This window comes from Mytilus galloprovincialis, chromosome 3, assembly GCF_965363235.1.
Source record: "Mytilus galloprovincialis chromosome 3, xbMytGall1.hap1.1, whole genome shotgun sequence".
Lineage (NCBI taxonomy): Eukaryota > Metazoa > Mollusca > Bivalvia > Mytilida > Mytilidae > Mytilus > Mytilus galloprovincialis.
Window position 1 is genome coordinate 15,460,550 of NC_134840.1, and position 72,089 is coordinate 15,532,638.

The following is a 72,089-nucleotide window of genomic DNA, read 5'->3' on the forward strand; positions in this document are numbered from 1 at the left end:
ATAGAAAATGAATACCATGTTGAACATCTAGTTCTAACCTGAGCTCTGAGGATACAAGCCTATAGAAAATGAATACCATGTTGAACATCTAGTTCTAACCCGAGCTCTGAGGATACAAGCCTATAGAAAATGAATACCATGTTGAACATCTAGTTCTAACCTGAGCTCTGAGGATACAAGCCTATAGAAAATGAATACAATGTTGAACATCTAGTTCTAACCTGAGCTCTGAGGATACAAACCTATAGAAAATGAATACCATGTTGAACATCTAAGTTCTAACCTGAGCTCTGAGGATACAAGCCTATAGAAAATGAATACAATGTTGAACATCTAGTTCTAACCTGAGCTCTGAGGATACAAACCTATAGAAAATGAATACCATGTTGAACATCTAGTTCTAACCCGAGCTCTGAGGATACAAGCCTATAGAAAATGAATACCATGTTGAACATCTAGTTCTAACCTGAGCTCTGAGGATACAAGCCTATAGAAAATGAATACAATGTTGAACATCTAGTTCTAACCTGAGCTCTGAGGATACAAGCCTATAGAAAATGAATACAATGTTGAACATCTAGTTCTAACCTGAGCTCTGAGGATACAAGCCTATAGAAAATGAATACCATGTTGAACATCTAGTTCTAACCTGAGCTCTGTCAGGATACAAACCTATAGAAAATGAATACCATATTGAACATCTAGTTCTAACCTGAGCTCTGAGGATACAAGCCTATAGAAAATGAATACCATGTTGAACATCTAGTTCTAACCCGAGCTCTGAGGATACAAGCCTATAGAAAATGAATACAATGTTGAACATCTAGTTCTAACCTGAGCTCTGAGGATACAAGCCTATAGAAAATGAATACCATGTTGAACATCTAGTTCTAACTCTGAGGATACAAGCCTATAGAAAATGAATACCATGTTGAACATCTAGTTCTAACCTGAGCTCTGAGGATACAAACCTATAGAAAATGAATACCATGTTGAACATCTAGTTCTAACCTGAGCTCTGAGGATACAAGCCTATAGAAAATGAATACCATGTTGAACATCTAGTTCTAACCTGAGCTCTGAGGATACAAGCCTATAGAAAATGAATACCATGTTGAACATCTAGTTCTAACCCGAGCTCTGAGGATACAAGCCTATAGAAAATGAATACCATGTTGAACATCTAGTTCTAACCTGAGCTCTGAGGATACAAGCCTATAGAAAATGAATACAATGTTGAACATCTAGTTCTAACCTGAGCTCTGAGGATACAAGCCTATAGAAAATGAATACCATGTTGAACATCTAGTTCTAACCTGAGCTCTGAGGATACAAGCCTATAGAAAATGAATACCATGTTGAACATCTAGTTCTAACCTGAGCTCTGTGGATACAAACCTATAGAAAATGAATACCATGTTGAACATCTAGTTCTAACCTGAGCTCTGAGGATACAAGCCTATAGAAAATGAATACCATGTTGAACATCTAGTTCTAACCCGAGCTCTGAGGATACAAACCTATAGAAAATGAATACAATGTTGAACATCTAGTTCTAACCCGAGCTCTGAGGATACAAGCCTATAGAAAATGAATACCATGTTGAACATCTAGTTCTAACCCGAGATATAAGCCTATAGAAAATGAATACCATGTTGAACATCTAGTTCTAACCTGAGCTCTGAGGATACAAGCCTATAGAAAATGAATACCATGTTGAACATCTAGTTCTAACCTGAGCTCTGAGGATACAAGCCTATAGAAAATGAATACCATGTTGAACATCTAGTTCTAACCTGAGCTCTGAGGATACAAACCTATAGAAAATGAATACCATGTTGAACATCTAGTTCTAACCTGAGCTCTGTGGATACAAACCTATAGAAAATGAATACCATGTTGAACATCTAGTTCTAACCTGAGCTCTGTGGATACAAACCTATAGAAAATGAATACCATGTTGAACATCTAGTTCTAACCTGAGCTCTGAGGATACAAGCCTATAGAAAATGAATACCATGTTGAACATCTAGTTCTAACCTGAGCTCTGAGGATACAAGCCTATAGAAAATGAATACCATGTTGAACATCTAGTTCTAACCCGAGCTCTGAGGATACAAACCTATAGAAAATGAATACCATGTTGAACATCTAGTTCTAACCTGAGCTCTGAGGATACAATCCTATAGAAAATGAATACCATGTTGAACATCTAGTTCTAACCTGAGCTCTGAGGATACAAGCCTATAGAAAATGAATACCATGTTGAACATCTAGTTCTAACCTGAGCTCTGAGGATACAAGCCTATAGAAAATGAATACCATGTTGAACATCTAGTTCTAACCCGAGCTCTGAGGATACAAACCTATAGAAAATGAATACCATGTTGAACATCTAGTTCTAACCTGAGCTCTGAGGATACAATCCTATAGAAAATGAATACCATGTTGAACATCTAGTTCTAACCCGAGCTCTGAGGATACAAACCTATAGAAAATGAATACAATGTTGAACATCTAGTTCTAACCTGAGCTCTGAGGATACAAGCCTATAGAAAATGAATACCATGTTGAACATCTAGTTCTAACCTGAGCTCTGAGGATACAAGCCTATAGAAAATGAATACCATGTTGAACATCTAGTTCTAACCTAAGCTCTGAGGATACAAGCCTATAGAAAATGAATACAATGTTGAACATCTAGTTCTAACCTGAGCTCTGAGGATACAAGCCTATAGAAAATGAATACCATGTTGAACATCTAGTTCTAACCTGAGCTCTGAGGATACAAGCCTATAGAAAATGAATACAATGTTGAACATCTAGTTCTAACCCGAGCTCTGAGGATACAAGCCTATAGAAAATGAATACCATGTTGAACACCTAGTTCTAACCTGAGCTCTGAGGATACAAACCTATAGAAAATGAATACAATGTTGAACATCTAGTTCTAACCCGAGCTCTGAGGATACAAGCCTATAGAAAATGAATACCATGTTGAACATCTAGTTCTAACCTGAGCTCTGAGGATACAAGCCTATAGAAAATGAATACCATGTTGAACATCTAGTTCTAACCTGAGCTCTGAGGATACAAGCCTATAGAAAATGAATACCATGTTGAACATATAGTTCTAACCTGAGCTCTGAGGATACAAGCCTATAGAAAATGAATACCATGTTGAACATCTAGTTCTAACCCGAGCTCTGAGGATACAAGCCTATAGAAAATGAATACAATGTTGAACATCTAGTTCTAACCCGAGCTCTGAGGATACAAGCCTATAGAAAATGAATACCATGTTGAACATCTAGTTCTAACCCGAGCTCTGAGGATAGAAGCCTATAGAAAATGAATACCATGTTGAACATCTAGTTCTAACCTGAGCTCTGAGGATACAAGCCTATAGAAAATGAATACAATGTTGAACATCTAGTTCTAACCTGAGCTCTGAGGATACAAGCCTATAGAAAATGAATACCATGTTGAACATCTAGTTCTAACCCGAGCTCTGAGGATACAAGCCTATAGAAAATGAATACAATGTTGAACATCTAGTTCTAACCTGAGCTCTGAGGATACAAGCCTATAGAAAATGAATACCATGTTGAACATCTAGTTCTAACTCTGAGGATACAAGCCTATAGAAAATGAATACCATGTTGAACATCTAGTTCTAACCCGAGCTCTGAGGATACAAGCCTATAGAAAATGAATACCATGTTGAACATCTAGTTCTAACCCGAGCTCTGAGGATACAATCCTATAGAAAATGAATACCATGTTGAACATCTAGTTCTAACCTGAGCTCTGAGGATACAAACCTATAGAAAATGAATACCATGTTGAACATCTAGTTCTAACCCGAGCTCTGAGGATACAAGCCTATAGAAAATGAATACCATGTTGAACATCTAGTTCTAACCCGAGCTCTGAGGATACAAGCCTATAGAAAATGAATACCATGTTGAACATCTAGTTCTAACCCGAGCTCTGAGGATACAAGCCTATAGAAAATGAATACCATGTTGAACATCTAGTTCTAACCCGAGCTCTGAGGATACAATCCTATAGAAAATGAATACCATGTTGAACATCTAGTTCTAACCCGAGCTCTGAGGATACAAACCTATAGAAAATGAATACCATGTTGAACATCTAGTTCTAACCTGAGCTCTGAGGATACAAGCCTATAGAAAATTAATACCATGTTGAACATCTAGTTCTAACCTGAGCTCTGAGGATACAAGCCTATAGAAAATGAATACCATGTTGAACATCTAGTTCTAACCCGAGCTTTGAGGATACAAGCCTATAGAAAATGAATACCATGTTGAACATCTAGTTCTAACCTGAGCTCTGAGGATACAAGCCTATAGAAAATGAATACAATGTTGAACATCTAGTTCTAACCTGAGCTCTGAGGATACAAGCCTATAGAAAATGAATACCATGTTGAACATCTAGTTCTAACCTGAGCTCTGAGGATACAAGCCTATAGAAAATGAATACCATGTTGAACATCTAGTTCTAACCTGAGCTCTGTGGATACAAACCTATAGAAAATGAATACCATGTTGAACATCTAGTTCTAACCTGAGCTCTGAGGATACATCTAGTTCTAACCTGAGCTCTGAGGATACAAGCCTATAGAAAATGAATACCATGTTGAACATCTAGTTCTAACCTGAGCTCTGAGGATACAAACCTATAGAAAATGAATACCATGTTGAACATCTAGTTCTAACCTGAGCTCTGAGGATACAAGCCTATAGAAAATGAATACCATGTTGAACATCTAGTTCTAACCTGAGCTCTGAGGATACAAGCCTATAGAAAATGAATACAATGTTGAACATCTAGTTCTAACCTGAGCTCTGAGGATACAAGCCTATAGAAAATGAATACCATGTTGAACATCTAGTTCTAACCTGAGCTCTGAGGATACAAGCCTATAGAAAATGAATACCATGTTGAACATCTAGTTCTAACCTGAGCTCTTAGGATACAAGCCTATAGAAAATGAATACAATGTTGAACATCTAGTTCTAACCTGAGCTCTGAGGATACAAGCCTATAGAAAATGAATACAATGTTGAACATCTAGTTCTAACCTGAGCTCTGAGGATACAAGCCTATAGAAAATGAATACAATGTTGAACATCTAGTTCTAACCTGAGCTCTGAGGATACAAACCTATAGAAAATGAATACCATGTTAAACATCTAGTTCTAACCTGAGCTCTGAGGATACAAGCCTATAGAAAATGAATACCATGTTTAACATCTAGTTCTAACCTGAGCTCTTAGGATACAAGCCTATAGAAAATGAATACAATGTTGAACATCTAGTTCTAACCTGAGCTCTGAGGATACAAGCCTATAGAAAATGAATACAATGTTGAACATCTAGTTCTAACCTGAGCTCTGAGGATACAAGCCTATAGAAAATGAATACCATGTTGAACATATAGTTGTAACCCGAGCTCTGAGGATACAAGCCTATAGAAAATGAATACCATGTTGAACATCTAGTTCTAACCTGAGCTCTGAGGATACAAGCCTATAGAAAATGAATACCATGTTGAACATCTAGTTCTAACCCGAGCTCTGAGGATACAAGCCTATAGAAAATGAATACAATGTTGAACATCTAGTTCTAACCTGAGCTCTGAGGATACAAGCCTATAGAAAATGAATACCATGTTGAACATCTAGTTCTAACTCTGAGGATACAAGCCTATAGAAAATGAATACCATGTTGAACATCTAGTTCTAACCTGAGCTCTGAGGATACAAACCTATAGAAAATGAATACCATGTTGAACATCTAGTTCTAACCTGAGCTCTGAGGATACAAGCCTATAGAAAATGAATACCATGTTGAACATCTAGTTCTAACCTGAGCTCTGAGGATACAAGCCTATAGAAAATGAATACCATGTTGAACATCTAGTTCTAACCCGAGCTCTGAGGATACAAGCCTATAGAAAATGAATACCATGTTGAACATCTAGTTCTAACCTGAGCTCTGAGGATACAAGCCTATAGAAAATGAATACAATGTTGAACATCTAGTTCTAACCTGAGCTCTGAGGATACAAGCCTATAGAAAATGAATACCATGTTGAACATCTAGTTCTAACCTGAGCTCTGAGGATACAAGCCTATAGAAAATGAATACCATGTTGAACATCTAGTTCTAACCGGAGCTCTGTGGATACAAACCTATAGAAAATGAATACCATGTTGAACATCTAGTTCTAACCTGAGCTCTGAGGATACAAGCCTATAGAAAATGAATACCATGTTGAACATCTAGTTCTAACCCGAGCTCTGAGGATACAAGCCTATAGAAAATGAATACCATGTTGAACATCTAGTTCTAACCTGAGCTCTGAGGATACAAGCCTATAGAAAATGAATACAATGTTGAACATCTAGTTCTAACCTGAGCTCTGAGGATACAAACCTATAGAAAATGAATACAATGTTGAACATCTAGTTCTAACCCGAGCTCTGAGGATACAAGCCTATAGAAAATGAATACCATGTTGAACATCTAGTTCTAACCTGAGCTCTGAGGATACAAGCCTATAGAAAATGAATACCATGTTGAACATCTAGTTCTAACCTGAGCTCTGAGGATACAAGCCTATAGAAAATGAATACCATGTTGAACATCTAGTTCTAACCTGAGCTCTGAGGATACAAGCCTATAGAAAATGAATACCATGTTGAACATCTAGTTCTAACCTGAGCTCTGAGGATACAAACCTATAGAAAATGAATACCATGTTGAACATCTAGTTCTAACCTGAGCTCTGTGGATACAAACCTATAGAAAATGAATACCATGTTGAACATCTAGTTCTAACCTGAGCTCTGTGGATACAAACCTATAGAAAATGAATACCATGTTGAACATCTAGTTCTAACCTGAGCTCTGTGGATACAAGCCTATAGAAAATGAATACCATGTTGAACATCTAGTTCTAACCTGAGCTCTGAGGATACAAGCCTATAGAAAATGAATACCATGTTGAACATCTAGTTCTAACCTGAGCTCTGAGGATACAAACCTATAGAAAATGAATACCATGTTGAACATCTAGTTCTAACCTGAGCTCTGAGGATACAATCCTATAGAAAATGAATACCATGTTGAACATCTAGTTCTAACCTGAGCTCTGTGGATACAAACCTATAGAAAATGAATACCATGTTGAACATCTAGTTCTAACCTGAGCTCTGTGGATACAAACCTATAGAAAATGAATACCATGTTGAACATCTAGTTCTAACCTGAGCTCTTAGGATACAAGCCTATAGAAAATGAATACCATGTTGAACATCTAGTTCTAACCTGAGCTCTGAGGATACAAACCTATAGAAAATGAATACCATGTTGAACATCTAGTTCTAACCTGAGCTCTGAGGATACAAGCCTATAGAAAATGAATACAATGTTGAACATCTAGTTCTAACCTGAGCTCTGAGGATACAAGCCTATAGAAAATGAATACCATGTTGAACATCTAGTTCTAACCTGAGCTCTGAGGATACAAGCCTATAGAAAATGAATACCATGTTGAACATCTAGTTCTAACCTGAGCTCTGAGGATACAAGCCTATAGAAAATGAATACCATGTTGAACATCTAGTTCTAACCTGAGCTCTGAGGATACAAGCCTATAGAAAATGAATACCATGTTGAACATCTAGTTCTAACCTGAGCTCTGAGGATACAAGCCTATAGAAAATGAATACCATGTTGAACATCTAGTTCTAACCCGAGCTCTGAGGTTACAAACCTATAGAAAATGAATACCATGTTGAACATCTAGTTCTAACCCGAGCTCTGAGGATACAAACCTATAGAAAATGAATACCATGTTGAACATATAGTTCTAACCTGAGCTCTGAGGAAAATTCCAAAGGGAAAGTCCCTAAGCAAACGCCAAAATCAAAAGCTAAAACACATCAAACGGATGGACAACAACTGTCATATTCCCGACTTGGTACAGGCATTTTCTTGATTAGAAAACGGAGGATTGAACCTGGTTTTATATCTAAACCTCTCACTTGTACGATCAGGTACCATATGTGGTTTCCCTTCAAATGAACAAATCACAGACTTAATAAAGTGTGGACCCTGAAGATGTGAACAGCTCACCTATTTCTTTCCTTTGCAACTTATAATAAGGCATAAACATAAGATATTAACTAATAATCATAGTCTTTATTCATTATGTGTTTCAAACATCTTTTTTAGCTTGTTGATGAAATGAAATCAACAGATGACACATGATATGGCATACTTCTTATTGCTTGTTGTATAAGAAAATCTCCAATGATACTTGTGCTAATAAATTAACCTTCGACATAAAGATAAAACTTTCTAACAATTATAAAAGACATACATAACAAATTTCATTACTTTTAACATGATCTCTCTCCTTGATTCAAAATTTAAAAATAATACATGCCTCTGCTTCCGACAGTTTTACTTTTTTTTAATCATTATTTGTTTTAAATATTCCCATACTAAAATTGGAAAATAAACACTTGTCATCTAAGTGTTAACCTATTTAGTCTTTTTTTCTGTTCACAACTGCATATATTCATATTGAATTATACATGTATATTCTATGATGAAAACTGTACAAATTTATGAAATCGTAAATGAAATGAATGAATACTTTGCTGATGTGTTCCTTTCCAACAATTTTTCACTACTAATATTTAAGGGTATTTAGTAAGTTGAAATTTTCAGATAACGACTGTATTAACAAACACAGCATTTCCAACAGTAGAAATCATTAAAGTTAGAAATTAACAGCTTGTTACCAACACTACAAATGACATTGCATATAAATAGGGAGTAGATCAAGAATGTCTAAATACCAAAAATTTATCACAAAATGGTTACATAATAACTAAACTAAAACAACATCTTTAAGGATATATCGCCATGATAAAACTGTACAATAATGTACAAAGTAATGTCACATCATACTGAACACAATCATTCTACATCTCACCTGAGGAGAACTTATAAATAAACAACGATGGGTCATCCTGTTTGAATGTATCAGTTATAAGGTCCAACATTATCATACTATTAATATTGAAGATATAAAAAAATGTGTTGAATCACTTAAATTAAAGTACAGTCATTTATCTATTATTGAATATTTGGTGAAATTTTTTAAACTGACTAATAAAGGATTACTTTCTGAAATTTTAGTTTGCACAAAAGAGGCATCTTAAGTATTCTAAAATGGTGCTTTTTTTTAATTGTAGATTTCAAATCATTCATTTAAAACAGACTTGATTAAAAATAAACTTTTGTTCCATGTTTGAAAATGATTTCATGAGTTGCTGATTTGACAACTTTGTAAAGTCTTTTTACATGGGTGCAGAAAAACTAAGGTTTTTATTTGTTTATAAGATTCATAATATTTCACGCATCAGAGCTTCATCGTTTCCCCTTTTTATTCAAGTAACAGTAAACAAGAAACCAGTCAATTATATATAAATGAATTTTCATATTACACGATTTTTGTAAATATTTAAAAAAAAATGAATATCTTATCATTTCACTTTAATCGTATCCCTTAAACAAAATATAATTATTAATAGGCCAAAAATTGCAAGCTTAAAATGTTTTGACAATAGATAGCATGTGTTGTAATTATTTTTGAAGTTTTACCTCTTTATTTAATACTATTGCCTATTATCCAAGGAAGATTACTACAAGTACAAACAGCTTTTTACTCAAAATAAGGTGTACCTATTCACGAAATTAAATTCTTGTTAGATTTATTGTTGTTTACATTATGAGACATGTTACAGGTTTTATAATTATTTATGCCTCATCATGTTAAAAGTTGCTGTTCAAGACTGACCATTATATTCATTGAACTTTACAAAGAAATATTTCCATAACAAATATTTTACATAGTTAAGTAATTCAATTCAAACATTATTATAATAAGATTTTTAATTGCTATAATACAAATACAATCATTCAAATTTGGTCCTAATACATTATGGAATTTCTTACAACAATTATCATGGATGAAATATGTTATAATAAAGCTTTATACATTATCCTCATAAACCAAACTCAATCAACTATAAATAATTATCTTAAATAAAAAAATATGAAATTTTTACTTCTTTGTAAAGAAATGACAACAAAGTATGGATATTTCAATAATGAAAATATACGATATATAACAGTATCAATTTGAGACAATATTTTCTATCAACAATACTAAAAAATAATGGCTCTATTATCATTCAGCAGAAAAGACACATTACACCTTGGAACACAATTGGTCAACAACAATTAGCAACCCTATGATTTAAACATGTTCACTATCTATAAGTTTAGTTTTTAATATAAAAGATCTAAATTGTGGAATGAAATAAAAAGGATGTGATCTAAAAATCTCAGTCTGATTATGTTTAAACAAGTTCACTTGAAAAAAAAAATCTATGGTCAATACAATAAGGTTTTGTAATCATTTCTAAATTTTATAACAATTTTACAGGTCAGAAAAATAGTTATGATGCAGAACTACAGGATCATAGACTTGTTGGTGAACCATGGTTACTAACGTATTTGCTAAAACATGCCAAATAATACTAATAATTGCCTTTTCAACATCATGAATTTCAAACTAATGATGAAAATAAATAATGTACTGAAAAACAACTTAAATGCTTATTGCTGATTTGATCTGGTTTACTAGTTTTGTTGTTCACATTGTTTCTCTGCCAAACTATCTAGCATGATCATACACATTTTTGATACAAAAATAACAGAAATTCAACTGTACACATATCTTCCTCATTTTCCGTCAACTATTACTAAAATGTAACAAATCACTAGAAATAACAAATATTTCTATACTGTGAACATATTTTCTTCATGTGTCCTGAGTTATTGGACATAGTGCATTCTGCATAAATAACATAAAATTATCACAATGTGTTCACATAATACACCACACAATAATAGTTCACCCAGCAATCATTTCAATAGAGTTGCCAGGTGTGCATTTCCTTCCAAATGTTCAGTTTATAAATCTAAGAATATTAATTCTTTTCATCTATTCTAACCAACTTTCGTATTTTAAAATTTAGAGAAAAGACATGTCTATCAACCAAAAACAATAATATATCATGAAACCACAAAGATGTCAGTTTGCCAACATGTGAAACATGGGCACAACCATCAACGATGGAGAAATATCAAGAGTAATTTATCTTTATACATAGGTCGAAAGTTTCGTGTATCTAATTTAATGCTGAAGCTGGTTGTTGTGGAAATAAATACAAAAACACTGACAACTATATCCAACTGACTGCTCATATAAAACACATGATCAAATAAAGTATGCCTTCATCCTATGGATTATACCACACTCAATACGCTATGGTCACTCTGTAACACCATAATAAAACTTGTCAATCTGACCTGATACTGTACTTACTGGTCATGGTAAATAAACCCAGTAAACCTATGGTGATACAACACTTTCACTGATATAAAACACACAATCATACTGATCTCTAAATAAACCAGTTATCCTTTACAAGTGCTAGTAATGTAAGGTGAGGTATTTCAACAAGTTTAAATATCACTATTTTCAGTGCCAAACCCGATTCTGATGATTTGTTCTTGACCCAATTTATGATTTTCAGTAAAAATCAAATTTGTCTGCATACTTTCACAATTTTAACTTAATTGCGTAATGAACCAAATATTATACCTTTTGAAAAATTCCACAACAATACATCATTTAACTAGTCACAATCTTATATAAAGGATTTCTTTCAATGATAAACGTATGTTTTCCTTTCAAGAACATTGTTGTCAAAAACAAATTTGAAAATCACCATCTTCCTTCTTCTTATTGGACCATAACAAAAAAAGTAAAAATTTAACTTGTGACAGTTCACATGTGACCAATACTGTTAAAAATCATTACATAATCAGATCATAACAACAATTTGGGCCTGACAATCACATTTGACTAAACAGTCCTATCTGTATCCCTGATTCAAGTGAGAACTAGTCTAGCTTTAGCTCATGTCTAGTGGACTGGATCTGTCATCATCTTCCTCCTCTTCTGAGAATTCTGATGGTGTTTCTGTTGCTGCTCTCGATGGAACATGAGATCCTAGACTGGAAGAATCTTGTGATATCCCTTGACATGCCATTGCCACCTCCATATCGGATGTGTCTGAACTATGAGTTAAAGCAACTGGTTTTGATCTAAATGATGAAAGATAATAACATAATTAAAAATTTCGATTACCTATTGTTCAATCTTTAAATAACATACGAAAATATTCTTGTTTCCAACAAATTGAATTTTCTATACAAAAAACTCATTTCACAACTTGGTAAAATTTATGTTCTTTCTCCTCATATTCAGATGATGGAAAATTAGAGACTATTTTTTAGTTTCATAAAGTGGAAAGCTTTTCAGTGTGTATTTGAGGATTTTGATACTTGTATTCTGGAGTAGTGTAACATCCAGTGGCAACTATTGCAAGGAAATGTGTTAATTTTACACAAATATAAATCTTGCTTTGTACCCAAGCTGGTTTTTATAGTGCTAGTTCACAAGTTTCCAGGAAGACACTTCACATTCTCCGAGTCTGAGCAGATCAGTCTTTGCTCTTACTCTTAAATGCTGTCTGCTTATTGGAGAACCTACACATAATTTGGTTTTACTCAGCCAGAGATCCAACGACAACCTCCCACATAAAGGTGTTTATCTGCATCAACAATTGAAACATTAGCATATACTTTTAACACTGCACTACACTAATCTTATAATTATTCTATTACCTAGAACTTTGTGGTACCGGTGACATTCCAGTAGACATTGGTCGAATGCCACTTTGACCTGCATTGGCCATTCCACTATTGGCTAAATCTGTAAATATGAATAAAATAGTTCTATGATTATTATTATCAAATATAAACATCAGGTTTATGTCATATTTATCAGTCAAACATAAGCTCTTCTTTGGAAAGTCCTTCCCTCTGACATTAAAAATATATAATTTAGATTCCCTGCAATATAAAGCCCATCATAAGGAGTGGACACCCTATTCAGCACTAGATTACATTTTTAAGATTTTATAGCAAATTGCCATTTCAATCATCATTTCAAAATGTCTATTCATAATTCAAACACCATGGTAGTCTTTGAATAAAGAATGAAAGTAAGGTGCTTGTAAAACATTCCAATATAAATTGGATGAAAATAATTGTATTTGTAACTAGATGTGTCAAAGCGAAACGAATGGCCCCGTCTAAAAAGTTGAAAAATCTGCAATTTCAATACCACATGTGGACACAAACATGATGGAAGTCTCACATATCAAAAATCAGCTCAAAATCTGGAGTTGTATAGAAAAAAGTCCATATAACTGTGATTTTCAACAATTTTCAAAGTTTAAACTTGATATGTAACTCATCATGGTTAGCTCACATACCAAAATCAGCTCAATATCTGAAAGCATTTAGAAAAAAGGTCCCTATAACTGGGATTTTAAAAAATTTATCAAAGTCCAACATGTTGTCCGAAGCCCAAAATTACAGCAAAAATTAACTGAGCGGATCGAAACTTAAACTTGATCTGTAACTCATCATGAGTATCTCATATACCAAAAATTCAGCCCAATATCTGAAAGCGTTTAGAAAAAAGTCTATAACTGTGATTTTCAACAATTTATCAAAGCCTGTTATTTCGGCAAAATTTAGCGAAGCGGAAACAAAACTTTAACTTGATCTGTAACTCATCATGGTTAACTCACATACCAAAAATCAGCCCAATATCTGAAGGGGTTTAGAAAAAAACTCTGTATAATGGTTTGTTGCAGAATGACGCAATTACAGACAAGGGTAAAACTATATGGCACTGACAACTTCGTTGTGGGCCCATAAAAATACCATTTTATGGAAAATTAAATATCACAATGTTGCATTTTTGGGGGGGTACTGGGTCTTAATGGACATGCATTTTTAAGAAATTTCAGTTTTAGTTTTTTGATTCTTATATAGTAGCTCTTTCATCTCTTGGGTATAAATTCTCCTTATAGACATCAAATCAGTAAAGGACGTGGAAGAGACTGAATACATATACAACCACAATTTTATTGAATAATGATGGTGACTTCAGATTTAACTACTGATTTTTTTATCGATCCAGCAACTGACTTACCCAACACATATGGTGATAAAGACTTTGGAATCATTTTGATAGCTTTAGTTAAATCTTGTTGTGAACACTGGCCTTTCTCTAATCCTAAAGCCATACCCATTCTTTTTAAAACTTCTATGTCATCATGTATCTCAAAAGTATTGTCAAAATTAAATAAATATTCATATCTGAAAAGAAAATGGAATAAAACATACAAATTTATACACTAATAAATATTCACCTTCTTAATCTTAAAATATATTATCTATCATGTCTATCTATATGATATATAGATGGAGAAATATTAATAAATTTAATGATGGTTTATACTGAGGAACAGACTTACAGGCTTATCAGATATTTAATATGAAAAGTGTTGTTCTGTCCATCAGAAACAAAATATCTTGCAAGACATAAATGTGTATAAAGCTTTACAGTCATAAATATAACCAGGTGGTCGTGTGGTCTAGCGGGACGGCTGCAGTGCAGGCGATTTGGTGTCACGATATCACAGTAGCATGGGTTCGAATCCCGGCGAGGGAAGAACCAAAAATTTGCGAAAGCAAATTTACAGATCTAACATTGTTGGGTTGATGTTTAGAGTTGTATATACAACTCGTCTAAACATCAACCCAACAATGTTAGTTGCTTTCGCAAATTTTTGGTTCTTCCCTCGCCGGGATTCGAACCCATGCTACTGTGATATCGTGACACCAAATCGCCTGCACTGCAGCCGTCCCGCTAGACCACACGACCAACTGGGCTCTCAAAAAAAGAGCTTTCGCTGGCCGTGTGTTACCTTTCTTTTTGAAGACTGTACTTTGACCTATAATGGTTTACTTTTACAAATTATGACTTGAATGGAGAGTTGAATCATTGGCACTCATACCAAATATTTCTATATCTATATACTGGTAGAGTGGGGTGCTCATTTTCGCCATATCTTTCCATGTTTTCTGCAGTTTAGGTTCAAGTCATTATGTTTTTGAAGTATACTGATATGAATATAACTTCAAATGCAAAATATTTCTAAGCTTGAAAACATGTTTGTTTGAAAAAAATCATCTGAAAAGTTAGATTAAAGGGTGTTTGAAATTTCCTTATTTTATGTCAAAGGGGGACACATATTCGGCGTTTTAAAACCAAATAACTGCAGCTTTAAACAATGTTTATCAAATCAATTTCATTATAAATGAAAAGCAGACATTTCAAAGTTGTAAAGAACTGTGAAATTTGGGCAATCAGTAAAAGAATTACTAAGAAATACTTCTTTGGAATTGTGTTTTTCATTCAGGAAATTGGCCGAAAATTGTTGTCCATTTTTCAGTCCTTTGCGGTTATTGCTAAAATTTTGTCTCAAATTAAAAAATACAATTTACTGGCATATTTCTTCCATCCTTTGAAGTTTTTACACCTCAAAATCATAAAACGGTGAAATTGTGTCCCTGGCGAATATGTGCACCCCACTCTATGCTGATTATGCTATTTCTAGTAATTTTTCACATAAAAAAAAACGTCTCACACATTGTGACATTGCTAATAAGTTCTGCTCTCGTCTTACAGTAATGATGGAGCTACGGAGCAAGATGATATAGGTGAACTGATATGAACATTTAATGTGTGAAGACATGAGAAACAGCATGTGAAGTAAAAATGATTCTATACAGTGGTTAAATCAACTAATATAACCCATGATTTATAGATAGCCATACTTGGGCAATATATAACTCATGGTACTGGTATGTATATAGACCATTTAATCACTACTTACTATGAAGAACCTGTATTTACGAGTAAATGATCTGACTTACTTGTCATTAGATATAGAACAATCAATAACTGTTTTCTTGCTGGTATTAACAATAATAAAAGGCAGTTGTATAGCTGAGTTTGCTGCTGGAGGTCCCTGACTTTGTTCCATCTCTCTGTTCCTCTGCACCAAATTCTTAAAAGCTATTTGCTAAAATAACATGGTCAAAACATCAATAGCAAATAAATGCAATCACATCTTTACATTTTTTTTAACATTGAGGTACGAATCCAAGATTATTTTGTTCCAATTTTCTAAAGTGATATTAATGATCATCATAGAGTTATACAGTACCCTTTAAAAATGTTTCCACAACTTTAAAATGAAGATATCAACTTGAATATTTTCTTGTTATATAAAAACAAAAACTAATAGAATTGATACCTTCAATAAGATTTGAAGTTGAGTTTCTACAACTTTCAGAGGAAACACCTTACCTGTAGTATAAGTTCTTGTAATTGCTGAGTTTTATGTAGAGGAAACACCTTACCTGTAGTATAAGTTCTTGTAATTGCTGAGTTTTATGTAGAGGAAACACCTTACCTGTAGTATAAGTTCTTGTAATTGCTGAGTTTTATGTAGAGGAAACACCTTACCTGTAGTATAAGTTCTTGTAATTGCTGAGTTTTATGTAGAGGAAACACCTTACCTGTAGTATAAGTTCTTGTAATTGCTGAGTTTTATGTAGAGGAAACACCTTACCTGTAGTATAAGTTCTTGTAATTGCTGAGTTTTATGTAGAGGAAACCCCTTACCTGTAGTATAAGTTCTTGTAATTGCTGAGTTTTATGTAGAGGAAACACCTTACCTGTAGTATAAGTTCTTGTAATTGCTGAGTTTTATGTAGAGGAAACACCTTACCTGTAGTATAAGTTCTTGTAATTGCTGAGTTTTATGTAGAGGAAACACCTTACCTGTAGTATAAGTTCTTGTAATTGCTGAGTTTTATGTAGAGGAAACCCCTTACCTGTAGTATAAGTTCTTGTAATTGCTGAGTTTTATGTAGAGGAAACACCTTACCTGTAGTATAAGTTCTTGTAATTGCTGAGTTTTATGTAGAGGAAACCCCTTACCTGTAGTATAAGTTCTTGTAATTGCTGAGTTTTATGTAGAGGAAACACCTTACCTGTAGTATAAGTTCTTGTAATTGCTGAGTTTTATGTAGAGGAAACACCTTACCTGTAGTATAAGTTCTTGTAATTGCTGAGTTTTATGTAGAGGAAACCCCTTACCTGTAGTATAAGTTCTTGTAATTGCTGAGTTTTATGTAGAGGAAACCCCTTACCTGTAGTATAAGTTCTTGTAATTGCTGAGTTTTATGTAGAGGAAACCCCTTACCTGTAGTATAAGTTCTTGTAATTGCTGAGTTTTATGTAGAGGAAACACCTTACCTGTAGTATAAGTTCTTGTAATTGCTGAGTTTTATGTAGAGGAAACCCCTTACCTGTAGTATAAGTTCTTGTAATTGCTGAGTTTTATGTAGAGGAAACCCCTTACCTGTAGTATAAGTTCTTGTAATTGCTGAGTTTTATGTAGAGGAAACCCCTTACCTGTAGTATAAGTTCTTGTAATTGCTGAGTTTTATGTAGAGGAAACCCCTTACCTGTAGTATAAGTTCTTGTAATTGCTGAGTTTTATGTAGAGGAAACACCTTACCTGTAGTATAAGTTCTTGTAATTGCTGAGTTTTATGTAGAGGAAACCCCTTACCTGTAGTATAAGTTCTTGTAATTGCTGAGTTTTATGTAGAGGAAACCCCTTACCTGTAGTATAAGTTCTTGTAATTGCTGAGTTTTATGTAGAGGAAACCCCTTACCTGTAGTATAAGTTCTTGTAATTGCTGAGTTTTATGTAGAGGAAACCCCTTACCTGTAGTATAAGTTCTTGTAATTGCTGAGTTTTATGTAGAGGAAACCCCTTACCTGTAGTATAAGTTCTTGTAATTGCTGAGTTTTATGTAGAGGAAACCCCTTACCTGTAGTATAAGTTCTTGTAATTGCTGAGTTTTATGTAGAGGAAACCCCTTACCTGTAGTATAAGTTCTTGTAATTGCTGAGTTTTATGTAGAGGAAACACCTTACCTGTAGTATAAGTTCTTGTAATTGCTGAGTTTTATGTAGAGGAAACCCCTTACCTGTAGTATAAGTTCTTGTAATTGCTGAGTTTTATGTAGAGGAAACACCTTACCTGTAGTATAAGTTCTTGTAATTGCTGAGTTTTATGTAGAGGAAACACCTTACCTGTAGTATAAGTTCTTGTAATTGCTGAGTTTTATGTAGAGGAAACACCTTACCTGTAGTATAAGTTCTTGTAATTGCTGAGTTTTATGTTTGATTCGTTCTATTTTCTTTTGTTTTTCTGACTGTAAATAAATATCAAAATTTATCAAACTGTTAAATAAATCAGGTAAATAAATGAAAAAAAGATCCATGGGACACAGATGATGCACTCACTGGCATATAACTTTATAAAAGGTTATTTTTCAAGACCTTTAAACGTAATGTCAGCCAAATTCCAACTTGATCTGAGTTTTATTGTAATGAGCATAGTGTACAAGTTTCATTACTTTTGGTTGAGTCAAACTGAAGTGGGAATAGAATTGAAAAATTCTGCAATTTTTCCTTTTGTAAAAGGGCACAACTCCAGAACAGTAATCCCCATCAAAATTCAAACTAGATATTTGTTTTGTGCTAATAAGCATTGTATATAAGTTTCTGAACATTTTTGTTTAGCTCTAAAGTTAAAGAACAGAAACCAATTTTGGGACTATTCTTCTTCAACCATTTAATTTTATAATTTATCTCAATTTCATTCATAGAAGATTAATATTTTAATATTCAATCAAATTTCTATAAAAGTAAACTATACTGTAAATTATAAAATTGAGAATGGAAATGGGGAATGTGTCAAAGAGACAACAACCTGACAAATAAAAAACAACAGCAGAAGGTCACCAACAGGTCTTCAATGTAGCGAGAAATTCCCACACCCGGAGGCGTCCTTCAGCTAGCCCCTAAACAAATATATACTAGTCCAGTGATAATGAACGCCTTTTTGTAAATTGAATGCTACAATCAAACCACTGATTTAACAAATAAAAAAATATTTTTTACCTCTAAATTTTGGCACTCTTGGGCAGAATTTGTAGGTAATCCTATCCATCGTATTTCTTTTTTCTCTTTGGATATTATATTCATTGCCATTAACACATTTAATGCATCGTAAACTCTACGCCGAATATTCTTCTGATCATACGCCTGTAAAAGAAGAGACAATTAAAGATTTCATTCATATTAACTTTTTTCTAGATTTTGTGTTGATCTTTTGTTGTTAAAATTTCAGTCCTATGAAATCCACTATTGTGTTCATATTTAATGTTATAACAAATTATCACTTAAGGGCAATTACTCTTATGATGAGTACACGGAAGAATCCAGTCATACTTATTTGCCAAACAATTTTTTGCTATGAACAGTATCTCTTCATCTTGTGTAGTTTCTGCCAAAAAAAAAATCAAAATTGACTTGGTGACCAATTTGCAATCTTATTTTGCAGATCCTTTTTGCCAGTTAGGTCATGATGACTTATTTGCAGATCTTGTACCATCCTACTGATATTTTCTGATTTTCAAACAAAAAAGATGATTTATTTGGATCAATAGAGAATCCGTTCCAAAAGTTTTTTCAATTCTAATGTTTTCAACATGTTCAATGTTACACAAAATCTTGACATTAAACTGTATAGTTAAAAGTTTTACCTGATCGGAGGGTGATGTTAGATTTCTAGGATCACTAAATTCTGCCACAAGTTCATCAGCCACTTCATTGTATGTAGTTACACCCTTTCTTTGGACTTTTTCACAAACTTTCATAGAAAAATGTCTTAATCCTTTGCCACCTTTTTCTCCCTTCTTCCCTCTTTTCCTGAATGAGCAAATCAAAGAACAGGTGTGAAACATTGTTGATCATCTGATGTCATATTAAACTAGAGAATGGTAAAAGTGATGCCACCCAAATTCTAACTAAAGCTGTGTTATGTGGTAATATGCATTGAGTATTGTGACAAAGGTTGAGGCAGCATCTAATTAGAGAAAGGAAGCCACTTTTGGAGACGGACAAGGGAACTCAATGTTAACTTCTGTAATATCAAGTAATCATAGCTATTTTGCCTGAAGTCCAAATGATGAGAATAACTCCCTTTAAACATTGGGAATAATTAAGATAAAAAAAGTATTGTAGGATGCAAAAGCAAAATCATTGAAGTGATGTGATGTGACTAGCAAGCAATTCGCACTAAAGTCTCTTCTCCATTTTAAGTTTAAGAAAGAGAAGTCATTTTACCTGGATTCTGGAGAAGTGCTAGTCTGTAAAAGATAATCATTTACAAAGGTATTCTACTGATATTAATAGTACCAATTTTTCTAATAATTATACAAACCCATCAGAGAAGTCTGGTTCTATTGTGATTTCAGCAGCCCTTTTTCTGTTTATCCATGCAGCTTCTCCAATATGTCCTGGAGTGTGAGGACTAGCTGCTATTATCTGTGGGGAACTCATCAGGGGTCGCTGTTGTTGAATTATCTATGTAAAACAGAAAATAAATGTAATGATTAAAAATGTTCATGAAAAATTGATGACATTTTGTTGTAGGGTTGCTGTTTAATTAATGTACCTCCATACAACTTGCATTCATACACACTAACCTTTGAAATTACAAAAGGTTAAAAAAATAATAATTTGAATTACATATAATAATAATTTTTTTTTAGATCTTTATACATTGGTTTCGACACAACTTTTTGTTATATTTGTGCATGACTTTTTAAAGGATGTTTTATCATATTTCTATACTTCAAAAGAAACAATAAACATGTTTTCTGTCCTTGTTCTTACAAAACTTTTACTTGCATTTACCGTCTGTGTCTTTAAACTTTTATGTTAACTGCCATATAAGCTCAATTCATAAGTAACATATGAATTTATGTTTTGTTACATCGAAGGTTGGACAGTTAATTGTTTTAAAAAAAGTTACCCCTGACCATATGAAAATGTTTATTGCAAAAACTAAGAGTTATATGCTCTCTAAAAGTCTTATCCAACATATCCTTTTTACAGAAACAGTTAAAATTTCCTATGTATAATCAAGATTTTAACCGTTCTTGCAGAACCTTAAGCTAATTTATATTAGATTTAGTATTGACTTGTTTTTGTGATGAATATTTGCCTTTAGATGTAAAGCAAATAATAATAATCAATAAATCAGAAGAATGTAGTTTTATTGTAATGATTTTCAGGGTTTCTTTTGATTTCTTGTAAAAGGAACTTCTTTACCTTGTAGGGTGACATCTTTGCTGGTGAACTACTAACAGGTATAGCTATCAACTGTACAGCTGGAAAATAAACAGACAATATTTTTAAAATAATTTACCAATATCACAATAAATATATATATAATCTTCAACTATCCATGGCTTTAAAACACTAAATCCATGGGATGTGTTTTGATTGATTAAAGTCTGTGATGCATGATTTTTCGCTATTGGTTGTTTTTGTAAACTTTATACCAGCTATTAGTAACTTTAAGTACACCCAAACTGTACTATTCAATGTGTTGACACAATTTGTAATGCATTTGTTATTTAATGTTTGCTAGTTTTTGTTTATTTTATCTCACTATTCTTTTACTTTTATATGTACCACCTTTGATAAGTGTTTAGTATAACGATAAATTTTCACTTTTGTTCTCATACTATGAACAATAAAACTATTCTATTTATAGTAATATGTATGTGTTATTCTAATTAACACAATCTTGTCCCAGGTATGTAAAAATATTGTGTCACACATTGAAGATCAAAGGAGTATGTTCGGTAAGGTCCTAAAATGGCCCCCTTTTTTAGCGTAAATTTCAAATTCGGATTTATAGACCAATATCACAATAAATTATAGCTTATACAGTGACTAGATAGGAAATAAGCCATTTTGTTGAAAATTTTACGTTTCTGCGTTTCATAATGACGTCACAAGTTGTACTCTTATTCATTTTCACGAAAAAATCACTGAAAATTGGTAAATTTCCATAAATTATTGGACAGGAAACATAGAGCGCATACGACGACAACAAAGATCTTTTAAAATAATGTTTGTGAAGACTTTTCACATGTCTTTTTTGAATATTAAGTTTGTCGACGCCTGCGCTCTGTGTTTCCTGGTCCTTAATTTGGTTGAAATCAGGCTGATTTTTTCAAATTTCACCAAAATCCTTTATCTTGACATTTTTGGGACGTAAAAATCAACGTGTTAGAATTAAACTTTGATAAAAATAGTTTTGTTTAACTTTCTCACATCTCTTTAAGGCAATTTAAACCATTCATTGTCTTGTAACTATGAACTTTATAATTGGGGCCAAATATGGCCCTTACCGAACTTACTCCTTTATTCGTTCAGGGAATGTTTACTTGTATTGTAAATATTTCTTTTTGATCCAGTTAATCAATTTTTATTGATATTTTATAGTGTGTTTTCTCATATTGTAATGTTAAACAACTGTTTAAGGTTAGGGTGAAGGTTTCCCGGTTGGCGCCTGTTAAAACATTCAAACCCGCTGCATTTGTTTGCACCTGTCCTAAGTCAGCAACCTGTTGTTCAGTGGTTGTCATTTGTTGATGTGGTTTAGAAGGGTATCTTTATATAGATGGCGGTTTCCCCCCCCCCCCCCCCCCCCCTGTTTGAATGGTTTTACACTAGTCATTTTTTGGCCCCTTTTAATTTACAGCTTGCTGTTTTTGGTGCGAGACAAGGCTCTGTGATGTAGACTGTACTTTGACCTATAATGGATTACTTTTTTACAAATTGTGACTTGAATGGAGAGTTTGTCTCATTGGCACTCATTAAAACAGGAATGTTACTATGGACATATAACTCAAACTATCATTTTCTATGTTCTTTGGACCGTGAAATTGGGACCAAAACTATAATTTGGCATTAAAATTAGAAAGATCATATCATAGGGAAAGTACTAAGTTTCAAGTTGATTGGACTTCATCAAAAACTACCTTGATCAAAAACTTTAACCTGAAGTGGGACAGATGAACAAACGAATGAGAATGAACCCACAGACTAGAAAACATAATGCTCCAGTGCTATCTTAGGTGGGGCATAAAAAGCACCACTCAAATGGTTCAATTCACTTTAGGTGCCTTTTAATCAATATGAACATTTTATACTTCTTAAAAATGGCCTTACTATTATGGGCCAAAATCTGTTAAATATGGCCCTTACCAAACTGACTCTTTAAAATACAAATTTTGAGTCCTGAAGGGTCACCAACAAGTAAATCTTTGATCCATGAACAGACACATGTGTTAAAACTTAATGTCCCAACATCATTTAAGGTGGGCATTTAAAGTCTTGCAATATAGAGAATATGGTACAAACTATATTCAAAAGCAGAGATCAGAACAAAACAGATTTTAAGACATTAATTGATATCATGTAAACTGTCACTGAACTCTGTTTTTATGAATTATTTCCACAGTTGAACATAATTAAAACAGATTATTATTACAGAAGAATAATAAGACACCTGTTTTATTTGCTTTATATTTCCCTTTCAACATGCTCAATGTGATACCTTAGGAAACAAATTATCAAGACACTAGACAGCTTGTACATACACGATTTTTCCACATTCATTTTTAAAACCATGTATTATTTATATTTTTATGTATATATCAATTTCCCTTTCACTTCCAAGTCAATAATTATTAATTTTCACTTTCAAAATTCAAATGAGACCATGGTGCATTTCATCCTAATTTAAAAGCATCCATGCAAAGTATTTGAGATTCTTTCAAGTTGACAAAAAAATATTTATTTAAACCACATAAATATTTAATAAAGCAACCTGTTTAATACAATATCTTATAAAATATGACATATTTTTCTTCTCCATTACATTTCTTTATGAAGAATCCATTGGTTTGTCAGACCTACTCATGCTACCTTTATAAATCATAAAAACTTTTAGCAGTACTTCTAATTGCTATTACTGTAACGAGAGTCAGAGTGCACACACTGAAATGTTTCGCCTGCTTTACTGTCATTGATTTAAGTTGAAAGTCTTAGTCCAACCAAAAACATTGATCACAGTAACTCAGGTCAGATAAAAGCTGTCAAACAGACATAAACACCTTACAATTGTTTTTATACCCAAATATAATTGACCTATTGGTATAACCTAACATCTATTCAATCTAACGTTAATTATCATTTATCATCTTTATTGCATGTCTATTTTTTCGAAAATTATATAAAGTTATAAACTACTAAATAAGCTCACTATTCTGTCTTGCATGTTGATCTCTAAAACCAGTCAGGTCACCATTGGCATCCAACAAACCAACCTGAAAAGACATAGGTGGTTATGATTAAAACAGAGAAAAGATATGCAGGGCTGTCTTGACTATTAATTGATATTGACTGTCATTTCAGCAGGCAAGACATTAAACAAATATCATTTTCATTCCAGTGACTAAATCTGTCCATTTAACTAGTGATTGATTGGGTAGAGACTGGTTTTTATAATAATGTTCTACCAAAATTTCAAATGACCAGTATTTGCTGGTTATTACTGATAGCTTTTTTTTTGGTTTTGTGCAATTTTTCTTTTAATTTTCAGGATACTGCAAATCTAAAAATAAAACAACTATCTGTTCATATATCTTTAACATCATAAGTTATGAAATAAAATATGCAGTATTTTTCTAAACACAAGTATTTGTCAAAAGCAAATTTGTTTTCTTTACAAATTTCTATCTAAAACAAGCTTGTACACTTTCAGACCACTACATTGGAAATATTGATACAACTTCAGATCTGAAAATGTGCTTTTTGATTTATATTTTTTTGCATGGGCAACCTTCAGTTTAGATTTTTCATTTTGAGTCTTGTACAATTGAGTTTTGTGCTATGACAAATATAACCATTTTTGGTCCAAATACACTTTAAATTTAAGACATTTTCTGTCCACTAGCATATGTACACAAGATGAGTTCTCACTGATTTTGGATGTTACATAACATTTAGTGATTAATCCTTGTATAATTATTTCCCTATCCACACACCATATGAACAGGATGTCACTTATCTTTAGCTTTAAACTGAATATAATTGTTTTAACATTTAATGCATATGTGAGGGAGGAGTGGTGTAATGGAAAAAATGAATTTTTATTTGTAGGAAATTCCAATAGTAGGTGGAAACAAACACATACTTCTTGTAAAGTTAATAGTTATTGCATAACAATTCTTTATATAATATTTCTTTTAACTTTCAGCGACTTCAATTAGGTGTCAACAAATCTATTTGCATTGAATATATGTCCACTTCATTCTTCACCTTTATCTGTGTCAAAGTCAACAATTGACACATCAAACCCCCCTCATTATGTATGTTTAAATATGGTACAGTAGGTTAAGATGATGTTATAATGACCATATGAGTTGACATAAGCTGAGTGTCTGGGTCAGTTAGCTTACAACTATAATAGTTATAATATATTATCTTCTCAACTCTGTACAACTGGCTAGGCCACTACATTGTACAAACCATTCAGTGTTTTCCCCGAAGGAAAAAAAGTTGTGTGCATGGTGTGGTAGAACCTATATCTACAAGTTTAACACAAAAACAGGCATAACAAGAATGTGTCCATAGTACACGGATGCCCCACTTGCACTATAATTTTCCATGTTCAGTGGACCGTGAAATTGGTGTCAAAACTTTAATTTGGAATTAAAATTAGAACGATCATATCATAGGGAACATGTGTACTAAGTTTCAAGTAGTTGTGACTTTAACTTCATCAAAAACTACCTTGACCAAAAACTTTAACCTGAACTTTGCCCTTTCATTTTCTATGTTCAGTTGACCATGAAATTGGGGTCAAAACTATAATTTGGCATTAAAATTAGAAAGATCATATCATGGAGAACATGTGTACTAAGTTTCAAGTGGATTGGACTTCAACTTCATCAAAAACTACCTTGACCAAAAACTTTAACCTGAACTTCGTCCTTTCATTTTCTATGTTCAGTTGACCATGAAATTGGGGTCAAAACTATAATTTGGCATTAAAATTAGAAAGATCATATCATGGGGAACATGTGTACTAAGTTTCAAGTGGATTGGACTTCAACTTCATCAAAAACTACCTTGACCAAAAACTTTAACCTAAAGTGGGACGAACGAACGGACGAACGAAGGCACAGACCAGAAAACATAATGCCCCTCTACTATCGTAGGTGGGGCATAAAAAGCATTGTCTTTTTAAACCCAATGCAATTAACCACAAAAATGTAGATGATTCAAACTTATATTACAATCATTATGGTAATCATTATGTAATTGGTGTATAATCAATTTCTTTATAAACCTCAATATTTATTAGCGATAATTAGGTCAATGTTATCAGATAGCTACTTGCTTAATCCTTTGTCCAAGTCTTTGTAAATAAAGGATTTTCGCTTCACTAAACATTGTGATTGACATAAAAAGTAATAAAAACAGTTATCTTGCATTTAAACTGAGGGAAAATTTTAAATAACAAATATTTACCATTTTAAATGTTTGTTTCTGATTTTCATGTATATCTGTGTGGTGTACAACAGTATGTGGCTCTGTGAGTTTGTGTATAGGAATGAGCAGATGTATAGTAATGACCTCAATATAACTGTTCTACTGACAAGGTGTGCACACAGTGGGAGTGAACCAAGAACAGGAGGATATTATTATTAAATTAACATTAATTTTACTGCATGTCAAGGTCAAAACTAACTTCCACATTGTCATTCAATACTGCTAAACCATCAAATGCCTTTTGATGTTTTTGTTTCTCATTGAATTGCATTTGATTTTTTTAAAACATTATTTGAATACCTACAAAATGTATTCTTTTTACCTATTCAATCATTGTCAATCTTGTGAATACTTTAGTATGCAATAGATCTAAATTTAATAAAATGTATTTTTTTGTATAAATCTTTGGTAAATATAAAATATTCCTAATTGTAAGAAAGATAAAGACAACAAGGTGAACTATTTAACTTGTTTGTAATGATTATAAAAGGGTTTATATTAAATCTGATGTAACCAATAGCATGTTAGGACTTCAGGGCAGGTGTAGTATAGGCAGATGTCCTCAATGATTTCTCTATCAAAATGTAAAGTCTATTTCTAAATTCCAATACAGAGATTGAGAGAAATACAACATCCATAATAGGAATATGTTATTTAAATAAATCATTCAATCTGAAAGGTGTTCATTTCTCCAAATTCATGTAATAATGGGGTTTCACTACATGTTGTCTTACAACCTGAAAATTTGTTCCTAATTTTCATTAATCATACATGTACATGTAAGTGCCCTTGAGGGAAGGAAGCAAACTTTTTTAGTATTTATCTTCTGCAATTGCTGCTATCAATGTAAAAGTGTAATGTTGATTGTAAAACTTAAGTCCATTAATCAGTCAAAAACAGATCTTCTTCTTATAAATAAAATCAAAGTTTTCACCATTTCAAAAATATATTTCTGTCTAAGTTTTGGATTTATGGATTTGTACCAAACTTGGACAAGCTTGTTTATGATCAAAAGCTAAGGAAATTTCCTGTTTTCCGTAGTATTACTTAGGCCAAAAAAAAATATATGTCTGTTTCCTGCTGCCAAGGCAAATCAATCTGGGTCTGTAGGTCGGGATTTTTTTTTTTTTTTTTTTTTTTAATTATTTTTGCACTCCCTGTCAGATTTGCAGTCGGTTAAATGTCATGTTTGGTTAGGGTCCTGTACCCCAAAATGATTTAATCCCTTTAAAGAAGCTTTAATTGAATAATCCTCCCGGTTCCGACATTTTTTAAACCTTTATTGTAGCACATTTGTGCTGGGAGCAGCCATTTTGATTGTTTGGGTATAGTAAGATACGAATTTGGATCGGAAACGAATTTTTCCGGACCGGAAACGATTTTTTTCCGGATTTGAATAAAAAGATCTAGGGTCGGGGGGTTTGAGTCAGGGTCGGTCGGGAAACAGGAAACAGACATATATTTTCTTTGGCCTTATTAATGGACTTTTAGTTTTTCTTCCAGTTAAGTTTACATTACATACATTCTGCAGTTAAAAGATTTAAAAATAAATTGCTTGGCCTAGCGCAGCTGACAGTTGGCCCAAAAATGGACACAATATTCGGGCTTGATACAGGTCTGAATTTGGATTGAAATTAAATATTGACACATAATTATATAATAGGTTTCTGAAACATTGAAGAATTGGTTATATGATTTGATTTTTTATTCAATTATTTGCTATTGTGCGATTGTGCAATACAACATGCTGTTGGAAATTGACCCCCCCCCCCCCTATTTTTGGCACCTTGTGGTATAATTTCAGAGTGATCCATATGCCATTCCATAAAATATTGTCTGGAAACTAGAAAAATGCTATTTTGGTCCCTAATTCATTAACTGTTAGGACCACAACCCCCAAAATCAATCCCAACCTTCCCTTTGTGGTAATAAACCTTGTGTTTAAATTTCATAGATTTCTATTCACTTATACTAAAGTTATTGTCCGGAAACCATGTGTCATCGGACCACCCTGACAAAGAACATGACAATGTGATAGCCAAAAAAATTATAAGATTCATAAACCATCCTGGACTTTTATCAAACTTGGACAGAAGATTATCTAGAGGAAAATTTTTAATAATTTATTGTGATAAATAGCAAAAGTAGGTGAGACACTGGGTTTAGGGAAAGCCTTACAAATTCTTTAAATACAGTTTCTATCAAAAGTCGGTGAGACACTTGGTTCAGCGGAACCCTTACAAATTCTTTTATTACAGTTTCTCTCTATCTTCCTAAGTTTTTGCTCAAAAAACAAACTAGAGGCTCTAAAGAGCCTGTGTCGCTCACCTTGGTCTATGTGCATATTAAACAAAGGACACAAATGGATTCATGACAAAATTGTATTTTGGTGATGGTGATGTGTTTGAAGTTCTTACTTTACTGAACGATTTTGCTTCTTACATTACAATTATATCTATAATGAACTTTGCCCATTAGTAACAGAGAACTATATTTGGTAAAAATTTACATAAATTTACCAAATTAATGAAAATTGTTAAAAATTGACTATAAAGGGCAATAACTCCTTAAGGGGTCAATTGACCATTTAGGTCATGTTGACTTATTTGTAGATCTTACTTTGCTGAACATTATTGCTGTTTACAGTTTATCGCTATCTATAATAGTATTCAAGATAACCAAAAACGGCAAAATTTCTTTAAAAATTACCAATTGGAGGGCAGCAACCCAACAACCAGTTGTCCAATTCATCTGAAAAATTCAGGGCAGATAGATATTGACTTGATTAACAATTTAACTTCTTGTCAGATTTGCTCTAGATGCTTTGGTTTCATAGCTATAAGCCAAAAACTGCATTTTACCCCTATGTTCTTTTTTTAGCCGTGGCGGCCATCTTGGTTGAATGGCCAGGTCATCGGACACATTTTTCAAACTAGATACCCCAAAGATGATTGTGGCCTAGTAGTTTCAGTGGAGATTTTGTAAAAGATTACTTAGATTTATGAAAAATGGTTAAAGATTGACTATAAAGGGCAATAACTCCTAAAGGGGTCAACTGACCATTTTGGTCATGTTGACTTATTTGTAGATCTTACTTTGCTGAACATTATTGCTGTTTACAGTTTATCACTATCTATAATAATATTCAAGATAATAACCAAAAACAGCAAAATTTCCTCAAAATTACCAATTCAGGGGCAGCAACCTAACAACCGATTGACCGATTCATCTGAAAATTTCAGGGCAGATAGATCTTGACCTGATAAACATTTTTATCCCATGTCAGATTTCCTCAAAATGCTTTGGTTTTTGAGTTATAAGCCAAAAACTGCATTTTACCCCTTTGTTCTATTTTTAGCCGTGGCGGCCATCTTGGTTGGTTGACCAGGTCACGCCACACATTTTTTAAACTAGATACCCCAAAGATGATTGTGGCCAAGTTTGGATTAATTTGGCCCAGTAGTTTCAGAGGAGAAGATTTTTGTAAAAGATTACTTTAATTAACGAAAAATGGTTAAAAATGGACTATAAAGGGCAATAACTCCTAAACGGGTCAACTGACCATTTTGGTCATGTTGACTTATTTGTAGATCTTACTTTGCTGAACATTATTGCTGTTTACAGTTTATCTCTATCTATAATAATATTCAAGATAATAACCAAAAACAGCAAAATTTCCTCAAAATTACCAATTCAGGGGCAGCAACCCAACAACCGATTGACCGATTCATCTGAAAATTTCAGGGCAGATAGATCTTGACCTGATAAACATTTTTATCCAAGTCAGATTTCCTCAAAATGCTTTGGTTTTTGAGTTATAAGCCAAAAACTGCATTTTACCCCTTTGTTCTATTTTTAGCCGTGGCGGCCATCTTGGTTGGTTGACCAGGTCACGCCACACATTTTTTAAACTAGATACCCCAAAGATGATTGTGGCCAAGTTTGGATTAATTTGGCCCAGTAGTTTCAGAGGAGAAGATTTTTGTAAAAGATTACTTTAATTAACGAAAAATGGTTAAAAATTGACTATAAAGGGCAATAACTCCTAAACAGATCAACTGACCATTTTGGTCATGTTGACTTATTTGTAGATCTTACTTTGCTGAACATTATTGCTGTTTACAGTTTATCTCTATCTATAATAATATTCAAGATAATAACCAAAAACAGCAAAATTTCCTCAAAATTACCAATTCAGGGGCAGCAACCCAACAACCGATTGACCGATTCATCTGAAAATTTCAGGGCAGATAGATCTTGACCTGATAAACATTTTTACCCGATGTCAGATTTGCTCTAAATGCTTTGGTTTTTGAGTTATAAGCCAAAAACTGCATTTTACCCCTATGTTCTATTTTTAGCCGTGGTGGCCATCTTGGTTGGTTGACCGGGTCACGCCACACATTTTTCAAACTAGATACCCCAATGATGATTGTGGCCAAGTTTGGTTTGATTTGGCCCAGTAGTTTCAGAGGAGAAGATTTTTGTAAAAGCTAGCGCCGGACGACGACGGACGACGGACGCAAAGTGATGAGAAAAGCTCACTTGGCCCTTTGGGCCAGGTGAGCTAAAAAAAGGAATCAAATTGTCATTTAAGAACAATCCTTCTTTATTTTTAGCAAAATATGTCTTATTTGTAGATCTGGTCTTCGAGATCATTTTTGCTTTTTAAAGGTGTCTTAGTACAAATGTATCTATCTTTAAACTTTTCAAGCTTAAGATAACAGACAAAAATGCCAAAAATTGGTTAAAATCTCAAAGCAAGAATTCCAATAATGTTTGATCATTTTTGCTTTTTAAAGTGTTTATCTCAATATAATCTATTTATAGTAGTTTTTCACCATAAGTCCAAAAAATAAATTTGATTTTCATCCAAGGCCGCCCACCATTTTTTTCAATTTTTAGATTTTGTGTTTCTGTTTGCAGTAAAAATAGACGATTTCGTTTCATTCAGAATTTTTCGGTTTTCAAATTTCTATCAAGTTATTGAACAAAGGTCTGCTGCTCTATGCTGACAACATCTTTGGAGAATATAGACTGATTACAGAAAGGGCATATGAAGTATCTGAGTTCTGAGAAATGCATATGCATGTAGGTGGCCCAATGGTGAAACAAGGCTAAAAACACATTCTGTACATATAATTCATCTAAATTTTTACCTTTGCATATGAAAAACACATAGCAAAAGGTTTCAGTAACAACCAGGTGCTCCACAGGGCACAGCTTTATACGACCGCAGAAGTCGAATCCTGAACAGCAGTCAAAGGCAAGTATGGACACAACATTCAAGCTTGATACAGTTCTGAATTTGGATTGCGATCAAATTTTTGACATGATAGGAGTTTCTGACACAAAACAAATGTCAAGATCTTACAAATCTATTGCGCATTATTGTGCAATTAAAGATTTCTTTTTTTAAACTTTTCAAAAATGAAAACAACTTCCACCCCGCTTTTTTTGTAATTAGTCCAAAACCTTACATTTCTTTATACATAATATAAAAGTAGTGTAAAGGAGGTAAATCCGAACATACCCAAAATTGTATGTTAAATGTTTTTGAATTACCTCCCTTACACTGCTTTTAAATTGTCTTAATTGTCCATTGACCAGAAAAACCTAGTTTTTCCCCTTTTTTTGCCCCTCATTCCGACACATTATGAGCCATAACCCCCCAAAGTCAATTCTTACCATACCTTCATAGTATGAAAACTTGTGATTTTACTTCAAAGAGATGCATACACTTAAACATGTTATTGTTTGAAAACTACAAAAATGATTATTTGGGCCCCCAATTCCTACACTATTGGGACCATAACCCCCAAAATTAATCCCAACCTTTCTCAAGTGGTAGTGAACCTTTTTGTAAGAATTTATAGAGATCCATACACTTAAACACAAGTTATTGTTTGTAAACTAGAAAAATGCTTCTTTTTTTTACCTTTTGGTGCCCCTTATTCCTACATATTTGGGAAAATCAACCCCAAATTGAATCACAGCCTTTCCTGTTTTATATTGAAACTTGTGGTACAGTGGCAGAGAGATCCATACAGTTACACACAAGTTATTATCTTGAAACTAGAAAATGCTTGTTTTTTGTCCCTTTTAAGCCCTTAATTTCTAGACTATTTGGCCAACAACCACTTAAAATAAATCCCAACCTTCTACTTATGGTATTATACATTGGGGTACAATTTCAGAACAATTGAAATACTAATACACAACTTTTTAGTCCTGAAACTAGATAAATGCTGTTTTTGGCCCCTTTTGGCCCATAATTCCTTAACCTTTGGGACCATAACCCCAAAAATCAATCCTGAGCTTCTTTTTGTGGTTTTTAACATTGTGTTAAAATTTTATTGATCTCTTTTCAAAAGTTATTATCCGGAAACAATCTGTCTTCGGACGACGCTGGCGACAACATCGAGATACCAATATACGAACAAAATTTTTTTGATTTTTGTGGTCGTATAAAAATTGTTAATGTCTTGCCGACCATTTTTGCAATTTTAAAGATGAAACAGCTCTGAATTTGGAATATTGCAATTAAAAGTTTGACAAAGGGTAGGTTTCTTGACACCAAATAAATATGGTCCGAGAACTTAAAAATTTGATACTGGATGATTACCTACATTTTAATTTGTATTATGACCAATATCCAAAATCTAATTTTGTATGGAGACTTAATTTTAAAGGAATTAATTAATGTACATGTATTTTTGCTGAATTTATATTATTTTCGGGTTGCTAAAAAACATGCCAAGCAGTTATAATGACTTTTTTGCATTGAAAAGTATATTAATATTCCAATAGAAAACAAAACTACACAGAGCAGGACTAAGAGAATTCGAAGGGGAGCTGTGCTAACTTACATGTAGATGCATGTACTTCACATACATGTATTAATCAAGGCGTTGTAAAATAATTGTAAATATTCACCTCTTTCGCCATTGGTTCTAGTCCAGAATCTTTGTAGAATTTCACAATATCGTCTTTGATTTCCCCTCCACCACTGGCTCCTCGTGTGGGTGTTGTCTGAATTATTTTCATCGGACTTGATTGGGCTGCAAAAAAAATATATCAGCTGATCATTGAATAACAAGGAGCTGTCAGAATGACAGTAAACCTGATTTTTTTACATTTATTTGTGTCCTGGCATTCATCAATATCACAAGGACCAAAACTCCTAAATGGTAAAAGTTACAATCATCAATAATACCAAACTTAACCTCCATTTTGTCAACAGTAACAACATTATAAAATATGAAACGCTTTTGTTGAATGGTTAGAACTCATGAGTACATGCACAGACACGTCTGGAAACACCATTTTTCAATCATACAAGAATCATAACTCCTGTACGGTAAAACCGTTAAAGTCAAAATCGTCATTATTGAACTTGACATCAATTTTGTTGTCAGTAACAACATTTTAAAATATTACAAGCAATATTACGGACACCAATTGGCTGGCGCCATCCCAACATCCCCAAATTAATAACCGGCATATTTTTTGTTATAATATATATATATAGGTGCACCAGTCTGTACCAAAAAGTTTTCAAACTACTAGTAAGAAAACCAATATTTCGCCAATCTTCTTATGTGCCTAAACAAAGTTTTGCAAATACTTGCTAGTCCAAATAAAATTTTACTAGTATGAGGCATCGGACTAGTGGCTAACGGTGCAGGCTGGGTGTACTATGCATGATTCTTTTTGCAGTTCTTTGATATTTATTTAAGTCCACAATAACAAATGTGTGTTATTTTTCTCTAATAACCCTGTAGAATTATATCCTTGACTGCAAAGGTGGGCAGTAAAAAAGCTGGCCTCTGATGAATACTTTCATTATAAATAGACGAGATATTCATTTGAATATACTATATTTTGATATACAAATTACAATGTACATGTGTATATGTATACAATATTTTATATTTGTAGAGAGGACAGTGACGAAAAGAAATCATGGTACATTTCTAAGTGTTACCTGACACAAAAAAATGTATGCCAATTAAAACTTCAAATAAAAGATCAAACTATAATATCAAAGTATTGATGATCTATAATGGTTTACTTTTATAAATTGTTACTAAGGTGGAGCCTTGCCTTATTGGCACTCAAACCACATCTTCCTATATATATATCTACATTTGTATATATATAAACGATTTTGATTAACACTTTGGCCGATGAGTCCCGGCTTACCGAGATTTACGCTTCAGACAGCTGACGATGAGTCCCGTTTTACTGGGATCAGAATACCTCTTTTATAATTCCCGCTCAAAACAGTGCAAACATGAGTTATCATTCTTTGATGAATACCTGGATGAAAGTGTAAACATGACACTTCCGTTTGTTGAAAACCGTGTCAAAATCAGAGGAAATTTACGGAATTTACCAGAATTTGAAATAAGGAAACATTATTTTTGAAAGGAAATGGAAGAATTGAAGTCAAACTAGTATACAGTACTTTTTTGACATAAAATGTCGTTATATATACGTGTATGTACAAAACACTTGGAATGGACATCGTTCAGTGTGAGGAATTTGTACAGCCTGGTAAAATTTTTCCAAAAATTACGATTTGGGGTCAAAGAGCAGAATTTTGAGAATTTCACCTAGATAATGCTGAAAATTTGAATATTTTATGAAGAAAAAATTATCAAAACATGAACATAGTGTTATTGAATGATATAAATCCACAAATAACTACAAACAAGTTTTTATTAAAAGTTATGATGAAGATCTCCCACTTAAGTAATAGTAGCCAGGGAAGCCATCGTCTCAGAGTAGCTTCAGTCTGGGCAGCAATCGGTGAAAGGGATAATTAAGTAATTGTATTACTTAAGTTCATGTTGATCTGACAATTGTTATAATTAAAGACTAATGATTTGATTTAAACAAGTCATTATACATTAATGATGATTACATTGAACTTAATTTTACATACAGTACCTATTACACTTATTTTCATATGGACTTAAAATAATTCATCTGAATTATATTACTCCAATATTACTTCAGTACATTTGTCACATATAAGCATCGATTCTTTTTTGACGTCTGGCAAGGCTATTTTTATTTTTTTTCTGGGACGCCTTCCTCGTAGAAAGGCGTCCCAGAAAAAAATTAAAATAGCCTTGCCAGACTTCATAATTATTTGGACTAGACTAGTCCGAGATTACTCGGACGTCTAACGGCTGTTTCTCAAGACAAGCTGGGACTGTGGAACTTCAGAGCTCGTCCCATATGAAAAGTGGATACTAGCCTGTTCAAAATGGATGCGCTGCTTCGTCGCTTCTGGTGCCGACTAACGGCCATCGTCACTGTGAAAACTATCTAAATGTGAGAAAATAAAGAGTGGCAGGTAGATAAAACTTACATAAATGAAGAGATACATGTAAATGAAAAATGAAAAAATTAATACCCAATTTATATAATCCCAAGGCCATAAGTCAGCACCAGAAGCGACGAAGCAGCGCATCTATTTTGGACGGGCAAATATCCACTTTCTGATATGGGACAAGCTCTAACGTCCCACGGCTCTAGCTTGTCTGGCAAAACAGCCGCTGGACTCAACGAGTAATCTCTGACTAGTTCAGGACCTGATAACCGGTTATCCTTGTTTGCCAAGGATCAGCAACGAGAGTTTAAAACATGTACTTGTGTGTTTTACATTTTGATAATTCATTTGAAATAATTCAAATATGATTCCCAAAATGTACACCCTTTTTTTAACCCTTTTATTTACATTTGACTGATTTGTTTGTCAAGATACATGCTGATTTACAAAATTAAAGCATTGTCCCCGTTATTTTTTAAAGAAATTAAAACAGAAGAAGTTATTTTTATCAAGTTATACAGAATGACTTTCTTTGTATTACCATAAACAAAAGAGCACGAGGAATAGTTTTGCGACAAGGGGGGATAATTCGAGGGAAAATTTACCATCATCCATCCACAAACTGGCCAGTGTTGTATTGGAATTCGCCATTGTTCCGAATATCTAATGCAAAATATCCATCCCTGAATGTTCAAATATAATGATAATGTCTCTCTTCAAGTAAAATATAGTCTCTTTAATCAATAATATTTCAATAAATCAAGGGTCTTGTATCTCCCAATGACAAAATGGCGTCCACAGAAACTTTTCGGTCCTTGGAATGTGCTGCAAAGTTAGAGAATTCTGCATGCATACGACTGCAAAGTTTCAAATATGACATTTTGATGAATGGCGATAAAATAAGAACATGCCAGTAAGCTATCAAAACTAATTCTGGTGACCATGCAAGGAATGTTTTGTGTATCGGATCTTTTCCTGAGAATCCGAGCTTGGCGGCGACAATGACCGAAATGATACGATTGGTCCACTGTACCACGTGAAATGCACACTGCGCTTGCGTTTAAAAAAGTTCGGGAATATTTTGGATCCTACTGTCAAAGAGTTGTTATTAACTTTGGGCCATTCATAATTAACGAATCATTAAGTTTTCGGCATACAAAGATACTTCAATGAATCTCAGTTTCACGAATTGTAGATGCAAATAAAAAAAATATAATAACAGGATTTTTTTCTTCAAATTTATAGGGGCGAAAGCCTAGCTGAGCTCGCCAGAGTTCATGTTTCATCTGTTTCTATCATACATGTATGTGTAGATCTATATCGACTTTTATAAAGTTTCTACATCTATTCTACATCAGAGACATATATACACATGTCTCTGTCTACATCTACATAATACTTCTTAACTTCTATATGTCAGTGACGATAACATACTTGGAGAAAAAATCTGAACATCTTTACCGTGAATTATTTCAAAAACGTTTTATTTTTTATTATTTCAGTGGTTATATACCGAGTGATATAGATAAAACATGCTTATGATCTACTAGCACTATACATGTTGTTTTGCACCTGAAAAAAAAATCATGATTTTGTAAAGCATGGTGACTGATGCGAGATTTCGGCTTCTTTGTTGTAAGGTATGCCTGCCGCTAGATGTCAGTGAAGCATGGCTTATGGTCCGTGTAACACTTATCAATTCAAAGTTTTAAAAGGTTTTGAAATTTTGGATTTTTGGAATTTTGATCAAAGTTTTAAAATATCAAAATTTCAAATTGTGTAAAAGTTTTGAAATTTTGAAATTTTAACCAAATTATTAAAATACTAAAATTCTAAATATTCACTGTGCTTAAACGGCTGTGGGTAACTTAAGTTACCCACAGCCCAAGATGGCGGACTCTAAACTCGTTGATATTTAATTCATACAAAATATACCTTTTGCGACGTTTTTCATGCAGAATGTAAATATTTATATGATTATTGAATAAAGAAATGACTAACAATTACCATAAATTTGTTAATATAGAGTTCACTAAAGCACAAGGCCAACTTTAAAAAATGCATAAGATGTCCGTAACTTTTTGATCGAAATTAAGCAGACTGTCCGTAACTTTATTTTTAGATGTGGGTAACTTTTGATTTAAAATTTTAAGAATTATAATTTCAACAATTAGAAGACAATTAACATCATATTTGTAACCTTCCCGGCGTTTATACTACTCATTCACCACCAAATGTGATTTTATTAACGCATCATACTTACACCACAGAAGTTTTATGTGGGGTTTGTGGTACTCCAGCCTGGTTATGGTTTGAAATTTTATTTACTGATGTGCGTCTTATCGACGTTTTTCGCTTCAGACCAAGGCTTTTCCATACTATTTAATGTTTTGAGTTTAATTATATGTTTGCGGTTTACCTTCACCTCTGTTTCTTTCTATGTGTAGTTTGATGAATACTCTTTGACGCGGCTCGGTATTTATACATCCCACCAGTTAGTTATAGTGTTATGATTTTTTGAATATGTTTCCTAGTATGTTTTTTCCTCTCTTTGTATGTTATCAGGGGTTGTTAGACTATTAAATTACCCTGTTGTCCTACGTAGTTATTTATATTTTTATATACTATGTAGAATTGTTACACTATGTTGACTGCTCTGTTCCTTTTATTGTCACTGACTTTTACCTATTGTGTCTTTTAGTTTCATTCAGTTTAATGAGATTTAATGCAACTTGTGTACAAATAAAATATGCAGCTAGCTGTAAAACTAGGTTTATTCATTGATACAAAATGTCCTTTTTTTAAGTTTTCCCATTTACTGCAAATCTTGACCAGGGTGCCGCAATATCACCGTGCGCAACGTCCCAGTGTGTCCAGATTGACACCCCTTTTATTTTACTGTCAATGCTGATGGGATTTGTTTTTGTGGGGATGAGAGAAAAGTGTTTTTGGCTTTTTCAAAAAGACGGAAAGAAGTTTGTGCACTTAAGTCTCGTATAGTCTATCCACTGCATGCCTGGGCAATTTGGGTTCCCCTCCAAAATCCCGGATTCACGCTAACCTTGTCGTTGCTGGCAGAAAATCAGTAAGTCTATACATGCTACATGTATGTGTAAAAAAAATACTTGTGTAGTCTACTTGTTCAAAAATAAAAACGAACAATGATGTTTCAACAGTTTATCTGCTATGATCGGAAACAACCCTCCGAACTAGCCGATATGGGTATACGTTATACAAAATGAGACCCGAGTTTTGCGGATTTATCGTGCTTTTTTCATATTTTTCCCAATTTTGTCTTCCATCGATACAATGAATTATATCATACTAGACATCTACTTCGTTTTGTGAATATGTATTCGATGCAATCTCTATCATCAGTTTAAACATTACATCCGCGTATGTCGATTCTTTGAAAGTTACGGACATCTCTATTGGTATGATGAAAAAAGTTACGGACAAGTTGTTTTGAAGTTACGGACAGCCTTAGTGTTTTTTTAAATCGTGCTTTTATCGTTTATTTTGTAGAATTTAATCACCTTTCCAGTTTAGGGGTTTCCCTAAACGATTAATACAACTTTTAAATTCAGTTGTTTAATTGATGCATTAATGGTATTGTTATTCTATAGAAGAAAAGTATCTAACCGACGCAAGGCGGCTCCATCTTGGGCTGTGGGTAACTTAAGTTACCCACAGCCGTTTAAGCACAGTGAATATTGTTTTTAAATTTGATAGTTTATTATTTTGATCAAACTTCTAAAATATTTAACCTTACGTGTAATTTTGATTATTTCACTTTTTGAAAGTTTGATTTTTTAAACTTTTGATTAAAATATCAAAAATAGAAAAGGGGCGAAAAGAGGGGTACCTGTAAACACTGATGTAAACACGGCTCTGATAACAATCATTCTTAGTTATAAATAAATAGCACAAAATATATCAAATCATGTTTAATTACAAAATAGATAATGGAAAGAAAAACCTTTTTTTTATTATATAAAACATATGAGACATCACATGGGATAACAGTATTCTGAAATTTTAAGGTTGTGCCTCTATCAAAAAAATTGTGTTAAACCTATTTAAACCGGAATTAAATAAGTTAATTTAAATCTCTTATATAAGGTTAGCGTTTGAGATAAATAATTCAGAGCTATTTGGTGTTCCCCGGCAGTGCCCAACATTTAGAAGTAACAATGAAAACTGACCAACTCGCAGTATTTAAAAACAGTGGTTGATCTAGAACCCATAATGGAGCTACATGTACGTATATGATAACCAGTCCAAACGTTGTCTATAAGGGGGCAACCATTTAACTTTAAAGGTGGGGTGTTGTTGTTTTGTCGAAGCGCTAACAATTTTATTAAGTATATCGCTGATATAAACTTTAATTTGAAAAGAATTTTCAATTTTCAAAATGCCGACACCTACACATAGATAGATGGGCGCTTAATGTAGTACAGCGGCAACTATTACATACATATGAATGCTGAAAATAATGTTTATGGTATACGTTTATATATGATATGAATGGTTTCAACTTTTACAAAACCAGAGCTATAAGTTTGATATAAACGTTTAATTTATTTGGCCTTTTTAATTTTATTTGACTTTATTTGCATGGAGCGTCACTGATAAGTCTTTTGTAGACGAAACGCGGCGTGTCTGGCGCAAAAACCGGCAAAATTTATACCCTGGTATCCATCTATGATGAGTTTATGTAGATACCTTGTAACAGTATCTTGGCTCCAATCTACTAATATTTGGTCTAATTTCAGCGTAAATAAGATATATATATTTATCATATGTTTAGTACAAAATACAGCAATTTTGTATATCTAATAAAGGTTCTTTTTTCCAGTCTGTATCACCTACCCTGTATCGCATACCCCGTATCGCATGGCTAAACCCGTATCGCACAACCCGTATCGCATGGCAAAACCCGTATCGCATACCTGGCATGACGTCACAATTCGAATGACGTCAACGTTTGACATATGATGTTCAGTTGCTGTATTTCTTAGCATAGGAAAAAAATGAGTTCCGATTAAAAAAAAAATGTCCTATCATTTCCAAAAATTAATATGAGGCAGGCATTACCTGTAAATGGGGACGAAGTCTGTATGAATTATTTTTTTGTAACTTAATTATTTGTCAAAAAAAAAGAAACGGAAATACCGTAACGTTTCCGATTTTGGTTCTGTTGTTAGGGATTTTAGTTGTGACGTTATTTAAATTATGACGTCATATGCAATGTAAACAAAGAAACGCTATCATTAGGTAACGTTTTTTCATATCAAGGAATTATAAAAAATGAAATTGGTATTGCACGTTCCTTCCTATTTTATACTAGACTGATAAATATATATTTTACTCAAAGTTCCATACAAACGAGACCGGAAAAAGGAAGTATATTGTACATTTCTGCGCAGGTCCGGGATTTCAAAACATGACATAAAAAAAATTGAACGATTTTGAGTTCATTAGTACAATGAAAAATTCGGGAAATTTTCCCGAATTTTTTTTTTTTATTGAATTTTCTACTGTTATTGGGGACTTCGTCCCCATATTACCCAGTAACTTTACGAACGATTTTTACATATAAAAAAGACACAATAAGATATAGAAATATATGAAGTTTTATTGTTATTTGGTCATAATTTTGGTGAAGTTTGTTTTCATTACCTGATGGATATAACACAAATGCAAATTTTTACGGTTTAAATTTTGGTTAGAATACATGTAGATAGCAATGTTTTCAAGAAATATTTGTCTCGCTGTTCAACTCTTCAGCAAATTAAAATGATCATGAATGATATCATCGCCAAATACACAATAAAACTTTTAACATTTCTACATCTTATATTTATTTGATAAATGTTAATTTAAATTGGAATAATAGGACAGTATCGTTAGTGACTGCATTTTAATACATGGTCTTCAACATATATTGAGAATGTAATAAGATTATAGGGGGCATTACGGTGTGGATATTAAGCAAATAAGGATGTCTATAAAAAAAAAACCAAGTAAGCTGGAAAAATACAGGAAATCATAATAGAATTGAGAATGGTAATGGGGAATGTGTCAAAGAAACAACAACTCGACCATAGAGCAGACAACAGCTGAGATCCACCACTGGGTCTTTGCTAACTTATAATTTCAGACGATTTAAAACAAAAAAATGGATATCCCATAAATCTGATTCTATGAAAATATATGATAAACAGAATAATACATGGCAAAATCCGTATCGCATGCTGTATCACCACTCGACCAATATCAGCCCTCGGGACCTTCGGCCCTCGGGACTGATATTGGTTTCTCGTGGTGATACAGCATGCGATACGGATTTTGCCATGTATTATTCTATATTTATATATATATATATAAGTACGTCTGAGTCAGTGACAACTCTACAACAGAAGTATCCATCGGATCGCCATCAATGATGGTGATACATGGCTGTGTACATAATGTATATACAACTCGTCTAAACATGAACCCAACAATGTTAGATCTGTAAATTTGCTTTCGCAAATTTTTGGTTCTTCCATCGCCGGGATTCGAACCCATGCTACTGTGATATCGTGACACCAAATCGCCTGCACTGCAGCCGTCCCGCTAGACCACACGACCACCTGGGCTCTCAAAAAAAAAGAGCTTTCGCTGGCCGTGTGTTACCTTTCCACGTCAGTTTTAATCGAGCGGCGTACTGCAGTACATGATATATAAGGCATGAAGATGTTATTGTTACAGATCAGATAAATTATCTATAGTAAAGGATCCTACAAATTAATGTAATATACAGTCACAGAATAATGGGTTGATGTTTAGACGAGTTGTATATACATTATGTACACAGCCATGTATCACCATCATTGATGGCGATCCGATGGATACTTCTGTTGTAGAGTTGTCACTGACTCAGACGTACTTATGAATATAATTATTTTCTGTGACTGTATAATGTATATACAACTCGTCTAAACATCAACCCAACAATGTTAGATCTGTAAATTTGCTTTCGCAAATTTTTGGTTCTTCCCTCGCCGGGATTCGAACCCATGCTACTGTGATATCGTGACACCAAATCGCCTGCACTGCAGCCGTCCCGCTAGACCACACGACCACCTGGGCTCTCAACAAAAAAAGAGCTCTCGCTGGCCGTGTGTTACCTTTCCACGTCAGTTTTAATCTAGCGGCGTACTGCAGTACATGATATATAAGGCATGAAGATGTTATTGTTACAGATCAGATAAATTATCTATAGTAAAGGATCCTACAAATTAATGTAATATACAGTCACAGAAAATAATTATATTCATAAGTACGTCTGAGTCAGTGACAACTCTACAACAGAAGTATCCATCGGATCGCCATCAATGATGGTGATACATGGCTGTGTACATAATGTATATACAACTCGTCTAAACATCAACCCATTATTCTGTGACTGTATATTACATTAATTTGTAGGATCCTTTACTATAGATAATTTATCTGATCTGTAACAATAACATCTTCATGCCTTATATATCATGTACTGCAGTACGCTGCTAGATTAAAACTGACGTGGAAAGGTAACACACGGCCAGCGAGAGCTCTTTTTTTGAGAGCCCAGGTGGTCGTGTGGTCTAGCGGGACGGCTGCAGTGCAGGCGATTTGGTGTCACGATATCACAGTAGCATGGGTTCGAATCCCGGCGAGGGAAGAACCAAAAATTTGCGAAAGCAAATTTACAGATCTAACATTGTTGGGTTGATGTTTAGACGAGTTGTATATTATATATATATATATATATATATATATATATATATATATATATCCTCCCACATTGTAGACTAGAACAACCTTAATTGGGACACCATGCATTCAGTATTCCTACCGTACCAAAAAAATATTAACTAAAATCATTGATACAAGGCAATATAATTATGATCGTCATACAACCGATAAAAATGAAAACATAACGTTAAAAGTTACAACCGAATCGCTTTTCTGGATCGACCTTCTTAGGGAACGCTCACAACTGAATATTAAGGGCCAACAACTTACAAAGAACAGATTAAATGATATAGTCTTTAGCCAACATGATTGCAGAAAGTAAGAAGTCGTAGAGCAAAACAGAAAATTTTGAAATCAAAAGAGATAATACACCGTGTATTTCTATTGCTTAGAGTTCAGTAGAAAATATATATACATGCTCAACCTAAACATACTATTTGACCTACTGCGAGTTGTTCAGTTTTTCTGTTACTCCTGTTTCTCCTAAAATATGGGTGCTAGAAAAACCAGCAAGTAAAATGGCCAATATCAGATCCGTACGTCTTGTTTTGAAATGAATTCTCTTCTTTTGAGAAATATTTATTTTGTAATCCAATTTTTCACCGCTTACAACTGTCTGTCTGTGGTTTTATTTCATACATTAACTTTTAAGTATCAGTATGTTTTCAATCATATTGTTTCGTTTCGTTCCGCTTTTATTTCGTTTCGCTTTTTACAGGTACCCCTCTTTTTGCCCTTTTTCTATTTTTGATATATTAATCAAAAATTTAAAAAATCAAACTTTCAAAAAGTTAAATAATCAACATTGCACGTAAGGTTAAATATTTTAGAAGTTTGATCAAAATCCTAAACTATCAAATTTAAAAAAAATATTTAGAATTTTAGTATTTTAATAATTTGGTTAAAATTTTAAAATTTCAAAACTTTTACACAATTTGAAATTTTGATATTTTAAAACTTTGATCAAAATTCCAAAAATCCAAAATTTCAAAACTTTTTATAACTTTGAATTGATAAGTGTTACACGGACCGCTTATTTGGTAGCTGTATTGATTTGGTGTATACCTGACAGCTCTTCTCTGGATCATTTAAATTTTTTGAATTTGTTGTTTCTGCTGGGGGTCCCAGTCAATACTACAATATTCAATTTTTGGTCTGATATCATATATATATATATATATATGTTTTGTAAGCAAGTTCTTTGTTTTTTTGCTGTTGGTTTTTACATTTCTTTCCGAAAAAAGTGTAAATCCGTGAGTGATGCATTTGGTTTATTTGTGATGTTATTTATATGTGAATTCCATGTCAGATCGTTTGTGATGGTAACGCCGAGATATTTTGCTTTGTCTGTTGATTTTAATATGTGATCATGTAGACTAGTGTGTATTTAAAGATAATGGGTTTACGCTTTCTTGTTATGTGGATGATTTCACATTTGTCTGGGTTAAAAGACATTAGCCAGGCCCATTCTTTCTCCCATTGTTCAAATTTATGTAAGTTTGATTGAAGGGTGTGACAGTCAGTAAGTGATGATGTTGTTAAACACTCAATGGTGTCATCTGCAAAGAGACAAACATTAATTTTGAGGTTGTCTACCATGTCATTTATATAAATCAGAAAAGGACATGGACCAAGAATAGAGCTTTGAGGAACGCCTGACAGTACAGGACAGCTCAGTGTTTAATGTGTAACTATCAACTACCACTTTTGGGGATCAGTGAGATAACTATGCCTCGATCCAGTCTGATGTTTTATTGTATATTCCATGCGTTTCAGTTTTAAGATAAGTATTTGGTGGTCCACTTTATCGAACGCTTTCGAAAAATCCATCAACTACGTCAGTTTGTTTACCGTTTACCATATAATCGAGTATTTGTTGTGTAAATAATAGCAGTTGTGTTTCACAGCTAAATTTTGATCTGAACCCATGCTGCAGTGGGTATAGTAAGTCATGATTATCAAGATGTTTCATTACAGATAACACAATTATATGTTCTAATGATTTACTAAGAATACAGGTGAGGGAGATATTTTCAGGTTTATATTAGATTTTTCTCCTTTTTTGAAGACTGGTGTAACCATGGCTTCTCTCCAGTCATTTGGTACTGTTTCTGTATTTGCTGATGAATTGAACAAGTCAGATACTAAAGGTGAAAGTTCATGATGTACTTCTTTTAGAAAATGAGGTGATATTTTGTCTGGACCAATTGCTTTTGATGGGTTTAAATTTTTAGTAATTTAGATGTTCCTTCTGGGGTGATATTTATTTGCTTCATTTCAGATTTGCAACATTTTAGATGGAATATATTTTGTCTGTCATTTGTTTTATATCTGAGAGTACTCACATTAACTGACAGCTAGTACAAAGCCAATAACAACTCAGTAATAAAAAAATGCTTCTAACATTAAATTATGCGTTGTCACTTTATTTTCGATCTTTGATTTTGACTGTCCTTCTGGTATCTTTTGCCCCTATTTCATCAATCATTTAGGTCCAGAATGAGCAGCTGGGGGTATCACACATTTTCTTGAAAATCAAAGTTGTTATATGCAAGCAACATAGACTTGGTCGCCAAATTTTGGAATTTTGATATAAAATTGAGAACGGAAATGGGGAATGTGCCAAAGAGACAACAATCCGACCATAGAGCAGACAACAGCAGAAGGTCACCAACAGGTCTTCAATGCAACGATAAATTCCCGCACCCGGAGCCGTCCTTCAGCTGGCCCCTAAACAAATATATACTAGTTCAGTGATAATGAACGTCATACTAAACTCCAAATTGTACACAAGAAACTAAAAGTTAAAATAAAGTAATACAAGACTAACAAAGGCCAGAGGCTCCCGACTTGGGACAGGCGCAAAAATGCGGCGGGGTTAAACATGTTTGTGAGATCTCAACCCTCCCCCTATACCTCTAGCCAATGCAGAAAAGTAAACGCATAACAATACGCACATTAAAATTCAGTTCAAGAGAAGTCCGAGTCTGATGTCAGAAGATGTAACCAAAGAAAATAAGCAAAATGACAATAATACATAAATAACATCAGACTACTAGCAGTTAAATGACATGCCAGCTCCAGACTTCAATTAAACTGATATAAAAATTATGTCTTCATCAAATGAATATCAGGCACAATCCTCCCCGTGAGGGGTTTAGTATCATACCATCATATGATATATGAGAAAAACATAACCCGTGTCATGCCAACAACTGGTTTTTAAATAAATGTATTTAGTTCCGATGCAAAGACCCTATAAGTGAATCAATATTAACGGCAAAATATGCAATCTTTAATGACCTGACAACAGTATCGAAACTATATCCCTTCTTAATAAGTCTATTTAAAGATTTTGTTAGCTTCTGAGGTCAAAACTGACATTTTTGAGCTTTATAAAGAATATTTCCATAAAATATTGGATGTGAAATACCTGAACGTATAAGATGTCTGCATGTTGAGCTATATTAACGAATGATGTCCTTATACCGATGATAAAATCTAGTAAATGTTTTGACTAGTTTGTGATATTGAAAACCCTGGTGTAATAATTTTTCAGTAATACATAAATTTCACTCGTTAAAATCTAAAACATTGTTACATACATGCACGAGCGAATCGTACAAGTTGAGATATATAACCACCGTAAGATAATTCATTAATATCGCATAATCTTAATATACTAGCTTCTTCTATTTTTCTCGAGAAGTCTGCCTTTTGAAGTGTAAAGGTTGGTGAGAAAAGGGAGAGAACAATCGGTTCTTAAAGGAATGCCAACTGTCTATTGAAGAACACATCGACCAAATGTAAAAAAATCATTCTGTCTATAAAAATCGAACATCTTCATAAGATCATATGATGTCAGTTTCAGAAAATTTATAATTTGAAAAAGAGTGATACCGGTATTTACACAATGTAGGTATGCCTTCTCCCGTCCTAAAGCAAATTATTTGTATCTACAGTCACTGTGGCCTTTTATTTTATGAAACCATTTTGGACTATTAATTGGAACTATCTTGAACCTTATATTTGGAACTATCTGGATGCCTGTACACATCGTACACTATCTGTATGCCTGTACAAATCGTATACTATCTGGATGCCTGTACACATCGTACACTATCTGGATGCCTGTACACATCGTACACTATTTGGATGCCTGTACACATCGTACAAGTTCTACATTTTATCTTTCTTCTCTCTCTCGGTTTTAGTTGATCAAACAGGGAGACAGGTGCCTGACTGCCTCAATATGGAAGCTATCCAACAAATATTAAGGATGTTCGGGTATTTTCCGCCTCTTGGGTTGGGAAATAGCAAAACACAATCGGTCTATAGATTATTAACAAAATATCAAATTTTTTATGAAGAATGGAATTGATTTGTTTTATACTTTTCATCAAAATTAAAAATGTTTTATCTTATTATTACGAGTGGTTTTTTTTTATTTTTATTTAGCACTTTTTTGCATGTGTGAAGGGAATTTAATTTTGTTTAGTAGCAATAAAACGAGTCCTGTGACCCAATACAAATTATGAAATTTATCTTCTCAGATCTAATTTATCTGATAATTCTATCGTTTTCTTTCTATCACGAGAAATTGTTTTAATAATGTATTATCTGACAATTTTGCACAACCTGTAACTCGAAAAAGCTCTGTGACTATTTACTAATACTATATTTTGAGGGAAAAACCGTGATATAACCTACAATTTGGAAAAAAAATTTAAAGAAAACTACACTGTAAATATCGTGCTTAGAATTTAAACACTTGTGATACATGTTTAGATCTAAACATGTTTAGGATTGTGTTTAATTTCTAAACACATTTTTCAGTAAGCACATAATATTTAAACATGACGTGAATTTAAACACGTTTAAAAATGAAAGTGTATAGAAATTAAACACATTTTTCTGAGCTAAACACCATTCTAAACACAATCCTAAACACATTGTACTGAGACACGTTTAGATCTAAACATGTAAAAAAAGTGCACAAAAGATGTGCTTAGAATTGTGTTTAGGATCTAAACACCATTTTTACAGTGTATGGATTTAGATTTATACCCCTGCTCTATCTTCATTAACATGCTTTCGTCCTTATGCGCTGGTAACGTTTACCTCTGCCACCGCCTCTCCCACCACAGTCACTGATCATCTAATCTAGACTTTTAAAGAGCTGGTTCACCCTCGGATTTTTGTCTGGGATCACTGGACAGTGGTAGTTTTTGAGTGAAGGCTTATCATCTCGGGAGAAGATAGTTGTTGTTTTGTGTGGTCTTGTGTACTCTTATGTTATTTTTCTTATAATACGGGTCTGGATTGGATTTGACGGATATTTTTTACACATGCTGGCAATATAAGAAACATAGCAATCAATCTAATCAGATTGCATAGCAATGCAATACTTTCACATTTTTTATAGTCCAGCCGTTTAAAAAGATGTACACTTTTCCCCAAGTTTTATTTTAAAACTAAATGATAATGTTAAAGTAATCTGGTTGCTCAAAGCTTCTTCATAATTCTGGTGAGAGATCAAGATTGCTTTCGCCAACGCTTACCATTAGTGAAAGTAAATTAACTAGAATACTAGTATTCTTATCTGGAAAAGAGACAAACAGACAAATGATAGTACACAAAACATAAAAAAAGTAAAGACTTTAGCAACAGGAACCCCACCAAAAACTGGGGGTGATCTCATGTACTCCGAAAAGGTAGGCAGATCCTTCTCCACATGTGCCACTCGTTGTGTTGCTCATGTTAGTACAAACCCGATAATAAGTCTAATTCGGTAGGCAGTCACATTCGTGAAAAGAGAACGGGATTGGAACTATATGCATGCTAATATTAAAATTAAAAACCAAATGACATTCTTTTTATTATATTTACTTATTAATTACAGCTTGATTAGCACACTTTCTAGTCAAAAAAGAACTTGCATTTAACTTCCGTACGTATCGTTTATTGTCACGAAGAACAGCGGCCATTTATCATCACTTTGTACGGACTACGGTAAATTTGAAGCGCGCTTCTTCCGAGTTAAGGAAAATCAAATATGCGCGGCTTTATAAACTTGGCAATCGGCTGAGTCGTTAACCTCAAGAGGATATCTATATATAAATACGACATGTTATGTGTACTTTATCGTTGTTATCAAATGTTTATTTTCTACCTTGTTCATAGTGTATAGTCCTTCAACTTATTTATAAAATTAGGACTATCCGATCACACATGTAAGTAAAGTTATTAACTTGCATTGTATATTACTTTTTCTGCTTTTTAAGCTTTTTAAGAGGCACCCTTGAAACTTATACAGTAGATTTGGATGATAACATTCTTTTTAATTACATATTTTGCATCTTACTTCGGCATGCTAGACTTAAACAACAACAACAACAACAAAAACAAAAAAGAATGTAAAAAAATCAATAGTAATTAAAACATTTTGTAAAAGGCCGATGCATCCTGAAAAGGGGACAGTGTAGATATCTCTGAATAATAGTTTGGGCCCGCAACATATGTTCATCTGCATGCCCCATGTATGGAACCTCGTCAACGATTGTTTAATATTTCATCTTTTGAAACATTTTTTACCATTTCGGGAAATTTATGTTAACTTTAGTAAAGTCGCTGTTGTACACCATTGTTTTTACTGTCTGCGATTTGGACCATGCAATGTTGACGCATGCTTTTTTGGGGGGACCGCGTCTGCCACTCTGTGTCTTTTGGTTAAGCCTTTCGTGCGGGTTGCTTTCTCATAACATGCATAACGTACCGGTATTCCCAAACTCTCATTCAATTCACATTCATATAACATGCGTGATAAATGATCGAGTAGATATATTCAGATTATCAAATATTTTTGACTAAAAATAGTATGAAGTGCAGTACATTGAATGTTTGTGAAGTCAGGGTCAAAATATCAGGTCTTCAATCAATTTTACAGGTAGCCGATATAGTACATCCGACATAATTTTGCTAAAATTTTATCACAAAATCTCTGAATTATTAATCGAAAAAACAAAGTCCACGGCTATCTTCTTTTATAAATTTCTTTGGCCAAATATTTTTACCTCTTTCTTAAACTTACATAGTACAATAGAAGATTGTCGTTATTATAATAAAACGACTGCATGTCATGGAATCTTGAAGGTGAAGTGACAACAGTGAACATTTGATTCATCCTTCAGATCACATCACACTACGTTACCCTACATAATTCAACACCAAACCGCGGTACGTATAGCCTTTTTGCACTCAAGCGGCGTAAAGCCAATACCAATCAATCAATACCCAAACATCTATACAAAGCCATAGCACTGTTTATGAATATCAACTCATTCCCTTATATCTTAAAACTGCATGTGAATTAAGTTTTAGCATCTGAGTTATTACATATAATATGAGAAAATTAAGTTATGTCAAAAGAACAGATAGAGTCTTTGTACAGATATTTGTACTATCAACAACAATTACAGACTTAAAAGGTAAAATCAGATCAGATGCTTTTCATATTGAAAATCTACTTTTTCTTTTCAGAATAATGAAGATACTAGGGATAGAGTTCGCACCATTAGATGTGCCCTTTGAAAGACGCCTTCAAACTTTTGCTGTTTTTCAGTGGACGTTTTCGTTCTTATTTCTAGGATTTGGATGTTTATTTTTGTTTCTGTACGTATTGATAGCGACCAATTACTACTACATACCATTACTTTATGCCCTGTTCTACTATTTTGACTCACAGAGAAGCGAGCGAGGTGGTAGGCGAATTAACTGGATAAGGAGGTGGAAAATTTGGACGCATTTTGCAAACTATTTTCCTTTAGAAATTGTCAAAACAACTGAGTTAGACCCCAATAAAAACTACATTATGGGTTTCCATCCTCATGGTGTACTTAGTGTGAGTGCTTTTGGAAATTTTGCAACAGAAGGAACCGGATGGAGTAAGAAGTTTCCTGGATTGACACCGTATTTAATGGTTCTAGCGGGACACTTTCAGTTTCCATTGTATCGAGATTATTTCATGGCAGGAGGTAAGAGCAGGTCAATAAAAAAAGATACCAGGTTCTTAATAAACAGTGAGCCAATGGATTTAGTTCGATACATGTTTATCAAAATTATAGTTTAAACATCATAAAAATATGTTGCAGCTTCTGCAGTAAAGATTATTATACCAATTCATAAAATAAGAGAGCATTTTGTTTTTTATATTTGATTCCTGACAGTGGGAAAACCGTTTGTATTTAATTGAAGACACCTTTTAGATAAATAAAACATTACATATATATAACAAAACATTCAATTTACTGTTTAAAGTGTTACAAAGTTATATTTTCCGATGAAGTAACTTTTGCAGGAATATTTACATGCATATAATAATTATGTCTCGTAACGAGTGTGAAAAAAAATCCCACACCATTTTGGTTATAAATAGTTAAACAATTGCGTTTTTTATTGAAAACATATACTTATATGTTCAACGAGATGAAACCGATATGTACCACCTTCTGGTGACCTCTATACTATGCTTAAATTCTTTTTTATCAAGGTCAAACTGAATGAACCAAACGTTCACAAGAGATACTTGGATATAAGCTCTAAAAATATTGAAAATCAGACACCTAAATAACTAAAATCATGCCAGTGCTGTCGATGTCTATGAATATTTATGCGAACATGGACGATGCCCATACGAAATTGTCCAAGAGACACTAAGAGCCTTTTGTTTTATTTTCAGGCGGAGTAGCTGTTACTGCAAGCAGTATGACCCACATATTAACAAAGAATAAATCTGGTCAAGCCTTGGGACTTGTTGTAGGTGGCGCTTTAGAAGCTTTAGAAGCCAATCCAGGACAGTATAACCTCAAACTAAAAAATAAGAAAGGCTTTATCAAAATAGCATTAAAAACAGGGTATGTGACTAGTAAGGTTAGTTTAACCAATCTTTTCCCTTTTGGCTTCGATTTTTAAAAGTCCATGTTCGCTTCATAAACGTTAATGCCTACAGTCTAAAGTTCTTAGACTGATACCGCATGTAGATTGATCGTATTTCTGAACATAGAAACTAGTTATGAGTACTAATTAGAGGTTTAACAATTGACGGTTACTTTTTTGTGCATTTTTTTATACTGTCAAAATATGTAGAACATATTTCAAACCAAAAGTATATTTTCTCAGAGGCATTCATGAATCGTCCTTGGTAATAAGCTATAAAAGACACCAGCAAGAAAAAAAGGTTGAAACAAGCCAAATATAAAGCCAACTGCGGCTTAATTAACGTTAAAATAATAAACGAATAAAACTCCAAATATAACAGACAACGACACCCATTAAGTTATAGGCTCTTGACTTGACTTACATGGAAAACAATATTCTGGTTTCCGAATGTTCTCAGTTGATAAAAAGACTGTATTTATTTTTTATTTTTCAGGACATCTTTAGTTCCTGTATATTCATTTGGAGAAACAGATTTATACCTTCAAGCAGATAACAAAGAGGGTTCATTTTTGAGAGGCATACAAAATTTCATGACAAAAAAATTTGGATTTTCTCCTCCATTATTTCATGGCAGAGGGATATTTAACTATACATTTGGCCTTCTACCGTTCAGGAAACCAGTGCATACAGTTTGTAAGTATATGAAAATGAAGGGATGAACTAAAATTGTCGATGAAACATATACCAAAGGATGAGGATGCAAAAGACAAGACTTCGTACGACCTTCGACAATGATAAAACAAATATATAAACTCTATTTGTAGATGTTGTAATTAGAATTATAACACACTTCTTCCTAAATCGATATATTGAATCCTAACACCATCCTTTTATTTGGTTGTTTCACATTTGCGATGCTAGAAATGTACTTTGCTGTCAGGCGTCAGAAGGTCATTTTCGAAAACCGTTAGCTTAACGGTTAAAATGATACCGTCATTCGTCACTATATCCTTATCGTGATTTGTCAAAGCTCTAAATTAATTATTGTTACCGTTATTTTTGGAAAAAAATAAACGTTATTTGCCAAAAATCTGTCGATTTTGTTATCGTCTTAATGAAAGTGTACATTTTATCGTCATGCACCAAAAATTACCGTCAACCTTATTTGGAAATATTTTTTTTAACCTTTAGTCGTAATGAAAGTACTCCCAAATACAGCATCACGAACATCATTACATGAGAGTACCTGAATATGATTGACTTATTAAAAGACAAAACCTCACCTTATGTGTGAATTGATTAAATGGCGTTTCTATTTCATTTTGCAGTTGGTAAACCAATAGATGTCCCAAAGACAGAGTGTCCGTCTCAAGAACAATTGGACAAGTTACATAAACAATATATGGATGCATTAATACAATTATTTGAAGAACATAAAGAGAAATATGGCGTTCCAGCTGACCACCACTTAAACTTCATAGATTGATAACCATAACATTATCATCTCATCCCATGACGAGGATGATTAAAATTACTGCTATGCTTAGAAATACATTGTATTTATAAATAGTACATTTAGCTGCTTTTAAAATGCTTATGACTTTTTGCAAGATTTATATTGATATATGAACAATGGCTAGTAAAGGAGAAAGCTTCAATATTAATAAATGTTTGAATTAATGTAGATGTTCATATTCGATAAAACGAGTAAGAAGATACAAAGCAATGACAAAAACTTAGGCAAAAGTAGTTTATCGATGTTCAAATCTGATTAACAATTAAGAAGATACACATCTATGTAAAAGAGGGACGAAAGATACCAAAGGGACAGTCAAACTCATAAATCTAAAACAAACTGACAACGCCATGACTAAAAATGAAAAAGACAAACAGAAAAACAATAGTACACATGACACAACATAGAAAACTAAAGAATAAACAACACGTACCCCACCAAAAACTAGGGGTGATCTCAGGTGCTCCGGAAGGGTAAGCAGATCCTGCTCCACATGTGGCACCCGTCGTGTTGTTTATGTTATTACAAATCCGGTAAATAGTCTAATTCGATAGGTCACATTCATGAAAAGGAAGGGGATTGTAGTTACGACGTAAGAAACATATCCGATATCATTTGTGAAACGGTTATTCCATAACGGTCAACCAACTCGTGATGGCGTCCGTAAAATTTACGAAGGGATGATTTCAACTTCACCATTTGGAACTCTTGGTTTAATAGCTTCCTTGTGAGCAGTAACCCTCTATCAAGAAAATCATGATAGGAAATGCAAGCACGGGAATATCGTATCAATTGGGAGATATATACCCCGTATGCAGGTGCTGCTGGAATGTTGCTACTTAGAAATGGAAAGTTCACAATTGGAAAGCTGAAATCATCTCTTTTGTCGTAAAGTTTTGTTTTCAACCGACCCTCATTGTCAATTTCTAGATGTAAGTCAAGATATGAAGCCGACTTAACTGTATCTGTAGTATCCTTTATCTCCAATTCGATGGGATAGATGCGTTCCACATAGTCACCAAATTTTGAATTGTTTAGTGAAAGAACGTCATCTATATAGCGGAAAGTAGAGTTAAAGGATATTGCTAACTTCTTATCTTTCTTCCTAAGAAGTTCCTGCATGAAGTTAGCCTCATAATAATAAAGAAACAAGTCGGCAAGTAGAGGGGCACAGTTTGTTCCCATTGGGATGCCGACAGTCTGTTGAAAAACACGTCCTCCGAACGTTACAAATATGTTGTCAATCAAGAAATCAAGCATCTTGATAATATCGGTTTCAGAGAATTTTTTGTTTGAATCAGAGTGATTCTTTACAAAGTATGATTTGTCCCTCCCTAAGACAAGATACTTGTATCTACATTGGCCATTCTTTTTTATGAAGCAAAGTAATACCAACTCTTTCAATTTGTCTTTTAGTTTGGAATGTGGAATACTTGTGTAAAGAGCAGAAAAGTCAAATGTTTTAATACTGTTACAAGATGAAAGAGAGTTAGATTGTATGTACTCTAAAAGATCTTTGGAATTTTTAAGTATCCACATCTGATTCACGCCACCTCTAGAATAGGCAGTTTCACAATAACTTTGAAGCCCGTCCTTGATTGCTGATAAAATAGATGTTAATAATTTAGAAAGAGGTTTCGTGGAGCACTTGGAAGACCCAGCAATACACCGTTGTTTGTAAGGACACTTATGTAGTTTAGGTATCCAATACAGTTCTTCATCTTTGGTTGAAATACCAAAGGAACAAAGAACAGACCTATGATTATTCAGGATTTCCTCTTTGGTAAGTGTCGTGAGGGTATATGTTGAGTTTCCAAGTGAATTGTCTATACCTAATTCGTTTATCAAGCAATTAATGTAGTGACTTTTACAGACAAAAACGATGTTATTTGGGGCTTTGTCTGCGGGGACAACAACATATTTATCATGGAGGTCGGATAGGTGTTTAGCAACATTTGGGTCTTTAAAGATTGACGTAGCATGGGCATTGATGGACCCATTCAGTTTCTTAATTCTGATTTGTATTAACGACCTCACTGCCTTAATCTATTCAGATAGAGTGTCTACGTCTTCCTTTTCACGCTTAGCCCATTGCCTGGCATAATCCTCGACTGAATCCATCAAAATTTTAAAGTTGTATTTCCAATTGATGGATTTAGGCTCACGATATTTCGGACCTTTCGATAACACATTTCGAAGAGAAGTGTTATTAACAATGTTAAGGTCACCGGTAATAACGTGGCCAGCAGGATTATATGTGAATTGGAAACTAGCACAAGTGCAATTAGGAGGTTTAGACTTGAAGTCGTCAATATCGAGATTCTGAAAAACGCGTTTGTAATTGAAAATTTTAGTTGCAATAGGTTTGGTATAGGTATAAGAAATTATTGGTACAGACTGGTCTTTGAAATAAGTAGGTATTTTCGATTGAACTAATTTATGATGAAGGATATTGCCTAGGTTGACGCCATCGAGACCTTTGTTGGCAAAGGAAAGATTTAGAAAAGATCTTTTCTCTTTTTCATCTTTTCCAATGCGAACTGGCTTGAAAAGTCTGTGACTTGCAATATCCGAAATTATAGCTTGAAGTTTGTATTGGTTTGAATGAGGGTTTGTAACAGTGGATTCCAAACATAAATTGAACAGAGAATGAAGTTTTGAAAGGGGTAATGAATAAAATTTCGTGCGAATGTGACGAATACCTAACGGCTTTTGTATGAATGGCAGCAAGTCATTAATAGAGACATCATGCAGAGAAGGTGATGTATAATGACGATGACTATGACTGCGTCTACGTCGAGGAGTCGAGTTGAAAATATTCATCACATTCACCGAGTTACACGAAGGACTAGATAGAATACCTATACCATCAATTTTGTCATTGCAGCCATACGGTGTTGCAGTTCCCAATTGGCTTATCCAGTAGTCTTCTTTTTGTCTACGGAGAGTCGTTGAAAGATTAGGATTGTTAGAGCTATGGTATGTAACATACTTTGGGAAAAAAAGTTTACCAATGTACAAATATCATCAAACAATTCAGAATATACAAATTAAGGTAACAGTAACGCAAATGAAGTTTAATGATGGTCAAACCTGATTAAACGAGTCAGAAGATACAAAAAAGTAAAATAGCAAAAATACCGAACTCCGAGTAAAATTCTAGACGAAAAGACTCTTAACAAATGGCAAAATCAAACGCTCAAACACATCAAATGAATGGATAACAACTGTTATATCCCTGATTAGGTACAAGCATTTTCACGAAGAAAAGGGCAAAATAAACTGTTTTATAGCTAGCTTAACTTGTCGCATAAAATTTCATTATACTGACAACGATGTGTGAACAAAACAAACATACATAAAAAAGTAAAAAATAAGGTAACAGCAGTCAACATTTTGTTTTAATCACAATCAATAAAAAAAAAACTAGTATATCAACAAAGAAAAACAAAAAGGCGTATAGACAAAGCACATCAGCAAAAATGAAATACAAAACTACAAATATTTACCACAACACAATAACACAATGACAATTATGGTAAAAAAACTTAGGCAAAATAGTTAACCGATGTTCAAATCTGACCAAACGAGTAAGAAGATACAAATCGAGGCAGCTAAAGTTGTTTACCGATGTTCAAATCTAATTAAACTATTAAGAAGATTCACATCTAGGTACTACACTTTGGAAAACGAATTTTTCTATGTACAATCTATTCAAACAATTTAGAAGATGAAATCGAAGTAATAAACTTAGACAAAAGTAGTATAACGATGTTTAAATCTGATCAAATGATTAAAAGGATACAAATCAAGGTATACCACTTCAGGATGTACTAAGGTCAGGTTAAGGAGTTGTTTGTCAGATGTTCAGACGGCTTGGTTGTTTTCATACGATACAGGGTAAATTATTTTAACCTATAACAGCCATTTTTCTCTTCACATTTCAAATAATACTTCAATAGATCATATATCTAAATTTAATCGGACTCTAGATTTCTTTTCTTTCGATTTGAGACCTAAATGATACCATATCAAATATAAGGTAATAGTCTGAGAAAGCTTTTTCACCATCATCTTCTTAATATACAGAAAAGGATCTCCAGAATATTTTCAGCTTATTGCGCTCTTTAACTAATGCTCTTCTGACTTACAGTTTCAATTCTAAATTCATAATTGTGTTACTTCCACCCAAGTACATCCTTAAACAAAAGAAATTAACCGATGTTCAAATCTGGCCAAACGAGTAAGAAGATACAATTCTAGGTAACACATTTTTACCATAACACTTTTTTTTATCTTTGGGTAAAGTTATCATTGGGTCTCTGTGGTAGATGAAAGTGTTTTATAGCCCAAACTATGGCTAGTCCTTCTCGCTCTGTCTGACTATATCGTTTTTCTACATCACTAAGCGCACGGCTTGCGTATGCGTTAACTCTGCATCCTTGGAATATACAGTGTTAAATTTTAGTTAAAAAAATGACAAGACAGTACGATGTCCTGTCATGCACTGTTTTTCATCTTACATACAGTGCTATTTCCCGGTTTGCTCGTAAAATATATATAGTTTTGTCCCTCATAAGTGTTTCAGGGGAACACATTATTCCTTCGAACGAGATTCAAAAGCTCAAAAAGTAATAGTGTTAATAAACTGCCATCTGCATTCAAAATACCCATGACTATTCATTCTTATTATTCAGTTTTATTCTTTCCCCTTACTGAGATTTGAATTATCATCAAAGTATCTACTCTGTAACAATAGCGTGTACTTACCATGAGTAACACGACAGGCTTTTATTGGACTAGTATCTACTCATCCTTCGGAGTTTCATAAACCCTTAGAAAGATATCTTGTTTTTATATTTTTTAAATTCTTTTTACCGTAAATAGAGCACGCGAACCTGATGGACAAAACAAACCTAAATAAATTGGGGTTACGCCGCTTTGTCCGACAGACAATTTATAAATTTCAAGCTCAATCGGCCTCAACACATGTTTTATTGTTTAAAAAATAAACGCATGTTCAAAAGAAATTAAAAAATAACACAAAATACTGAACTCTGAGGAAAATTCAAAACAGAAAGTTCCTAATGAAATGGCAAAATCAAATGATAAAACACATCAAACGAATGGACAACAACAGTTACAGTGTCATCTCTGGGTATGCATGTTCAATACAGTGGTATCGGTATCTATTATGTCTATTATGAAAAATACCCTTTTAGCTCTTGTGGAAACGCTAATTATAGTGTTATTTAGAATGTCTTTTAAATCATGCATGTTAAATATAGCGTATATAAACATAACATTTGTAATGCCATATGCACGGCCTTCAATAACAATAGAACCCAACATTGTCTTTAGAATACTGCGTTATCTCATGATATGCATGTTAAATACAATGTAAACTTCAGAACATTTTACGTTATATCCATGGATATGTATGTCTGATATATATAAACTCATCATAGATACCAGGATTGATTTTTTTTATTTACGCCAGACGCGCTTTTCGTCTACGTCAGACTCATCAGTGACGCTCGAAACAAAACACCAAATATTAAAATTCGTAAGGGTTCCACGGAACCCAGTGTCTCGCCTACTTTTGCTGTTAATCGCAGGCTCAACAAAAATGAGAAAAAACATCAATAAAAATTTCCCTTTCGATACTGTCTTTTGATTGAAAGAAGCTTCCAAGTTTGGTAAAAAAATCCAGGATAGTTTATGAATCTAATAAATGTTTTATAAACTTTAACTGCAGACTGTTTGTAATGTTAACTGGAAAAACTAAGTCCATTTATATCAAGTAAAATACGGAAAAAGTGATTTTTTTTTACAAAAGTTACTTCTGAATAATATCTTATGATCAGAAACAAGCTTTTGTGTAAGTTTGGTAGAAATCCAGGATAGTTTAAGAACATTATAAAAAATTTAAAAACTTAAACCACAGAGTGAATGTTTTGTTTCTGGCAAAAAAACTAAGTCCATCTTTAAGTAAAATACGGAAAAGCGGAAATTTATTTTTACAAAATTTTCTTCTTGATACTATCTTATGATCATAAACAAGCTTCTGTCCAAGTTTGGTACAAATCAAAGATAGTTTATGAAAGTTATTAAAATTTTAAAAACTTTAACCACAGAGTGAATGTAATGTTTCCTCGCAGAAAAACTAAGTCCATTTGTAAGTAAAATACGGAAAAAATGGAATTTTATTTTTACAAAATTTACTTCTGGATACTTTCTTATGATCATAAACAAGCTTCTGTCCAAGTTTGGTAGAAATTCAGTATAGTTTAAAAGAAAGTTATTAAAATTTCAAAAACTTTAACCACAGAGTGAATATTTGTGGACGCCGCCGACGACGACGACGGCGGAATGTAGGATCGCTTAGTCTCGCTTTTTCGACTAAAGTAAAAGGCTCGACAATAAATGTACGAAGTTGAAGAGCATTGAGGACCAAAAATTCCTACAAGTTTTGCCAAATACAGCTAAGGTAATCTATACCTGAAACACCATGTTTTCTCTGGTAATGTAGATTCAATATAGTGTAATATCGGAAAATGTATGTCCAATACAGTGTCGACCCTAGATTTACATGTCAGATACCCTGTTACCTCTGGTTTTGGATATTTAATATTGTAGTGTTTTATCTGGGTATATATATATTCAATACAGTTTTAACTGGGTATGTATTTCTCCTATAATGTCATCTCTGGGTATACATGTCAGATCTTTAATATAGTGTTATATCTTGGTATGTATGTCCAATACATTGTCACAAAAGTCATCTGGGTATGCATGTTCAATGCAATGTTATCGTTGGGTATGTTTATTCAGTACAGTGTTATATGGGAAAAAGTGAAATCACAAAAATAGCAGACTCCGGGGAAAATTTAAAACGGAGTCCCTAATCAAACGAATGGATAACAATTGTCATATTTTTGACTTGGTATGTATGCTAATGTTATCTTTTTGTGTTATGTAAGATACAATGTTATCGCTCCATGGATATGCATGTTCAATACAGTGTTCTCTCTGGATATATAAGTTCAATACAGTGTTCTCTCTGGATATTTTAGTTCATACAGTGACCTCTCTTTGTACGCATGTTCAATATAGTGTCTTATGGGTTTGCATTTTCAATACATGTCATGTTGGTTTGTATGATATATACAATGTTATATCAGGTATGTATATTCACTACTGGGTGTTGCTGGGTATGTGCGTTCATTACGGTGTAATCTGTAGGTTTATTTATTCAATATAATGTTATCTCTTGGTATGTTTGTCCAATACAGTGTCATCTCTGGTTATACATGTTGTATTCAGTGCTATCTGTTGGTAAGCATGTTCTAAACAGTGTCATATCTGTGTACGTATGTTCAATACAATGTCAGGTCTAGATATACAAGTTAAATGCAATGTTATCTGTTGACATGCTTGTTCTAAACAGTGGTATATATATATATATATATATATATATATATATATATGTGAACACATGTTCAATACAGTGTCATCTCTTGGTTATAGAGTTCAATGCAGTGTTATCTCTAGAAACGCATGTTCAATAGTGTAATCTCTGGGTATGTACAAATGTATGTGAAATACAGTGTTATTTATTACGAATGCTTAATATATTATCATAGTGTATTCATATAAAATGCAGTGTTATATCTGGGTATGCACGCGAATACAGTTTTTTGTTTAAGTATTCATTTTCAATGCAGTTTTATATCTTGGTATGCATATTTGAACGTTTCAGTCATGCATGTACATCTGATAAAGTCTTGTTTGTTAATATGAACTCAAAATACAAGGCACATTTGAATTTACAGTGTAATATAAGGGTGCTTGTGTTGGTCATTTTGCCGCCGTCTTTCATCAGAGGATTTTATACCGCAGGATTTCATTTTTTCCATCCTCCTGTATGACACACAAAGTTGAAGAACATTAATACAATTTGAATTAAATTTCGAAGAGTGCCAAATGCGGAAAATAAGTCAATCCATACCTGAAGTAGAAAAATCTAGTATTTTGAATATTTTAGAAATTTCTAAACACAAAATTACAGAAAATAAAAATATCAATGATATTTCATGACAACACAAAAAAGTGCCGACTACCGGACTGTTGATACGCTCGAGAGTAAAAATAATCTTGAAAAATGAGATGGACTTTTTCTAATAATAATCACCCCAAATATTCTTGAAATTAAAATATCTTTGAGTTGGGTTCCTTTAAACTTCATCATTCACGTTTAAGATGCAAAAAACTTAGTGTACAAATGTAAAACATCATAAAACATGAGATAGCAAGGCATGTGTAATCTACATGTACTTTGTCGTTGATATAAAATGCAGATTTTCTAACTTAACTTTGCTGAGTACTTAAAGTATAACACAAGAATGTAAGGAATTTAAGGTAATACTACTTGTATAGAAATTACGGTATGACAATCAAGCAGCATCATATTTTTGTCCGTATTTTGTTTTACTTTTGTGTGTTACTTTGATGCTTGGGTTTTTGATTTTGTACGTTTTTGGGTCGAGTCAGGGTAGTCTTTCATTTTCCTGAAAATAGATTTCATCGTGTATGGCATGAGCTCCTTTACATGAGTAGTTTACATGGACAAGATAGCATCGAACAAATTGGTATCTGAAATGGAATGACTGTTTCAACTTTCATGCTATATTCTAGTTGGGTTTGCTTATTTACATTGTAGACGAAATGCGCTTCTATGGTGTGTCGAATGTAAACCTGGGTTCTTTGATGAGGTATTACAACCACTGGGTCAATTCCAAAGCATGCGTTTCCGTTTCGTCCCAGAGGGTATACCTAGCCCGGTAGTCAGCACTTTTGTGATGGCATGACATATTGATATGTTCGTTTTCTGTTAACTTACTGCTTAAAATGTTAAACTACTTTTTAGTATTTAAAACACGAAGGGTACACTTCTCTCATGCATTAATTGAGGTTTTGGATTTTTATGGCCCCGTAACGAAGTTGTCGGTGCCATATAGTTTTACCCTTGTCCGTAATGCGGGGTTCACACATTGCCGATTATTGCTCCCGTTTGAGATCAGACAGCGATACGACACGAAAAGTGAAAAAGTCGGATTAGTATCCTCAATTATCTGGAATGTCCTATTATTGTCTGAACGCAGTCGTTTTAGTTCGTAACAGATTCCTACTGGTCGGGAAGGGTCCGAATAGTTCGGCAAAGCACCCCGACAGTTAGGTGCGTCCCGTAACATTCGGGGAAACTCAGCCGATTTTGTCTAGTCGGATTACAATCGTGCCTATGTCGTGACAGATTCTGTTGTATCGGATCGAATTCATAACAATGTTCTGTGTATTCGGGACGGTGTTCTGTGGAACGGGAATGATCTGGAGAAGTCCCGACAATAACAGAATACAATACGACTGAGACCAGACAAAGCCGTTTGCAATGCGATAGAGCGGACCGTGATAGTATTACGTTCCGACATGCAGTACCTGATCATCCCGATTATGCCGACAGTTTTCGAACGGATAACTTCCGTCAGCGTCGGTTCTCTCTCTTGTCACTATCTGATCTCTGTCGGATTACATTCGGTAGAATCGGAACGCAGTCGTGACAGACTCGGTCGAAATTTACCTGGCGAAAGATACAAATCGAATTTCCATCCACGATTCACAGGATCTTGATCAGACTTTTGACAAATTTTAATCGGGAATGGTCCTGTCAAGGACGGCAGTAAAAATCGTGAATGTGTGACCCCAGCTTAATTCCGAAATTCCGTCATTCCGCAACAAACCACTATACAGAGTTTTTTTTCTAAACGCCTTCAGATATTGGTCTGATTTTTGGTATGTGAGTTACTCATGATAAGTTACAGATCAAGTTTATGTTTTGTTCCGCTCCATTAATTTTTGCCAAAATTAAGGGTTTACAGCTTTGAAAATCACAGTTATACAGACTTTTTTTCTATATGCCTCACCATTTTGAGCTGATTTTTTATATGTCAAGACTACCATCATGTTTGTGTCCACATGTGTTATTGTAATTGCAGATTTTTCAACTTTTTGAGACGGGGTCATTCGTGTCGCTTTGACACATCTATTTTTTTCTGAATGTTTGGTTATCAATGCTCTTCAACTTCGTGTTCCCCCCCAATTTAGCCCACTGTTATCAGCCCAGCACTAAATGCGTGTCTGATGTAGACGAAATGTATGTCTGGTGTACCAAATTATAAGCCTGGCAATGCAAGTATATTTTTCTCTAGTTTAACCTGACACACACACACACATGTATATGTATCTGGGTTTACCTCGACCGAGCAAGCAAACGATCATGGGTTGTGAATGCAATATAATTAGGATCGACAACTGTGAAGTCAAAGTTAAAACCTCAAATATATATACTAAAGTTGTATTCAATTACCGATTTGTACATTGTAGACCCTCAAATACATTTACAAAAGAATTCTAGAAGAAAACAGCATTGAACATGTACTACAACTGGGTTGGTGCTTTTGTTAATAAATACACTCATCATAGTTACCAGGATTAAATTTTGTATTAACGCCAGACTAGCGTTTCGTCTACAAAAAACTGATCAGTGACGCTCAAATCCAAAACAGTTAAAAAGGTCAAATGAAGTACGAAGTTTGAAGAGCATTGAGTACCAAAATTCCTAAAAGTTTTGCCAAATACAGCTAAGGTAATCTATTCCTGAGGTAAAAAAGCCTTATCCATTATTACTGTACTAGTATACATATTGTTTGAGGGGCCAGCTGAAGGACACCTATGGGTGCGGGAGTTTCTCGTTACATTGAAGACCCATTGGTGGCCTTCAGCTGTTGTCTGCTCTATGGTCGGGTTGTTGTCCTCTATGGTCGGGTTGTTGTCGCTTTGACACATTCCCCATTTCCTTTCTCAATTTTATTAGTATTTAAAAAAATCAAATGTTTGGTAAACAGTTAAACCACTGTGGTATCAGCTGCCCAGTAGCCCACGTAATTTAAATGATATATTGTGTAAGTGATTTTCACAAGGCTGTATGTGGTGGTACAGGCCGGAGAACAAATCTTAATGGGTTGTTGGACGAAATATTTCAATCGTTTTGCAAATTGGCTGACAGATAAAACAGTATATGTCTCAACTCTCTAGCAACATGTTTTCAAACTCTCGATGACTATTCTAGTAAAAAGATATTTATAGAATAGCCATCTAATCTGTTAATTGACTTATTTAGATTGAGCCATATTCTCAATTGTGACATCTTGATCTGTATGGAATAGCATGGTGGGCGGTGCACAGTCGGGAGACACTTACACTATCGACTCAAACCATCTTGCTCAATTAAAGATCGGAAAATTCCCCAAAATTTCTATTTTACCTTGATTTGTATCTGTTTTATCAATGGGTGAGATTCGAACATCATCAAATATAAATATTGGACATTCATAGTCTTTATTTTTTTTATGTAAAGGCATTGTAAGTTTGTTTTCAACATATGTGTTTAATAACTTTCACTGACTGTATGCTACTGTCATACAATTTTATTAGTATTTAAAAAATTCAAATGTTTGGTAAACAGTTAAACCACTGTGGTATCAGCTGCCCAGTAGCCCCACGTAGGCAATATCCTTCATCATAAATTAGTTCAATCGAAAATACCTCCTTATTTCAAAGACCAGTCTGTACCAATAATTTCTTATACCTATACCAAACCTATTGCAACTAAAATTTTCAATTACAAACGCGTTTTGCAGAATCTCGATATTGACGACTTCAAGTCTAAACCTCCTGATTGCACTTGTGCTAGTTCCCAATTCACGTATAACCCTGCTGGCCACGTTATTACCGGTGACCTTAACATTGTTAATAACACTTCTCTACGAAATGTGTTATCGAAAGGTCCGAAATATCGTGAGCCTAAATCCATCAATTGGAAATACAACTTTAAAATTTTGATGGACTCGGTCGAGGATTATGCCAGGCAATGGGCTAAACGTGAAAAGGAAGACGTAGGCACTCTATCCGAATGGATTAAGGCAGTGAGGTCGTTAATACAAATCAGAATTAAGAAACTGAATGGATCCATCAATGCCCATGCTACGTCAATCTTTAAAGACCCAAATGTTGCTAAACACTTATCCGACCTCCATGATAAATATGTTGTTGTCCCCGCAGAAAAAGCCCCAAATAACATCGTTTTTGTCTGTAAAAGTCACTACATTAATTGCTTGATAAATGAATTAGGTATAGACAATTCACTTGGAAACTCAACATATACCCTCACGACACTTACCAAAGAGGAAATCCTGGATAATCATAGGTCTGTTCTTTGTTCCTTTGGTATTTCAACCAAAGATGAAGAACTGGATCTTCCATCACTGTATTGGATACCTAAACTACATAAGTGTCCTTACAAACAACGGTATATTGCTGGGTCTTCCAAGTGCTCCACGAAACCTCTTTCTTAATTATTAACATCTATTTTATCAGCAATCAAAGACGGGCTTCAAAGTTATTGTGAAACTGCCTATTCTAGAGGTGGCGTGAATCAGATGTGGATACTTAAAAATTCCAAAGATCTTTTAGAGTACATACAATCTAACTCTCTTTCATCTTGCAACAGTATTAAAACATTTGACTTTTCTACTCTTTACACAAGTATTCCACATTCCAAACTAAAAGACAAATTCAAAGAGTTGGTATTACTTTGCTTCATAAAAAAGAATGGCCAACGTAGATACAATTATCTTGTCTTAGGGAGGGATAAATCATACTTTGTAAAGAATCACTCTGATTTTAACAAAAAATTCTCTGAAACCGATACATGTATTATCAAGATGCTTGATTTCTTGATTGACAACATATTTGTAACGTTCGGAGGACGTGTTTTTCAACAGACTGTCGGCATCCCAATGTGAACAAACTGTGCCCCTCTACTTGCCGACTTGTTTCTTTATTATTTTGAGGCTGACTTCATGCAGGAACTTCTTAGGAAGAAAGATAAGAAGTTAGCAATATCCTTTAACTCTACTTTCCGCTATATAGATGACGTTCTTTCAATAAACAATTCAAAATTTGGTGACTATGTGGAACGCATCTATCCCATCGAATTGGAGATAAAGGATACTACAGATACAGTTAAGTCGGCTTCATATCTTGACTTACATCTAGAAATTGACAATGAGGGTCGAAAACAAAACTTTACGACAAAAGAGATGATTTCAGCTTTCCAATTGTGAACTTTCCATTTCTAAGTAGCAACATTCCAGCAGCACCTGCATACGGGGTATATATCTCCCAATTGATACGATATTCCCGTGCTTGCATTTCCTATCATGATTTTCTTGATAGAGGGTTACTGCTCACAAGGAAGCTATTAAACCAAGAGTTCCAAATGGTGAAGTTGAAATCATCCCTTCGTAAATTTTACGGACGCCATCACGAGTTGGTTGACCGTTATGGAATAACCGTTTCACAAATGATATCGGATATGTTCCTTACGTCGTAACTACAATCCCCTTCCCTTTCATGAATGCGACCTACCGAATTAGACTATTTACCGGATTTGTAATCACATAAGCAACACGACGGGTGCCACATGAGGAGCAGGATCTGCTTACCCTTCCGGAGCACCTGAGATCACCCCTAGATTTTGGTGGGGTTCGTGTTGTTTATTCTTTAGTTTTCTATGTTGTGTCATGTGTACTATTGTTTTTCTGTTTGTCTTTTTTTCATTTTTAGCCATGGCGTTGTCAGTTTGTTTTAGATTTATGAGTTTGACTGTCCCTTTGGTATCTTTCGTCCCTCTTTTCATACAGGTGAGAGGTTTTGCTAATTATAAAACCAGGTTTAATCCATCATTTTCTACTAAAGAAAATGCCCGTACCAAATAAAGGCAACAGTAGTATACCAAGTCAAGAATATGACAGTTGTTTTCCATTCGTTTGATGTGTTTGCACTTTTGATCTAGCATTTGAGAAGGGATTTTCACTAGTGAATTTTCCTCAGATTTCTGTTTTTTTTTTGTTATTTTACTTTTTACCTCTCTTTGAAGTAACCGAAATACAACACATCAATCTATATACAAGAAGGACAGAGGACAGAGTACAGCAGCGATACATGGAAATGTCCCAACTGTGCCGCACCTAATAATTCATCGATTATTTACTCAACACCTGAACTAGATGAAAACAACACAAATGAACAAATAATAAATCAATCTGAACATCCATCATTAATTCACAGCGAGTCAGATATATCTTTTCCATCAACATCCGGCATTACGAACGAAACTAGATCAAGCGTTAACACAGAACACGACTCAACTTTTGATATACTACCAGAGTCTAATGGGATAACTACATCTTCACCCATCAAACCCAAATCAAAAACTTTTTACAGAGCAAACAACACAAAGGGCTTACGAATCTTGAATATTAATTTTCAAAGTTTGAGGAAGAAAGGAAAACTACTAGAGCTTATCATAATAGATACAGATCCCGATATCATACTGGGAACAGAAACTTGGCTCGACGACACCATATCATCAAGCGAAATACTATCAAATGACCTTGATTATAATATCCAACGCAGAGATAGACCCACCGATCGACATGGGGGTGTTCTCATAGCAGCCAAAAAACATCTACAATTACATAATGTATATAAAAGTAAAAATATTGAAATGATCAGTGGAGTAATAACAACTAACTCAAAGAAAATCACATTGGCATCATACTATAGACCACCAAATAGAACAGACAATGAGTACCTAGAATATACACAAGATGAATTCAACCGCCTTAAAAATAGCACTGAAAAGAACATCCTTATTATTGGTGGAGACTTTAACATACCAGACATCAATTGGGAACAGTTAGAGCCATAAATGGTACGCAATATCCATCCAAAGTGAACCAAACCTTCTTGGACATAGTAGCAGACATTAATCTTGAGCAAATAGTGGACTTCCCTACAAGAAAAGAAAAAACACTAGATTTAATCTTGACTAGCCATCCAAGTTTTAAGCAGAGATGTAAACCGATTCCAGCTATTGGTAACAGCGACCATGACATTGTCCTTCTTGATACCTCAATTAAAGCACAAAAACCTAAACCGGTTAAACGTAAAATACAACTATGGAAAAGAACCAACATAGATGAAATACAAAATGAGGTGAGGTTATTTGCTGAAATTTTAACCAGAAGACCTTCAGTAATATTGAAAACATGTGGAAATATTTCAAAGAAAACATCATGAAAATTATTGATCAGAAAGTACCAACAAAGATGACAACTACAAAATTTACCCATCCTTGGATCAATACCAACATCAAGCGTCTAATAAGAAGGAAAACAAAGCTTAGAAGAAATCAAGGAAAACAAAGAAAAAGAGAGACAGAGATAGATATAAATACCTCCAACAACAAACACAAATGGAAATAAGAAAAGCACACAAAGAGTATATGAATGACATCATTAGTCTCAGTTACACTGAGAAACCGAAAAGATTTTGGTCATTCTTGAAGAGCAAAGGACAGGACTCTATTGGAGTTGCACCACTCAAAAACAAGGAAGGCTTCCTTAAAAGCGACAGCCAGAGTAAAGCCAATATCTTAAATGAACAGTTTTGCTCGGTTTTCACAAAAGAAGATGGCAGCACTATTCCCGATAAAGGTCCTAGTAACATCAATACAATGAATGACATCACAGTAACTGAAAATGGGGTATTCAAACTGTTAAAAAACCTTAACACCAACAAAGCAGCAGGACCAGATGAAATACCAACCAAAATATTGCAAATAACTGCTGCAGAATTATCACCAATTCTGACAAGAATCTTTCAGTTTTCACTTGACACAGGAGAAGTTCCACAGGACTGGAGAGATGCCAACATAGTGCCACTATACAAGAAAGGGGATACTCACCTAGCGGCCAATTATCGCCCAGTCTCCCTTACCTCCATCACTTGTAAGCTGTTAGAGCATATAGTTCACAGCAGCATAATGAAACATTTTGATCGACAAAATATACTCTGTGACAACCAACATAGTTTCAGGAAACGCAGATCATGTGAAAGTCAGCTTATCATCACCATCGATCGTATAGCCAAATACCTTTCAAATGGAACCCAGATTGACATCATACTTCTGGATTTTGAAAAGGCATTTGACAAGGTTCCTCATTCAAGACTTCTGTACAAACTCCAATTTTATGGAGTAAGGGGCCGGACAAACTCCTGGATCAGTTCATTCCTATCAAACAGGAAACAACAGGTAGTATTGGAAGGGGCTAGATCTCAACAAGACGATGTTCTGTCAGGAGTGCCACAGGGCACAGTACTAGGTCCTTTATTGTTCCTAACATACATCAATGACATGCCCGGATATACTCAATCAGACGTCCGCCTCTTTGCTGATGACAGTCTACTGTACAGGGAAATTAGTAACGCCAAAGATACAGAACAACTTCAGAAAGACCTTGAAGCTTAGAAAATTGGGAAAAAACATGGATGATGAGATTCAATCCAACAAAATGCAATATTATCCGCATACCACCAAAGAACAAAGAACCTATACAATACCCATACACTCTGCATGGACACATACTCGAACCAGTAGATAGTGCCAAGTACTTGGGAGTATCAATATCAAACAATCTCTCATAGAACAAACATATCCAGAGTGTAACAGCAAAGGGTAACCGAACACTTGGGTTTGTTAAACGAAACCTAAAAGAATGTATAAGGAAAGTAAAGGCTGCTGGCTATACAACACTTGTGCGACCTGTCATAGAGTATGCTTCTACTATATGGGACCCAACCAACCAAGCAAGCATCAACACACTAGAACTCATACAGAGGAGAGCTGCTAGATTCGTCTATAATGACTACACATCACGCACACCAGGGTGCGTCACTACCTGTATCTGTATCTGTATTAGGAAATCCCTCCTTCAAAGGAGCATTTCACAATGAATATATATGTCTATACACACTTAGTTTGAAAATATAAAAAATAAAAATATAAATGTACGCCCCGTGGGGTGTACGTTGGCTACAGTCTTTGACTCTTGCTCTTGCTAGACGGTAAGGTCTTTAAGAGTTCGTTTCTCTTGGCATGTAAAGCATAGCATAATTTTCTTGATATGTATTCTACCATAAAACAATTGTCTGTGCATTTGCATCTACAACCACAAGCACATAATAAGTGACTCGGATCTAAAATGAGCTGTGCGTCTATTACAACGTTGGTAAGATTAAAGCATTTGGTACAGTTTCTAAAGCTACAAAGAAAGCTTTCAAGTTCATGCAGGTATGGTATGCGGATATCATGCAAAGTCTTACATTCCAGAAGGAAGTGATCTACCGTTTCTGCGGATTCTTTGCATAGTAAGCAGGTTGGATCTACGCTATTTTGATTAAATGAAGCTTTGTTGCTTTGAAGATAATAGGTGCCTGTAAGAAGTTTTAGTTTTGTTTGAAGACGACTTATATCCTGAGATGATGTGCCTACACTTGCAAGACAAGGATGAGTGTTTCGCCAGAGTATATTGTTAGTGGATAGATAATTGAGAGAACTATATAGGGATACTTTTGTTCTCAATTGATCATTCCAGACACTGTCAACTGCTTTTTTTACTTGTGCTTTCCATCGATTTGTGTTGATCGGATTGAGCATTAGATCATGAGCTGAAGGTAGATTATATTGGGCTAGAATGCATCTTGCTTTTGAGAACCAGCTTTGAGAGTTGAAACCAGACATAAGTAGTTGTCGTTCAGCTAGATCCTTTTCTATTGAGGATTCCATTTCACATATTTTGTTATAGATGT

The 72,089-nt window shown here is 33.9% G+C and overlaps 2 protein-coding genes across 2 annotated transcripts; one reads left to right on the forward strand and one right to left on the reverse strand.

Moving 5' to 3' along the window:
• Positions 1 to 11,499: 11,499 nt before the first annotated feature.
• On the reverse strand, positions 11,500 to 37,040 carry LOC143067254 (transcription factor Dp-2-like). The gene is made up of 12 exons (XM_076240362.1): positions 36,625 to 37,040; positions 33,613 to 33,737; positions 24,383 to 24,446; positions 21,373 to 21,431; positions 20,480 to 20,622; positions 19,800 to 19,965; positions 19,156 to 19,299; positions 18,336 to 18,404; positions 16,045 to 16,193; positions 14,255 to 14,421; positions 12,874 to 12,961; positions 11,500 to 12,291 (listed from the first exon to the last, which is right to left on the reverse strand). The coding sequence occupies exons 1-12, from the start codon at positions 36,668 to 36,670 to the stop codon at positions 12,099 to 12,101; spliced, it is 1,413 nt and encodes a 470-aa protein (XP_076096477.1). The 5' UTR covers positions 36,671 to 37,040; the 3' UTR covers positions 11,500 to 12,098.
• Positions 37,041 to 49,925: 12,885 nt separating this feature from the next.
• LOC143067255 (2-acylglycerol O-acyltransferase 2-like) lies at positions 49,926 to 54,421 on the forward strand. The gene is made up of 5 exons (XM_076240364.1): positions 49,926 to 50,037; positions 51,344 to 51,837; positions 52,542 to 52,716; positions 53,235 to 53,434; positions 54,070 to 54,421. Exons 2-5 carry the CDS (start codon positions 51,348 to 51,350, stop codon positions 54,225 to 54,227), a joined length of 1,023 nt encoding a protein of 340 aa, XP_076096479.1. The 5' UTR covers positions 49,926 to 50,037; positions 51,344 to 51,347; the 3' UTR covers positions 54,228 to 54,421.
• The last annotated feature ends 17,668 nt before the right edge of the window (positions 54,422 to 72,089 follow it).

Coding starts and splice junctions, on each gene's coding strand:
- LOC143067255 (XM_076240364.1), top strand. CDS start 51,348: ATGAAGATACTAGGGATAGAGTTCGCACCATTAGATGTGCCCTTTGAA. Junction 51,838..52,541: donor AGATTATTTCATGGCAGGAG/GTAAGAGCAGGT, acceptor TTTTATTTTCAG/GCGGAGTAGCTGTTACTGCA. Junction 53,435..54,069: donor GAAACCAGTGCATACAGTTT/GTAAGTATATGA, acceptor TTCATTTTGCAG/TTGGTAAACCAATAGATGTC.
- LOC143067254 (XM_076240362.1), bottom strand. CDS start 36,670: ATGGCGAATTCCAATACAACACTGGCCAGTTTGTGGATGGATGATG. Junction 19,300..19,799: donor TAACATCACCCTCCGATCAG/GTAAAACTTTTA, acceptor CTTCTTTTACAG/GCGTATGATCAGAAGAATAT. Junction 12,292..12,873: donor CCGGTACCACAAAGTTCTAG/GTAATAGAATAA, acceptor TTCATCATTTAG/ATCAAAACCAGTTGCTTTAA.